The 64058-nt window shown below is 42.7% G+C and overlaps 2 protein-coding genes across 3 annotated transcripts; one reads left to right on the top strand and one right to left on the bottom strand.

The window, feature by feature from the left end:
- Positions 1 to 15232: 15232 nt before the first annotated feature.
- Positions 15233 to 34883, bottom strand: SARAF (store-operated calcium entry associated regulatory factor). 2 transcript variants are annotated; one of them, XM_032288308.1, is made up of 6 exons: positions 34528 to 34883; positions 27414 to 27592; positions 22842 to 23259; positions 19399 to 19540; positions 18603 to 18757; positions 15233 to 16050 (listed from the first exon to the last, which is right to left on the bottom strand). In XM_032288308.1, the coding sequence occupies exons 1-6, from the start codon at positions 34628 to 34630 to the stop codon at positions 16025 to 16027; spliced, it is 1023 nt and encodes a 340-aa protein (XP_032144199.1). In that variant the 5' UTR covers positions 34631 to 34883; the 3' UTR covers positions 15233 to 16024. The 2 variants fall into 2 exon arrangements, with proteins under 2 accessions (XP_032144199.1, XP_032144200.1); XM_032288309.1 differs by having other exon boundaries at positions 19399 to 19486.
- A 9933-nt stretch (positions 34884 to 44816) lies between these two features.
- Positions 44817 to 56443, top strand: LEPROTL1 (leptin receptor overlapping transcript like 1). Its single transcript, XM_032288306.1, has 4 exons — positions 44817 to 44950; positions 50384 to 50459; positions 53098 to 53284; positions 54146 to 56443. Exons 1-4 carry the CDS (start codon positions 44935 to 44937, stop codon positions 54260 to 54262), a joined length of 396 nt encoding a protein of 131 aa, XP_032144197.1. The 5' UTR covers positions 44817 to 44934; the 3' UTR covers positions 54263 to 56443.
- Positions 56444 to 64058: the final 7615 nt, after the last annotated feature.

Genomic DNA, 64058 nt, shown 5'->3' with positions numbered 1-64058 from the left:
CACCCACAGACATGTTCACCCCCACCCACACCCACAGCCATGCTCACTCCCCACCCACACCCTCAGCCATGTTCACCCCTCACCCACACCCACAGACATATTCACCCCTCACCCACACCCAGACATGTTCACTCCCCACCCACACCCTCAGCCGTGTTCACCCCCCACCCACACCCACAGTCATGTTCATATGATTGGGATTTCTTGTGGTGCTGACAGAAAAACAAAGGTCTTTTGCATCCTTTGACATCCCTAGCAGAAGTGAAACTTTCCACACAGGCTTTTCACTTGTGTTCTGTGAGATAAGCTGAAGTCGTAAAATGGGCCAGTTTGTAAAAGTGGGTGGAATGCATTTCAGAAACACAGACTCTGCCAACGTGGAAGATGTCACATGCTGGTGGTTCTTCTATGAGCTTCTCTAAGACACTTCCACAGAACACCCTCAGCCATTTCACTCTAGAAAGATCCTTCTGCTCATTAAATGTCATTTTCCTGTCCGTTCATGTTTTTATTCCCAGTACATCAGGATAAACACAAGTTGACCAACTCATTAAATTAGGAAACCAAACAAAGGAAGAGCACTTTTCTTGTATGATTTAACCCTTTTGAGGGATGGAGTCTGCCAAACCTATGTTTATTTTAGCTAGAAAACATAAATTTTGGCAAAGTCTAAATTGAAGATCAAAGTCTTTGGGTGAGACAGTGATATTTTCCAGTTTGTGGTCTAATTAAGTCAGCATTATCCTATACCTAGGAAAGGCACCCTGAAGCATCAATAAACAATGATTTAAGCATGGCATCTGGTTTCCTGCTGTTTCCTTCTGTGACTGGAGACCCAGTGAGGTGAGCATTGATAACAGCCAAGTTACCAGACCTGGCATGGGCTGGAAGACTCCCAGGCAAGATCACACATTCCAGTGAGTGTGAGGACCAGATATAACGGGTTTGCATTATCTGCGGCATTAGAATTGTCAAAGTAAAATGCCCATGAGCTCAGGTCCAAATGCTCCCTACATCTCTGGAGCATGAAATCTCACTGCACACCCAACTGAGTTTCACACCCACTGATGTCTGTTTCCTAGAACCCAGCCCTTCCACCAGCACCCCACTCTTGTACAACTGAGCCTGATTGCCCCCCAGATTTCCCTAGGTAGGATTCTGATTCTAGGTAGAGTGCCTTCAACTAATAGTCAAGATGTCCCAGGCTTCCAGGCTTCTGAGCTGTGAGAAGACCAGCCTGGCAGAGGATGCCCCACAGGAGGACCATATGCGGGGTGGACCCAGGAGGCACCACACCCTGTTAGTCCTGATGTAGCTGGAAATGCAAATGAGAAACCTGCCGCCCCTGAAACCCTTCGTGGGATTAGTGAAGCCACGGGGCAGAAGTCATGGGGGAGCCCCGTGGGAGAAAGGCTTTTCCCAGGACACACTGGCATTGCAAGCATTTCTGGATAGCTGATGGGATTTGTCTTTATAAAAAAGTCGCCAACTTGCCAATTAAAACAGAAAAAGACTCAAATGTCACAGGCACGAAGGATGTGGCTAAAAGAACAATTAATGAGCTGGACGAAGACACACAGGTGCCGATAATTCACGATGCTCTCCTACAACAGCTCTCAGACGTTCTCCCTGCTGTTTTAATATCGAGTTCCCAAAACTCAAAGCCTGCATAGCACAGGCAAAAAGGAAAACAGGCCCCGTTGCGCCCGCCAAATTCCCACAGGGTGCAGGTCGTGCTGTGGGGGCCTTGAAGATGGTACCTTGGCACCAAGGTTTCCAATATTAAACACAAACTTCCCAAGTTCCCTCCGTGGTTTCAGGCACACACAGCCCACCTGGGAAACAGGCTTGTCTCATAGACCAGGCTTGACCTTTAGCCCACCTCAGACTCCTTTAACTCGAGTGCCCACGTACGCATCCATGCAGGGCCTGGCTGTAAGCAGTGTGAACTGTCGGTACTTTACTAGCGTTTGCTTGGGGTGGAACACTGTGTGGGTCCAGGCCCTGCTCGAGCTGCGGGCTTATCACGACCTGAGGCTGTGGACTTACCAGGTTCCGAGTAGGAAAGGCTGGCACTGCCAGCTCCGACTCCCCTAGGCTGCACCTCTCCACAGGCTTCACCTCCCATGAGGCCTACCTCCCATGAACCCTGACTTCCATCAGCCCCATCTCCCCTAGCACCTGTCTCCTTATAGCTCCCACCTCCCCTAGACCCCACCTCCATGAATCCCACCTTCATGAACCCCACCTCCTATCAGCCCCACCTTCCACCCCAGCCCCGGGCTCTGTGCAGCAAGCCACTCACAACTACAGTTAAAAAAAGTTTAGACAGGCCCGGTACCGTGGCTCACGCCTATAATCCCAGCACTTTGAGAGGCTGAGGCGGCGGATCACCTGAGGTCAGGAGTTCAAGACAAGCCTGGCCAATAATTAGCCTGATGTGGTGGCGCCACCTATAATCCTAACTACTCGGGAGGCTGAGGCGGGGGCTGCAGTGAGCCGAGATCCCGCCATTGCACTCCAGCCTGGGTAACAGAGACAAATTAAATTCGACAGAGCTCAATTTAGCAAAGAACAACTCACCATTGGGACCCCCAGATCCAGTGTCGGAGCTGCCAGGGCTGCCCCAGGGCCGGGAGCCTGGATGGTGGAAACCAAACGGCCTCAGGTGTGGAGAGGACTGTCGGCAGGAGGGCACCGCCACGGGCTGAGGCTCATATTGCGACCCAGTTGCTGTGATTGGCTGAGGGTCAGCTGCTGTGATTGGCTGAGGGTCAGCTGCTGTGATTGGCTGACAGTCCGCTGCTGTGACTGGCTGACACTCGGATGCTGTGATTGGCTGAGACTGGGCTAGCTGTCCTGAGAGCATGTGCAGTTCTCCCTCTGCGGTCTGGCTCGCCCTGGGTAGGGGTGCTCTGGGCCCACCTGAAGGTTGACCTTTCCCTCTCCCTCCGTGAGTGGGGACATCCGGCTCTTGCCCTAGAACACTGGAGCTCCTGGCTCTTGGAACTTTGGACTCAGGCTGAATGACTCCCCGGGCTTCCCCGGCTCTCCAGCTTGCAGAGGGGCCTCCCTGGCCTCCATGGTGATGTGGACCCACTCTCATCACCACTGCCTCAGGTCCGCACCTCCTGCAGTTGTCTTCTTCTGAGGAGCCCTGGCTGATACCCGGGGCCGACTGGGCCCTCTGCGTCCCTCTCTTCCCTGGACCTGGTCTCCAGCACTTTCAACGCCACCCCCCACTCTCCCCACCCCAACCCCCGCCACAGCCCCTCCCTGGGGACTGCAGAGGCCTGGGGTTAGGCCTCAGCCAAGGCTGCTCCCAATCCAGAGGCGCTTCAGCCTGGCCTTCGAGACAGGATCTCTTCACCTGCAGCCATCCAGAGTCCTCATGCTCATATACAGCCGGGACTCCCCTCCAGGGGCAGAGGCGGCTCCATCGCTCCCAGCAGACCTTAGACATTTCGGCTTCTCTAATGCTCACCTCCCACCTGCTGGATTTATCTTCACGATTTACTAACCCTGCCAGTTTCTCCCCCCCTCCCCTGCCCCCTGGGCCACCACCGTGGTCCCACCTAGTCCAGTCCATGCCTCCCTGGCGGGTGGCGGTGGTGGCCTCTGAAGATCTTCCTAGTCCCACCTGGCCTTGCCCTGGAGTCCCTGTCTGCTGTCAGTTCAACCCTGAAGGATCCAGGGCCACTCCACAGTTCAGAGCCCCGGGTGACTCCTGGTTCGGCCAGAGGAAGAGCCAGCCTCTTCCTGTGGCCCCTGCCCTGCGTGTCCCTCCAGACGCCTCACCCTGACCGTCCGGAGTAAGCTCAGGTCTCTGCCCCTCAAGGAAACCTTCCTGCCCCACCACGCCCACTTAGTAATGAAGCTTCATCGTGTGCTCCAGGGCCAGGGTACCCTGGCTTCTGTAACCTGTTCTGCTTCCATGCCTGTAGCACGCATCACGTTTCTCAGGTCAGTTATTGGCCTTTACTTTGCATGTCATTGTTGATTGCTCAGCTCCCAAGGCAGAGGTGAGCTCTGATATTCTTTAGGGACATATTCCAGGCCCCGGAAGAGGTCCTGGAGGGCGCTCCTTTGATGAATTTGGATGGAACTGAGGAAGCTGGTGGAGGGGATGGCAGACATTGCTCAGCTGCTCACAGGAAAAACTGTGGGTCAAGCCTATTGGATTCCAACATGTCAGCAGTCAATCAATCACCTTTCTTTAAAGTGTGAATTCCTTGACTCCAGTTTCCCAAAAGAGCAAGTAAAAAGTAAGGAAAATACAAATTAAAAATAAGAGGTGTAACTTTTCCTGTATTAACAGGAGAGTGCCCTGGCACCTTTTCTCAGAGCATTTACTGTAGAAAACTTGTAATTGAAAGTGCTTTGCCCCTTTGAAATGTGTATAACTCTTTTTAAAAGCTAAATAAGCTTCCTGACAGTTTTACAGCCCAAAAATGTCTTTCTCAAGGACTTGGGAGCCATCCATTTGAAACATGGTCATCCAAGAAGGCAGCTCCAAGTTCCTTAGGAGGCAAGGGCGTAGCTAGGTCAACCGGCAGGGCCTCGAAGTTGCAAACCCACCTCCTGTTGTAAAGATAGGAGAAGGGAGGGGAGCATAGGGAGGGCGCAGGCAGGGGGAGTAGGAGGAGCAGCCAAAGGAGGTGGCGGAGGGGCGGGTGAGATGTTTTATGATTTTCAAACACGTTTTTCCTCTGAATGATGAAGTTAAATAGTGGACTTTGTTGCCATCTCATATTTGCTCATGCACCTACTTATAACTTTTCTTGCCATTGGCTGAGAGGGGGGCTGTCTAGAATCACCACTCACAGTGCAATTTTGAAACAGTGCATTAGATTGAAGAATAGTCCATCTTTGTTTGGTATTTTCTTTATAATATATAAATGCCAGTGAAGTTGTCAAGTCACACACATGGAAATTACACACTGGGGGAACTGGTTTGGGCATTTGACCTCAGCAGTAAGGAATCAAGGACTGTGGAGAAACAGCAGCAATGTTCTTCCTCAGTACACATAATGCATTTTATCCCTCAGCTCAGAATCATCTATCTTAATTATTTGATGTAAATTCTGGTCTAATAATCTACATTTTGCTAATTCCATATCTTGTCTTTTTGGAGAATGTTTGTATTCAGCCTGCCCTTGAGTTTACCCCCACAGGCCTGAAAATCTGTGGAATGTGTATTTGGTTGAAGTTTTATTATCACTCAAAGACCCCTACCCCACACTCAGTTGCTGATACTTTCTCTCCAAAGTGATGTTAACAGACTCTGGTGGGCTCTACCAGGACAAGAAGCCGGCCCACTTTCAAATCAGGTCAGACGTGGCACCCTCGAAGTCACCACCCACGTAGCCCTGGCACTCACTGCTCTGAGCCTGGCATTGCCTTCACTGGTTGGTGTCTCCTGTTGAACTCGCCAGGCCTGCTGGAGGGCAGGTGCAGCATGGGTGCGTCTGAGACCTACCCTTCTGTAGACAGTCCATCTGTCCCCAGGCCAGTCGGACCAGAGAGCCCGGACAGTGGCTGGTCATCCCTCTCCACGTCCCCCTGACAGATGGCTTTCTCCACATCCCCAGTGCCTGTTGGGAGCAAATTAGCTAGTTAAATAATTGATGAATTCGTGAGTGGGTATCTGACAAACATGATGCCTGTCACACTCCTGTTACAGCCCATTTGAGAGGAGCGGACAGGCCTGTCAGTATCGATGAAATCACTGGGCAGGGGGAGACTGCGGGAGTAGGGCCTGAGGTCGTGTATGGTTTGCTAGGTAAAAGGAAACAGAATTTCCACCTAATTCTTTGTTTTCTGCCCTCCAGTGCCCCACGCTGTCTGGGTATCCCAGTGAACCCAAAAGTCAGACACTTTGTGTTTTGGGGTTGATAGAAGAAAGAAAAGATAGATCAGTTATTTACTCTTAGTACGTTACAAACTTTAACTTTTACCAGATGGTGAAGTCCCCACTGAGGAATTTTTAAGGATTGTTTGTGCTTGACAATGGGATCCGAGTTCTGGGCCATCTGGAGCCTGGATGGCTGGCCGGAGCGTTTCTGATGGGGTCCTAAGTGTCCCATTCCCTTCAAAGCATCAGAAATGGATGAGCAATGTCCCCAACTGTCCCCAGAACAGTACAAGCTGTTTCCATCTGATTTCACAGGCAGGAAGGAAGCCCCCGCTGAGGCGACCACCTTCCCATGGCCACCACGTGGCATCTGCGCACACACCTGACCACTCAGACCTGAGGGGTCCACGCCTTCACCTTAAAAGGCGACTGGGAGCTGTGTTTATCTCCTTTATTCATAAGGACATGTTTCTTCACTCTTTTTTATCATTGCTCACAGAATCTGGCTATTTCATTCATTTTTAAGCACTCATTTCTTCTTAAAATTTAGAAAATATTATTGTTCTTTGTAATATTTCCTGAAGTACAATATCAGGGCACTGGTTAAAGTTAGAGGTTGTTAAGTAGAAGGCCTTGTTTCATGCTAATAGAAATATCATGGGCTCGTTTGACCAGGACAGTCTGCTGGTAGGGTAGGTTATTTCCCTGACCTGGGCTTTCTCCGACATGGCTCTCTTTTCTCAAATCCCCACAGCAGTGATGAATGGGCACAGAAGCACCTTAGTTAATGGAGGGCTACAGCTGAAGGCAGCCAATGCTCAGGCTGGCTCCACGAGTTAGCCACGAGGCCGAGCCGCAGGTATGGTCTTTTCACCTTTGCCATTGTTGACTGCAGACCCTGCCGCAGAGACAGGAAAGAGAGATGCTGGGGAGTTTGTTGGAGTCACAGATCCTTCCCCCAAGAGGTGCATCTGGCAAACTGGAAGTCATACCCTGCCAGCCAGGAGCAGAGGCTCATGCCTATAGTCCCAGCACTTTGGAAGGCTGAGGCAGGAGGATCACTTGAGCCCAGGAGTTTGAGACCAGCCGTGGCAACATAGTGAGGCTCCATCTCACTAAACATAAAGAGATTCGCATGGTGGCACACACCTGTGGTACCAGCTACTCAGGAGGCTGGGGTGGGAGGGTTGCTTGAGCCCAAGAGGTTGAGGCTGCACTCCAGCCGGGGGGACAGAGTGAGACCCTGTCTCAAAAATGTATATATATTATATGCTCTTTCTCTAACACACCCCTTGGGCCCAGATGTCTGCTAAGGAAGTGAATTTTACATAAGGGGAGACACAAGCCCAGCCACAACTATGATATATGAAGGGGGTCGTGGGCTAGGGCTCTGGGAAGAAGATGCTCACTCTGGCAGGAAGGGCAGGTGCAAGGGGAGAACCTGGTCTGGGAAGAAGCAGAGCTGCCTGGACACCACAGAGAGCACAGGGGAGCGCTGTGTGAGGATGAGAGTGCAGATTGCAAGATGCAGCTCCAGGGAGGAACAGCACAGATCACCAGCAAAGCACCTGGGAAGCAGGTCCTTCCCACAGCATCAGAAGCACCTGGACCTCGGGCTCCTGCCTCTAGGGCTGTGGAAGATTTCCTCTGTGCTGCTTCAAGCTGTCCAGGTTCCTGGTAACTTACTGTGGCATCCCCAGGAGACAGTTGTGGGCTTGGCGCTGAGAGGGGTGTTGTTGTGACAGACACGCAGCAGCATGGACGCGGCTTCAGAACTGGGCAGTGGGTGCAGGTGGGGTGAATTTTTAGAGGCATGGTAGGGAAAATCTAGAGCATCTTGGGGAGACTATTGATAAAATGTGGATGTTGAGGCTGTGGAGCCTCAGGTGGAAATGAGGAACGTGCTATTGGAAACCAGAGCAGCGGCCACCCTTCTCATAAAATGCAGAGAATTTGGTTGAACCATGTTCTACTATGTAAAGGAAAATGGAAATCATAAAAAACCAATGTGGATGTTCAGCTGAGGAAATTTCCAAGCAAAGTGTGAAAGGCATATCTTGACTTCTCCTTGCTGCTTGTACTAAATGCAAGAGGTAAACCATGAAATGGAGGAAGGAACTGACAACCAAAAGGAGCCACCACAATGACTTGGGAAATTTGCAGCCTGTCCAGAACGTGTGCACAGGAACGGGTCAAGCCTGTGGCCAGACAGCTGTTTGCTAAAGAAATTAGGAGTGAGATTCACAGATCCTGCAGCCACCTCAGGGAAGTTAGGAATAGACAGAAAGGACCTGTAGAGAACCCTCATGTTTAGTGGTGACAGCCCCAATAGCATACATAGGAGACCTATGAGGGTTTTGAGAATTTATATCAGCAGAAACAGTGCCAATGTGGACTGAAGAGGAGAGCAATCAGATGGAATGAAGGAGGAATGGGCCTTGGGGAAGGGCTGTAGATGCAGTGGCCAGAGCAGGTGGATTGCCCTGGGGGCCCAGAGGACAGAGCGTTGCACCACAGACAATTATTCTCAACCTCTAGAATCTTAAGGGAAGAACATTCCCTGCTGGGTTGCAAACTTTCCAAAACCTGACGACCTCTCCATTTTTTCTCTTGAATGTATTCCTTTTGAAATGGAAATATCTATCCTATTCCTGTCACATCCTTGTATTTTGGAAGGAGACTTGTTTTTTAGCTTCATGGGTCCAAGGGTAGAGAGGCATTTTTCCCAGGATGGGTCACACATGGAGTCTCACCCATACTGGGTTTACATCATATTTAGGTGAGACTTTTGGATTTATAATCAATGCCGGAATGAGTAAGATTCTGGGGGATGTTGGGATGGGGTGAGTATATTTTGCATATGGGACAGACATAAATTTTGAGGAGACAGTGGATTGTACTGGGTTGAATAATGATACCTCCCCCAAAATTTATGTCCCTTCTGGAGTGTCAGCATATGAATTTATTTGGGAATAGTGTCTTTGTAAATGCAATCAAATACATTAAGATGAGGTCATTCTGGAGTAGAGCTGGACCTAATTTCTGATATGACTGATGTCCGTATAAGAAGAGGAGAGGAGGCACAGACATACAGGGGGACGGCTGCCTGAAGGTGGAGACAAGGACTGGGGCAATGGGACCACAGACAAGGAGCACGAGGATTGCCAGAAACCCCTGGAAGCTGGAAGAGGCAAGGAAAGATGCTTCCTTGAATCCACCCCCATGACCTGGACACCTCCCACCAGGCCTCAAGTTCAACACTGGAGATCACATTTCAGCTTGAGTTTTGAGGGTACAGACATCCAAACCTTATCAATTTCTCCTGGCCCCCAAATCTCATGTCCTCACATTGAAAAGTATAATCACTCCCTGCCAACAGTCCCTCAAAGTCCTAACTCATCCCAGCATCAAGTGCAAAGTCCTAGATCTCATTCAAGACTCATCTCCTTCCACCTATGAGCCTGTAAAATCAAAACAAGTTATTTACTTCCAAGGTACAATGGTGGTTCAGGCATTGGGCAAACATTTCCATTCCCAAAGGGAGAAACTGGCTAAAAGAAAGGGGCTACAGGGATCATGCAATTTTGAAACCCAGCAGGGAAGGTATTAAATCTCCAAGGCCCAAAACAATCTCTTATGACTCCATGTCATGTATCCAGGACACAGTGCTGCATGGGTGGGCCCCCAAATCTCTGGGCAGCTCCATCTCTGTGAGTTTGCAGAGTGCATCCCCCACAGCTGCTCTCATGGGTTGGAGCTGACTGCCTGCAGCTTTTCCAGGTGCTGGGTGCAAGCTGCTGGTGTATCTACCATTCTGGAGTCTGGAGGACAGCAGCCCCCTTATCTTAGTTCCACTAGGTGGTTCTCTGGTGGTGACTGTGTGGGGTCTCTAACCCATGATTTCCCCTCAGCACTGCCCTAATAAGAGTCTCTCTGTGAGGGCTTTACCCCTGCAGCAGGCTCCACTTGGGCAGCCAGGCTTTCCCATCCATCTTCTGAAATCCAGGTAGAGGCTGCCAAGCCTCTGTCTCACTTGCATTCTGTGTGCTTGAAGGATTAGTACCAGGTGAAAGCTGCCACAGCTTATGATTTTCACCTTCCAGAGTGGTAGCTTGAAGTGTGTCTCAGGCCCTTTGAGCTGAGGCTGGAGCAAGGGGTTGCAGGGAACAGCCTCCCAAGGTGATACAGGGCATTGGTGTCCTGGACCTGGTCCATGAAGCCATTTTTTCCTCTTAGGCCTCTGGGCCTGTGATGAAAGAAGCTATCCCTAGGATCTCTGAGATGATTTCAAGGCCTTTTTCCTATTGTCTTGGATATTAGCACTGGCTCCCTTTTAGTCAGTCTAATCTCTCTAGCAAGTGGCTCCTCCATAAGCCACTTGAATTCCTCTTCTGAAAACACCTTTTCCTTTTCTGCCATATTACTAGGCTGCAAATTCTCCAAATCTTTATGTTCTCTTTCCTTTTAAATATAAATTCCAACTTTAACTCATTCATTTGTTACCACATCTGATCATAGGTGATTAAAAGCAGCCAGGTCACATCTTGAACACTTGGCTGCTTAGAGATTTCTTCCACTAGATGCCCCAAGTCATCACTCTTAAGTTCAACCTTCCATGGATCCCTCAGGAATGGGCACAGTGCAGTCAAGCTCTTTGTGAGGGCATGACAAGAGTGAGCTTTGCTCCAGTTCCTGGTTAACTCCCTCATCTCCATCTGCTTGAGACCTCAGCAGCCTGGGCTTCACTGTCCATCTCTATCAGCATTGTGATCACAGCCATTTAACCAGTCTCCAGGAAGTTCCTCATCTTCCTATAGCCCTCTCAGTCCCATCAAGAGCAAACTGCTAGTCGACCTTCTGTGTCTACATATCTGCCATCTCTGGCACCTCATCTAAATGGGATCGTACAGTATGTGTTTGTGTGACCATCTCCTTTCTCTTGCTATCATGATCTCCAGGGAAACCCAGGCCATAATATTAAAATTATGCTCTTCTCGGTAAAACTTGCCTAGTGATTTTGATTATCTTCGTATATTGCTGGACATGCCTTCCTTGTGCCATCTGGAGTTCTGCTGGCCACGCACATCTGGACAAGCTGGGGCTTTGTTTTCTTCACTGCCCTGACAGTGCTTTCAATACCTTCTAAAAACAGATGAGGATCCATTCATCCAACACCAAACAAACGCCCACTAGGCACCAACCACATTCTTCAAAACAGGGCTATTTTAAACTTGAGAACCATGGGAAGGTGAACACATTGCTTACAAAGTTGACCCCTAGGCAACAAACGCAGACTTTACACCCATGGTCTACAGGTGATGGGATTGTTCAGTGAGAGTTTTCTGATGCAAATATGTGTTGCTAATGCCCGACTGGACCTGGACAACCTGATCAATACCTCTGAACACTGAGTGATTATTAATCTACAATCTAATGACTACCAGCAAGCTCAACCAGATCAACTTTCTATCAAAAATGTCACTGAATCCACTTAGAAATCCTTATCAATTTGTTCTCAGCTAGCTCAATAAGTATTTACAAATGCATAGCCTATAGATCCTCACTTTAGCTGAGTGAGACCATATCATGCATCAGAGCTTTGTTTCTAAACTTAAACTCTTAAAACATGGCCAGGCTCCTGCAAAATTATTTTTTCTCTGCCTTTTGTGTCTCATGAATAAGGAAATTTCGTATTTGATTCTTCAGTTCAACTATCAGAAAAATGACATTTCATATTAGTTTTCTCCTGATAAAAGGACCTTGCTTTCATTGTATTTTCTTTTAGAATTATCTTTGACACCAGTCTTCTTTGCACTTTGCTTTACAGTCGAGATGGGCAAGGAGTGAGAAGCAAATTTCCCTTGCAGTTTCTGGGGCAGCTGCATGGCAGCCAAGCCCTGGCCAGCCTCTCCCTGGAATTCGGGACCTGGCAGCCTCACCAAGCTCAGCTGTGCACAAACCCGTCGGCAGGACATTCGGCGTGACTCTCCGAGAATCACGGAATCAGGAGTTCCTAAAACAATCTCACACCTGTAACCCTGCAATAGGATCTAACATTCTCAGGGTTCCCTTTTCAGGGTGGCTGAAATATCATATTAGTTGTATGGTACCATGATTTTTTTGGTGTGTGACCTATTTGCTCCCAAGTCAAGTGCTATAATTCCAAGAGGGTTATCATTCCTTTGCTGTGTGACTTACTTCCTCCCAAATCAGGGACTGTCTTTCCCTATCATGGTTGAGATCTGACTAGTTATTGGCCTGAAGGCAGAGATGTGGCTGGACTTAGTCTTTTGCAAGGCATCTGCTTCAGGTGAGGCCATTACATGGTCTCTAGACAAGGAAGGCTAATCCTCTTCAGCAAGAAGAAAGGAGATGCTATGCCGGAAAGACTTAGGAAGATGTTGATTTTCAAGATGTAGATGTTCCTGGGAACAATGTTTTATTACAATTAGCCAGCCAACATCTGTTGCATGCAATTAAAGAATCAGGAGATTCACCATACGTTTGCAGATTTTAGTAGCAAACAACAAAAAATGACTCTATCAAATTGGGCAACGAGAAGTTGTTAATGTATGTGTCAAATAGCTCAGAGTCAATGGGCAAGCTAGAGATGCAGGCTTGGCAAGAGGCAGGTTTTCACCATAAGCAACCAAGCAGCACAACCCAGCCAAATATGCCACATTAAGTGTCCAGTTAAAACATCTCCCTGTGAACTATCACCAAACACTCACCAATGCCTCTGCTAAGTCTTTGACGACTCCATCACTGCTGAGAATAATTTCTAATTGTCCTGAGCTCTTAGCATCACTCCCCACAAAGACCTGAAGGAGGCATCTGACTGACAGAACTTAGCCACATAACAATGCACTAATCAGCAAAGAAAAGGAATACCCCATTCCCCTAAAGAGCACAGATTAGCAAGAAAGACCTGTGCTTAAAAGATAATTATAACACAAAATACTAAGATGTGTTATAGAAGAACATTAGAAGGCCAGGTTTGGTGGCTCATGCCTGTAATCCCAGCACTTTGGGAGGCCAAGGCAGGCGGAACACTTGAGGTCAGGAGTTCAGGACCAGCCTAGCTAACATGGTGAAACCTTGTCTCTACTAAAAAAAAAATACAAAACTTAAACTGGGCACTGATCTGTAATCCCAACACTTTGGGAGGCCAAGGCTGGTGAATCACCTGAAGTCAGGAGTTCGAGACCAGCCCAGCCAACATGGTGAAACCGCATCTCTATTAAAAATACAAAAAAAAAAAAAAAAAAAAAAAAAAAAAGCCAGGCATGGTGACAGGCAACTGTACTCCCAGCTGCTTGGGAGGCTAAAGTAGAATTGCTTAAAACCTGGAGGCAGAGGTTGCAGTGAGCCAAGACTATGCCACTGCTCTCAAGCCTGGGAAACAGAGCAAGACCCTGTCTCAAAAAAAAAGACAAAAAAACATCAGAGAAACTTAAACCAGGCCAGGCGTGGTGGCTCACACCTGTAATCCCAGCACTTTGGGAGGCCGAGGTGGGTGGATCACTTGAGATCAGGAGTTCGAGACCAGCCTGGCCAACATGGTGAAACCCCATCTTTATAAAAAAAAAAAAAAAAACTTAAACCAGTCTTCAGGAGGAACAAGGTCAGAATGGAAGAGATCAAGGAGCTTCAGACAGAAACCTGCTTAAAACTACAGAAACACCACTAACTGGTTAAAATACCAGAAACCTCATAACATCCAAAGATTTATACACAAAGGTGAACCCTCACGTGTATAAAACTGCAAAACTTGTCTTCAGTTCCCTTTCACTCCTCTTTGTCCTTTCTTTGCCCTCCTAACAAGGCACACCAATCTCCCACTGAGGTGCCCCTTACTTGGTCCCTAGAGACTCAGATGTACTATCTTATTATTCTGAGCCTTACATTTGGGGAGGTGATACATGTGAACCTTTTCCATAAACAACAAAGTGGTGGGAGTAGTGGCCCATGCCTGTAATCCCAGCACTTTGGGAGGCCAAGGTGCGAGGACTGCTTGAGGCCAGGAGTTTTGAAACTAGACTGAGGAACACAGTAAAACGCCATCTCCACCAGGAAAAAATAAAAATAAAAAAAAATAATAAAAATAATAAATGACAAGGAAGTGCAAATACACAACAGACAAAAGAACACTCAGATGGGGGTTGAAACCTATATTCTGCCTCTTTTCCTCCCTTACCTCCAGGGAGCTGCTGAAATAACCTCAAAGAACACCCCTAGGGCTCCCCAGAATAGCTTGAGAGCCACCAATTAGTCAATTCTTTTTTTAAAAAGCTGTCAACTCTCTTTACAACATTAACTCACTATTTTCTTAGGATCCCAATGATCTGCAGTACTATGTTCAACAATAATCTTGAGTAAGTGTTTTAAGAATATCCAATTTGATATGCAGACCACTGTCGTGGCCCAGTCTATGGCAGCATTAGGTTTTTTTACTTTGCTCTCCAAGTAAAACATATGTAAGGCAAGATTATCAACTCCTGCAGCAAATAATATACTAAAGCCCAACAGAGAAAAAGGTACCAAACTAGCTGGCACAGTGGTTCACACCTGTAATCCCAACACTTTGGGAAGCTGAGGCAGACGGATCACCGGAGGTGCCCAACATGGTGAAACCCTGTCTCTACTAAAAATACAAAAATTAACTGGGTATGGTGGCAGGCGCCTGTAATCCCAGCTACTCGGGAGGCTGAGGCAGGATAATTGCTTGAACTTGGGAGGCAGAGGTTGCAGTGAGCCAAGATTCCACCTCTCCAGCCTGGAAGACAGAGTGAGACTCTGTCTCAAAAAAAAAGAAAAAGGCAAAAAACTACATTCTCCTTTACTCCATATCCTTCGAAGGAAAAATGGGGTAAGTATTTAGTGGAACAGACGTAAAGCAAAGCTGTGTTTCCTCTGTAAGTTAAAATTTCTACTGTCTTACTGATGAAAAGAATAGTCCTATTCACAATACCCTTGCAACTACCCCCTAAATCACATTTTAAAGTCCTAATAAGGGTTTGTCTGTTTTAAATTGGTTCCTATTGGTTGGTGCAAAAGTAACTGCGGTTTTTAATGGCAAACTCATTAAACACATAAGATATAAAACTGGGCTTTCAGGTTACAAAGCTTAACTAAATCTCTGATGGGTTGGGAGGCTTGGAGATTTAATTTTTTTAAAAAACAATTTTTTGGCAGAGGCTTTCACAACATTTCTAAATTACTTTTTGAAAACTCTCTTTACAACATTAACTCAAAGAAAGACTAAGGTATGACTACCATGTAAAATTATTATTTAGGGATACAGAACTTTCTGCATGAACTGTTCCCCCTGGGAAAAAGGGTTTAAAAAACAAAAGTAACATTTATTTGTGCCAAGGCTAGTAGAAAGAATGAGACTAAACCCCTTGTTTGTTTTTATTTATTCTTTTTAAGATTGAAACAGACTATTACAATATTTGAGATTCCACAGAGAAATGCATGCTTTTGTTACTAAAAGACTTTTGTTGAAAAATTTGACCTTTACCTCTTATAAACTGAAGAAATATAGAGGTTTCAAGCATTTTTGCCAGCACACAGTCTAGATGCTTATTTTCTACCTTTTCCTACAGAAGGTAACACTCACTTACCAGAAGGCCATCACCACCACTGAATGATTCAAAGCTTCAGAGCTCAAAAGTGATCAGAACCCACAAATTAGTATAATTAGTACAAAGCTTGATTTAAATGTTTGAAGAACAGCAAACACCAAATAATATAATACCAAATAGAATATTATAGTCTCTATGAGGCAATAACTCATCAGCTACAACCACCTAAGACTGAAATTTTCTGTACTTAGTTTCTATTAGTACAATGCCTTCATTCTTAATGCTTCTTAGGGCATCACAGGTTTTAGAAATTAATGTACTTTTAGCATTCCACAGTAATGATCACTTTCAAAAACTGCAATATACATCTGCATGTTACACTGACATACAACACATAAGTATTTTGTCACATATGAACTTTCAGCCTCAAATAATAGAATACAAAAAGCTATACAGGACAAAACACCACAGAACTTTTGAATATTCCCTTTTCCCAATTGTTAACAGGTAGCACTTTTTCTAAAGAGAAAGTGATGAAAAATCCGAAATTTCAGCATCCAATGTTTGACTCCAACTTTCTACTTTATCGTCTCCTGGTACCACCATATCCTAGAATGAGAGGAGTAAAATTTACATTAGTTTTATAAAATGCATTAGAATTGCTTATAAAATTAGAAAAGTCATACATGTTTATTGTTAGCAAATTAATGAGAGAGACAGGACGGAATGAAAGAGTGAGCCGCCAGGTGGAACAGGGGTGAGCAGGAGAGTGCATCGCCTCCCACAGCAGCCTTCCCAATCAGTGAGCCTACTACACTCACACATGCTTGCTGGGAATGACAGGACTCCAAAAAAGAAGATGCATTCTATAGTGGGGACACCATGGCACAGGCAATACTCAAAGTCTAAGCCAAAAAGACAGAGGCCAATGGCGCTTCAGCCACGCCCTGCTACCTCTCACAACTCCAGTGGTAAGAGACACAATGTGGGAAGGGCTATGGACTTTAGATGGTCAGGCATTACATAAACACCGTGTGTGTGCGCGCACGCACATGCGAGCGCTACAGGATGACAAGTCTTCCTATCTGGAAAGTCTCTCAGTTTTTTTCAGGTTTAGATTATTTGGTTTTTATGATTTTCTTCCATGTAATTCCCATACATTTCTAGTTGATAGCCATGATTTTTTGGAAGTCTTCTTTCCATTGAGAATGAGTTTTCTTCTGTCATAATGTCTTACCTAGTCGAATATATATATGACAGAATTTTGCTCGTTGCCCAGGTGGAGTGCAATGGCACGATCTTGGCTCACTGCAACCTCCGCCTCCCAGGTTCAAGTGATTCTCCTGCCTCAGCCTCCCAAGTAGCTGGAATTACAAGCATGTGCCACCACACCCAGCTAATTTTTGTACTTTTGGTAGAGACAGGGTTTCACCATGTTGGTCAGGCTGGTCTCAAACTCCTGACCTCAGGTGATCCACCTGCCTCAGCTTCCCAAAGTGCTGGAATTACAGGCATGAGGCAATGCACTCAGCCTTAGCCATATTTTTACGTATTCCCCTAACTCCTTTTTTTATCCCCAAAAGTACCCAGTGTCTCATACTCTTAACACCATAGTTTTGCTTGTTTTTGAACATGTATTTTATAAAATATAACTGCTATCATCACAGTGTATATATTATTTTGTGTCTGGCTTCTTTATATTTGGTATTTTCTGCACACAACTGCTTATTTTCTTAGTTGTGCAGTAACCCACTGCATATGGCAAACATAACTCGATTTATTCATCCATTTTACTGCTGATGGATTTGTGGGCTGTTTCCAGTTGCAGGCAATTATGAATAGGGATGCTATGAACATTCTTGTGCTTATCTGCCTGCATACAGGTGTAGGTATTTCTGTGGCTATATATCTGAGAGCAAACTGCTGTGTCCTAGGTATGCATAGGTTCAATTTTAGCAGGTAGTACCAGTTTTGTTACTTGAATGTATCAATTTATATCCAAACCCGCATTATGAGAATTCTACTCACATTCTAAAACATATTCAAATATATTTTTCTATTAATTTCAAGAATTCGTCATTGTTCTATAACTTACTTATCCTGAAAGACAAATCTACTCCACAGCAATCTCTCATGGCCTCTTTAACCAGCGGCTCCCATACTCTGCCAGTTAGGCTTGATATTTAATCCAGCTATTATTTTGTTTTTTATATCCTTGCTTTTTACAAAATATCCTCTGAGCCATTCTGAGGGAATGTATTCTCTTCCCGGGTCCACAAGGGGGCGTAGTTTCAAGGGCAAGAATCTTCCCAGCACCATGCCCTCCCCCTCCATTCGGGGATTAAGGGTGTTTGTTTAAATTTTCGCACAAGTGGGAAGAATCAAAGATCAATCACTCCAGCGGAAGTTTGAAGGAACTCCTTTCATAGGTCAAAGGGCTTGGAGAGGGAGGGAATTCTTCCCTGGTTAGAAGTCCCTGTCCCCCACATCCAGGAGGATTCCATATTTGGGTCCCCTTCCACAATCTTTGTGGAAGCTTTCTCTCTCTCATCTTCTCTCTCCTTTTTCTCTTTCTTTGCCTAAATAAATCACTTTCTGCAAAAACTCGTTGGGGTCTGATATTTACTTGCAAGCGCACCATGCCCGGCGTGGTCCCCCTTTCCCATTCTTGGGTGAGTGAGAGACCAAGAGCCTAGAGCCCACCAAGGTGTGATCTAAACCTCCCCTGCACCCCATGTCCCAAAATCCGGCAAACAATTCCAGTAAACATTATAATCGTATTTTTGAAAATTATTTAATGTATACCTCAATATCTTTTTTGAATGTTACTGAATTTTAAGTTTAAGCTTCTACTCAAAATTCTAGTTTAGAACTTAAAGGATCCCTAGAGATCACAGAATTAACTATATGTGGAAGCTACCATCCAAAAAGGTTCAAGTTAAAACCTTGGTTAGTGGTAGAACTAAGCCTATATCAAATCCCTGTTTGATTTTTAAAGAATGTTTAGAAGTGGTATGTCAGTTAATTGTGCTATTAAAAATTTTGGTGAGTACACCAAATAAAAATAATGGTTGCTATATAGATAATCATCTTCTAAAGTTCCCAAACTATTTCTCTACTTTACTGCTATGTAAAAGGAACTTGTATATTTGCACTCTTACCTGATGCAGTTCTGGTTTTCGTGTCTGAGTTTGAACATGCCGAATAGCTGCCCAAGCCTCCACGAAGGGGTGAGTAAGCCCGACTATTCCATGTGCCAGAGTAGGAGGGAGGATAGGACGGGTAGTACCATGAGTCTGAGAAGGGTGTTGCCGCTCTTTAAATGCATAAAAGTAGGTTAGGCATTTTTCTTGTAGCTATAATTTTTTTTAAGTACCTTCCTGTTCCTAAACTGTCAGAAAAAAATGTCAAGTATTTTTTCCTGAATGTCTGGTATAGCAGAGTTAACATGAAATTTAAAACTGTTTTATATTTCTGCCATTATTATGGTCATTGCTATAGAGGAAAAGTGACAGGGAGTCAATGCTCTTTCTGAATTTGCACTGAAATAAAATCTAAACTTAAACTACCATTAATACTTCATATTCCAAAATCTGGCCCCAAGTTCTTTCCAGCCTTGGTTTTATCATTCTTCTACCAAACAAGACTAACTGTTCACCAAATGTTATATTCTTTCCTGTCTTCTCATTTTCTCAGGTAAACTAAATAGTCTTTTTCTCATTTCACAATATCTATGAGGGTGACATAGGAAGAAACACAATGAAAAAAAATAACATATACAATACTGATCAAATCACATACAGTGCTACCTTCCCCCTTCCCAGAGAATCTTACTTAATAGGTTAATGTCACCATTTTCCTTAGCAAAACTAAACACAGTTAAATTGTAAGCAAAACAAAGAAGCCTCTTTGAAAAGTTGAATTCAAGAGCAAGTGAGATCAACGCAAAAAGCTTACCTATTGCTGCCAAACAAATATCCTAGTAATCCACCAGTTCCCAAGCCAGTCCAGAACCCTGGTCCTGAATTTTCATATCCTTGTTGTCCTGCAAAAGCACTGCCAAAACCAGAAGTTGCACCACGGCCAGTATTCTGTGGTCCTTAAAATAAAAATGAGTTATTATGTATCTTCACTTAAACATGATATAGTCTACAAAAGCATAGATAACATAACATTTCAATTATTTCATCTGTACTGAACCATTTATTAATAATACTCAGGCATCAAGTTATTACAAGTTGTATTCAAAAAGGTATTTGTAAAATACTGTTTTATAATGAAGGAGAGCATTTCCCACAGACATGGGAGGAGAGGGATATTTTGGGACTGGGGAGGGTCCTGCTATTAAATTACATCTGCCCTGCTCAACATCAGCTACTAGAAAATGATCCCACTTTTCAGAATTACTTTCTCTCTGCATTATGAACTCTTAAGTGGAGTCTCTCTAAGAGCTTCAGATGAAAGCTGTGCCTCAGTTTCTAACCAAGGAATCCAAGGGGAGGCAGCCAGATATTTATTTGTGTCAGCTGGGAAGTCAGATCGAAAAGGGACCTAAAGAGTATCTTCTACTCAGAGAAAGTTTTCTTTGATGTATATCATATATATAGGAAAGTGTGCTAATCTTACATGTATGGCATGATAAATTTGTACATATGTACCTATCCATGTAACCACCACCCACACCAATAAACCATTTCTGGCACCCCAGAAGGCTGCCTCATGACAACTCCTAATAGATTCACATCTGTGTCAGAGATCAGCACTACTTTGACTTCACTTACCATACTTTAGTTCTGTCCATTCATAACTTTTTCTAAACAGGATCACACAGTATGTATTCTGTGTCTGGCACATCATTATGTCTATGGGAGTCAATCCTACCATTGCATGTATCAGTTATTTTCTTTTTTTTTTTTGAGGCAGTTTCGCTCTGTCACCAGGCTGGAGTGCAGTGGCACCGTCCCGCTCACTGCAATCTCTGCCTCACGGGTTCAAGCGATTCTCCTGCCTCAGCCTCTCAAGTAGCTGAGATTACAGGCACGTACCACCACACCTGGCTAATTTTTGTATTTTTTACTAAAAATCTCTACTGAGATGGGGTTTCACCATGTTGGCCAGGATGGTCTCGATCTCCTGACCTCATGATCCGCCCACCTCGGCCTCCCAAAGTGCTGGGATTACAGGCATGAGCCACCACGCCCAGCCTCAGTTTTTTTCTTAACTCATGTGTCTTCCACTGTGTGAAAAACTCACACAGTCCCATTCTAATTATGGATCTTCTACCTCAATTTTTTGGCTGTTGTAAATCAAACTGCTATGAACATTCCTGTGCATGTTTCTTGGTGCACCATGCATTCACTTCTCCTAGGTATTTATGTAGGAACAGAATTGCTGGTCACAGGGTAGGCATATGTTTGGGTTAGTAGATACTGACAGTTTTCCAAAGTGTTTTACCATTTTAACTCCTACCAGCAAACTATGAAAGTTCCAGTCACTCTACATCCTTACCCATACCTGGTCCTCTCTCTTTTTAATATTAGCCATTATTGGTCATCTGGTGGCTAAAAATAATCTCCCTGTGGTTTTAATTTGCATTTCTCTGAAGACTAATGATGCTGAGCACCTTATTTTTATTGACCATATAAATCATGGGTTGGGGACCCCGGAACTGGTCCGTGGCATGTTAAGAACTGGGCCACACAGCAGGAGGTGAGCAGCAAGCAAGCGACTGAAGCTTCATCTGTATTTAAAGCCACTCCCCATCACTTGCATTACTACCTGAGCTCCACCTCCTGTCAGATCAGCAGCAGCATTAGATTCTCATAGGAACGCAAAGCCTACTGTGAACTGCACATGCGAGGGATTTAGGTTGCACGCTCCTTATGAGAATTTAAGGCCTGATGATCTGTCACTGTCTCCCATCGCCCCTAGATGGGACCGTACAGTTGCAGGAAAACAAGCTCAGGGCTCCCACTGATTGTACATTACAGTGAGCTGTTAATTAATTATATATTACAATGTAATAATAACAGAAATAAAGTACACAATAAATGTAATATTGTTTAAATAATCCCAAAACTTTCTCTCCCTGCCCCCTTAACCCCTGCAGCCCGTGGAAAATTTGTCTTCCACAAAACCAGTCCCTGGTGCCAAAAAGGTTGGGGACTGCTGATGTAGATGTCTTCTCTTATTATAAAACGGCCATTCAATTCCTCTTTGGAGGGCTTGTCTACCTGGGAGTTCATTTTATATTGTAGATAGATATAGATATAGATATAGATATAGATATATATGCAGGAAATACGTTTTGCAAATTTTTCCCAGTCTGAGGCTTGCCTTTTCACTCTCCTAATAGTGCCTTTTGATGATTAGATGTTCTTAATTTAAATAAAGTCTAATTTACCCATGTTTTCTTTTACGGCTGGTACTTTTTTTTTTTTTGCTTGTATAAAGTGATTTATTTATAGAGAGAGAGAAACAGGAGAAGGAGAGAGACAGAAACAGCTAACTCTCACAGCGAGTGAGAGAAAAGATGGAATCCAGGAGAAGAAAGCAGCTTCCACACTGAGTGGAAGGGAATAGAGAGAGGTGGAGTTTGGGAGAGGAAGACAGGCTTCCACGAAGGGAGTGTTCATGGAAGGCGGCTTCAGAGGAGAAATCCAGGATAGAGAAAAACAGCTCCCACGAGCACAAGAGTGTTCATGGAAGGGGATCCAAACATGGAGTCCCTTATGGCTGGTACTTTTTATGTTCTGTTTAAGAAATCTTTACCTATCCTAAGGTCATAACAAATATTCTTCTATGTTTTATTCTGGAAGAAACTTAATTGTTTTACCTTTTACATTGAGATCTATAATACTTAATTAATCTTTATGTACAGTGTGAGACAGGGGTCAGGGCAAATGTTTATTACCAAAAGCATTCTTTTTTTTTTTTTTGAGACAGGGTCTTGGGTGCAATCTCGGCTCACTGCAACCTCCACTTCTTGGGTTCAAGTGATTCTCATGCCTCAGCCTCCAGAGCAGCTGGAATTACAGGTGCCTACCACGACACCCACCTAATTTTTGTATTTTTACTAGAGACTGGATTTCACTATTTTGGTCAGACTGGTCTCAAACTTCTGACCTCAAGTGATCTGCCCACCTTGGCCTCCTAAAGTGCTGGGATTACAGGCGTGAGCCACTGCGCCCAGCCAATCAGGCATTCTTAACATTGCAATCACAACATATCTTGGAAGAAAAGCAGAACAGAAGAGGGAAAAGAAGTTGAAAGTAAAAAACAAAACAAGAAGACAAATCTCCTTTGGTTTCCCAATGCAGCCATTTTCTACTTCAGAACCCAGCACAGGACACGTTAACCTCAAACCCACCCTTCTTATAGCCACTGCAAGGGAAACATACCTGTGAACTCAGACTTAAAGCCTGGGGGAGGAGGTCCTGACGGGTTGGTGAATCTCTGGTAACGGGGGGAAAATGTTGGATAATCAGAATATGGTGGAGGAGAATACTGCCCATCACTCAGGAACAGCTTATAGACTACAAAGGCGATCCCGAGGAGCACCACAATGGTAATCAATCCACTCATGTTACAGGAATCTGCCGAGTACCACTTATGATAATAATCAGAGAAAGAGGCAAAGCCATGCTGCTTTCCAGACTCCTTCAGTTTCTTCAGGCCAAGTTCTGTATAATCTAAATTATACTCCAAGCCACAGGAACCTCTTAGTACATACTGGTCTTCAGAGGACTCATAGCCTTCACAGCTCACCACAGTTTTTCCAAATTTGTATGCAATATCTAAGTCAGTCTTACATTCCCACTATGAAGAAAAATAGAAACAGACTATTAGAAACAAACATTTTTTTCATTTAATATATGTTACTTGGGCTATACATATCTGTCATAAAACTGCAAAATGAAGCAATGGAATGATCCACAAAATTCAGGACAGTAAGTATTCGTGTTTGGGGGAACGGAAAATGAGGGGCTTCAAAGATAATGGTGGTATCTGTGTTCTACTTCTTATGCTGGATAGTACGTACACGAGTGTTCATTTTATTACTATTCTTTATTCTTTGCATATGTTATATATCCATCTGAACATATTAAATATTCTATAATTTATAAAATTTAAGCAAACTGTCAAAATGTCAATTTTTTGCCACTGTTGTTGAAGATGCTTTCTTTAAAAATACAGATTTCTTGGCCGGGCGCGGTGGCTCAAGCCTGTAATCCCAGCACTTTGGGAGGCCGAGGCGGGTGGATCATGAGGTCAAGAGATCGAGACCATCCTGGTCAACACGGTGAACCCCCGTCTCTACTAAAATACAAAAAAAAGTTAGCTGGGCATGGTTGCGCGTGCCTGTAATCCCAGCTACTCAGGAGGCTGAGGCAGGAGAATTGCCTGAACCCAGGAGGCGGAGGTTGCGGTGAGCCGAGATCGCGCCATTGCACTCCAGCCTGCGTAACATGAGTGAAACTCCGTCTCAAAAAAAAAAAAAAAAAAAAATACAGATTTCTTAAAAGATGTTAAGGCTCAAAACAGTATCATATATGAATGTCTGGTAACTACACAAAGCAACAGAGATATTATATAACCTTCTGAGAAAAAAACCTTTCTACACAAATTTTATATAAAACCATGGACTAACTTTCCAGGGTCCAATTATATTTAATTCTCTAGTATTTTTAGAGATAGTTAGAAAAATGCAAAAAGAATCCAGGCTAGCCCCAAAAAGGTCCACCTTAAAAAAATATATGCCCAAGTTTGGTCTACATTCTATATTTTGCACTGAAAAAGCAATATGCTTCTTTAACTCTTAAGATACAAGCTAAACGCTGGGTGTGGTGGCTCACACTTATAATCCCAGCAATTTGGGAGGCCACAGCCAGTGGATCATCTGAGGTCAGGAGTTCAAGACTAGCCTGGACAAATGGTGAAACCGTCTCTACTAAAAACACAAAAATTAGCTGGGTGTGGCGGCATATGCCTGTAATCCTCGCTACTTCAAAGAGAGAGGCTGAGGCAGCAGAATCACTTGAACCCAGGAGGTGGAGGCTGCAGTGAGCTGAGATTGTGCCACTGCACTCCAGCCTGGGCGACAGAGCGAGATTCAGTAAAGATACAAGCTAAAGTAGATTTAATTGGTTCTGTTGCCCTTTTGCAAATTTTTGTACAAATTATTTTCCTCTTTCAAAGTTCAGATACACTATTTTACTTTATTTATAACAGCTGTATTGAAATGTAATTCATAAAGTTCACCCACTTCAATGGTTTCAGTATATTCACAGTTGTGCTACCATCATCACAATCAATTTTAGAATATCTTCATCACCCTGAAGAAATCTTGCACCCATCAGCAGTCACTCTCCATTCTCCCCCCGGACTCCTCCCAGCCAACTTTTTTTTAAGAGTTGGTTAATCTTTACTACTCTGGAGGATTCAAGGATTTTTTTTTTTTTTTTTTTGGTAAGACAGAGTCTCACTCTGTTACCCAGGCTAGAGTGCAGTGGCACAACCTCGGCTCACTGTAACCTCTGCGCCCTAGGTTCAAGCGATTCTCCTGCCTCAACCTCCTGAGTAGCTGAAATTACAGGGACATGCCACCACGCCCAGCTAATTTTTTGTATTTTTAGTAGAGACAGGGTTTCACCATATAGAGGCTGGTCTTAAACTCCTGACCTCATGATCTGCCCATCTTGGCTTCCCAAAGTGCTGGGATTACAGGCGTGAGCCACAGCGCCGATCCCCTGACAACTTTCTGTCTATATGGATTTCCCTAACTGGATAGTTCACAGGACTGTAGTAATACAATATATGGTCTTTTATGACTGGCTTCTTTCACTTAGCATAATATTTTCCAGATTCATCCATGTTGCAGCATGTATTGGTATTTTACTCTTTTTCATGGCTAAATAATATTTCTTTGCATGGATATACCACATTTTATTTATCATTCATTAGTAATGGACATTTGAATTGTTTCTACCTTTTGGCTATTATGAATAATGCTGCTATAAACATCTGTATAAAAGTTTTTGTGTGGACATGTGTTTTCAATTCTCTTGGGTGTATCCCTTAGAGTGGAATGACTGAGGCATACGTGGTAAGTCTATGTTTAAACTTTTGAGGAATTCCCAGTTTTCCAAAGCAGCTGGACCATTTCACATTCCCAGCAGCAGTGTATAAGGGTTCCACTTTCTGTACATCCTCACCAGCCTCGTTATCTTTTTTATTATAGTCATCCTACTGAGTGTGAAGTGGTAGCTTATTGTGGTTTTGATTTGTATTTCTCTAATGGCTAATAATGAGGAACATTTTTCATGTGCTTATTCGTTATTCATCTTCTTTGTTCAGATGCTCTGCCATTTTAAGTTGGTTGTTTTCTTATTGAGTTGTAAGAGTTCTTTTATATTCTAGCTATAAGTCTCTCATCAGTTATGATTTGCTAAGCTTCCTCCCATTCTGTAAGTTGTCTTTTCACTTTCTTGATGATGTCCTTTGATGGCCAAAAGTTATTCATGTGGGTAAGATACAGTTTTTCTTTTGTTGCTGTTGAGGAAGATTTATAAGTTTGTTGACAGGTAAATAAAACAAGCTAAACCTATTTTGATATTTCAGTGTTAACTACCATTTCCTTAACCATGCATACTACTAGGTAGCTTCCAAGTACTTGATTTAAATCTCAACTCTTGGAATAGAAGTCTCTCTCCTACTAACCAGCCTCTCTCCTGCTACTAAACATAAGCCAATGTATGATATCCTCAACCCTTCTTTGCTCATGCTATTCCCTTTCTCTCTAAAAATTTTATTATTCCTTCATTCAGGTAGGCTTGCAAAAATAAAAAAAATAAAGAGTTTATTATTCCTTCCTAACACAGCACAAATACCTCCTCCTTTAAGTCTCAATGGCTCCAACCAGATGCGACTTTATAATGTTGTCTTGAGATCTACATGTAATCTGAGTGCTTGTCTTACCTCTTCTACTAGTAAGACAGTTTCTTCTTTCTACCTTACTCATTTTTGTATATTGCAATTAATATATGTTTAATGAATGACATCACCATTACTGCGTTTTTTTCCATCAAGACTGTAAAAGTAGCAAGTAAAGTGGGAGTGAGACTTCTTCAGTAACCCAGAGGATTCTATGATTCGACTTAGCTGTGCTGGGGGAAAATATTGTCAAGTATCATCTAGTACACATCAACTTCCTCTCTGAATTGCAAAGATCATGCATAAAGGTTGCATCAAACAAGAATATCATTCTGATGGAGAGGGGAAATTGTCAACACAAGTTTCTTGCCTTGTGAGCAATCATCTTAAATCCCTTTTGAAAGCAGTCAGAATACAAAGTAGAAATATGTAACTAGTGATTTAAACTGAATTCATTTAATAAAATCTATTCTGCATCTAAAGCATATTCAGTTTTAGAACTTCAAGGAGATGCTCTGCTCCATGTACAAAACACCAGCATCCCAAAGGCAATAAATAAAACCTGCTGAAATGCTTCCATTCAGAAGTAACCACCCTCACTTCTATGACAATTTTAAAATCAACTGTTAGAAGCACAATAGAGATATATGAACCCCTACTATTTATGATCTATAATTCCTAATTATCTTAACTTTGTCTTAAGGGTAGGTTGGTATTCTTTGAGGAATGACAGGGAATTAACAACCATAAGAGATCTCCTATGCCTCACCCTCAAGTATCTAAAAAGTTGTGGAAATTTACAAATGTCTTAGAAGGAGGTCACAGTACAAAAACTACAATGAGTATTTTCAGGCTTTAAAATAGGTTAATTTCTCTTGGAGGCCCTTTCTTCCACAGGAAGAGTGACTGATTTAATTACATATTTTAGGCTGCTCTCCAGTTTCCGTATGTGCTCCCTCGAAATACTGAGTAAATGTCCCAATAAACAATTTACTGAATAAAAACCCCATTTAGACTTCCATCACTGTAGTGGATATTACCTGTACATCATACCCATCCCAGCCTTTGTTCTGACACTGTATGACTTTTGGGGTGTAAGAATCACAACCAGCTGTGCCTCCAACACATTTCAACTGTGGGATGGGATCCAGCCTGCGGGAGGTGGTATAGCGGTCATAGTGAAGGGTAAGAGCTTTTACATCCCGCAGCAACATTCTGTCTGAAACAGCAAGAAAACAAAGGAACACAAAGTAAATACCGTGTCAGAGAAAGGTTCATCCTAACAAAACTCTCGTCATAGGAAATGTCTTTCTCCCCTTCTGAGGATGGCTAAGAAAGAGAGGATGAATCCCTCTCTCGAAGCTATCCCAACAACATTCAGGCATTCTGCAGAAAATTCAGAAGGTCACACTTTTAAGATCTCTCTGCATTCCAGGCCAGATGCTTCTATAGCACAAGTGGTACATCATTTTTGCTAAATCAAAAGAACAAAAAGTTCATTAACTTGAAACACTGTACTATATAGTAATAATAGTGATTAATTAAAATAGCAAAAAATATAAGCATGTTCCTGAAGTACATTTAATGATTTAAATGTCCATCAACAGGTGAAGAGATTAATAAATTCTAACCTATTGCAGTGGAATATTCCGCAGCAGTTAAAATTAGTGAACTAGAATTCATGTATCAAACTAGATGGTAAAAATATTTTAAACAAAATACAAGTTGCAGAATGTTTCACATAACTTCACATAAACCTTTTAAAAAACGGCAGAACAGTACTACATACAGTTAACATCTATATACATATATAATAACAACATGAAAACATGTATGGGAAGGATTAAACACCAAATTCAAATCAGTATCTCTAAGCTCTATTCCTAATGTTTTATTACTGGGAGTGGGGAATTTGTAGCAAATATGGTAAACTGTGAAGATTTAATAAAACTGGGTGATGACTACATGTATGTTCATTGTATACTTCTGTATGTTTAAATACTTTAAATATTTCACAATTTCAAAAAGTAAAACTATTTCACAAACTAAAAAATTTTAAACATACTGACAAAGAGATTTTAAAAGGAGGAGTCAAAATAATAAAATTATGTCTGGTATTCATGTGCAAAAACGAATTTCTAAACTGGGCACGATGGCTCATACCTGTAATCCCAGCACTTTGGAAGGCTGAGGTGGGTGGATCACCAGAGGTCAAGAGTTCGAGACCAGCCTGGCGAACATGGTGAAACCCCATCTCTACTAAAAATACAAAATTAGCCAGGCATGGTAGCACATGCCTGTAATCCCAGCTACTTAGGAGGCTGAGGCAGGAGAATTGCTTGAACCTGGAAGGCAGAGATTGCAGTGAGCCAAGATCGTGCCATTGCACTCCACCCTGAGCACAAGAGTTAAACTCTGTCAAAAAAAAAAAAAAAAAAAAAAAAAAATGAATTTATATGCATTATTGGAAAATAAGGACAAAGTCTTCCTATTTATCATGTTGTAGATTATGGATGGAAGATGCTGTGGGTTAGCTCAGTCAACATCTACTTCACCCTCAAACAGGTGTGCCTTCCTGTGAAGCAAAAGGAATTCCAAAACCTCTTGTAACTATAGTTGCCAAAAGCAATTTCAGTTCTGCCGATCAGAGGGACTCAAGTAAAAGATGGAAAGCAGATCCTAGACTTACCTTCAGCTAACAAGCACAGGCATGGAGACCGTGGGTTCTCAAACTGATAGTGTCCTCTAATCAGCTTCATGGCTATCAAGAGGCTTGACATGAGCAATCTAGGTTTCACTGTGGCAGATGTAATACGCACCGCTTTCTGCCATTTTGTGGGCACCCAATTCCCTATATTCAACCTGTCAAATTAGCAGAATTTGCAGCCTCCTGAAATTCTACTAAAATTATAATAAATACATTATTTTGATGATGTGAATGACTGTGGTCAGGTAAAACCAAAGAGGAGACAACAACAGAATTTTGTAAAGAGAAAGCAAATGGACTTCACTTAGGTCTAGATGACCAGACCTAAGTGAAAGTCAAATGCCAGAGCAGCAAAGGGGTTGATATCAAAGAAACCGGAAATGGCAACTCTGGAATGGGAGATGCCTGTAATACACACTACAGGGTGAAAGCCACTTGAGAAGAAGCCACATCCCCAGATTCATGCTGCTCTAACTCCCTTTTCCCCACCAAGGAAACTGTCTGGAGATGTATTCTCCGGAGAGGATAAAACTGAAGGGATTTGCACTGGGGACCACCTGGCACAGTAGAGGACATGGATACAAAAACAACCCAACAGTGAGCCCAAATAACTGCGTGCACTGACTGCTGAAAGTCAGATCTCCTTCCCCACATGGTGCACAAAATGCTAACAGCCATCCCCTTGTCCTCTGAGTGGGAGACTGGATGACTATTCCCTTGGTAATTTAACCAAGAAGAAATACCTAAATACACTGACATCAGAAACTTCCTCCAAAAAGAAAGGAACCTAGGTCACCCTGACGTGAAGTTCAAAATCAAAAGTGCAATAGCACACTGATAGCTTCCAATGAGATTTTTGGTTCCCCACAGTGAACCATGAGCAGGGAGCCAAGGATTACTAAAAAATATGAGAAAAGTCCCTGCTATGGTTTGAGTATGTCCCCCCAAAGTTCATGCGTTGGAAACTCAATTCTCAATGCAACAGTATTGAAAGATAGAACCTTTTAAGAGGGCTCTGCCCTCATGAATAGATTATTGCTGTTATTGCAGGACTAGGTTAGTTATAGGAGTGGATTCTTGATAAAAAAGGATGAATTAGGTCCCTTTCCCTTCTCTCTCCCCTTTCTGCCTTCACCATGGAATGACACAGCAAGCAGGCCCTGACCAGATGCCAGCACCTTAATATTAGACTTCTCAGCCTCCAGAACTGTGAGAAATGAATTTAGTTTTTTAATAAATTTCCCAGTCTGTGGTATTGTGTTACAGTAACATAAAACAGATAAAACAGCCCCTAATGTGAAACATAGCAACCAGGACAGAACAGAACAAAAACAAGCAGGAGGAAAAAAGAGACTATGCAGGGAGAAGAAAACTTTTTTAAAACACTATAATATCCTCAGAGAAATAAGAGAAAAATACTGCATTAATACAACAATCATTTTTAAAAGGAATACTCAGAGAAAAAAACAAGAGCTTTTAGAAATTAAAAACAGGACAGTTAATATTAAAAACAACAGAACTGTCAGCTATAGTGCTTCACACCTGTAATCCCAGCACTTTGGGAGGCCAAGGCAGGCAGACTGCTTGAGCCTGAGAGTTTAAGACCAGCCTAAGCAATACGGCAAAACCCTGTCTTTACAAAAAAATTTAAAAATTACCCACGTGTGGTGGCACACATCTGCAGTTCCAGCTGCTCAGGAGGCCAAGGTGGGAGGATCACCTGAGTCTGGGGAGATCAAGGCTGCAGTGAGCCATGTACTCCAGCCTGGGTGACAGAGTGAGACCCTGTCTCAAAACACATACATACATACATACATAAAACAGAACTGTTAGAAGAAAATATTCTAGAAAGTAGAGCAAAAACAGGCCAGGCACAGGGGATCACACCTGCAATCCCAGCACTTTGGGAGGCCGAGGTGGGCGGATCACCTGAGGCCAGGAGTTCAAGACCAGCCTGGACAACATAGTGAAACCTCATCACTACTAAAAATATAAAAATTAGCCCAGCATGGTGGCACATGCCTATAATCCCATCTACTCAGGAGACTGAGGCAGGAGAATCACTTGAATATGGGAGGTGGAGGTTGCAGTGAGCCGAGATAGTGCCACCGCACTCCAGCCTGGGCAACAAGAGTGAAACCCCATCTCAAAAAAAAAAAAAAAATTATAATCAAAATAGTAGGGAATTGGAACAGAGACAAATTGTGAAACAAAAGAAAGCTCAGAAATAAATCGAGATACATGTCGGAATTCAGTAAGAGAAAGCAGTCTTTTTAATTTAATAGATAAAAGATGTCTTCTTTAATAAATAGCACTAGCATAATTGACTACGCAGCCACAAGAAAATCCACCTAAAGCTATATAAAAACTTAATTCCACATAGGCGAAGGATAAACTATGCTATATTAAACACAAACTACTGCCTCCTCATACATAAAAAATAAGACCATGAAAATGTTCAATGGTCTAAAAATCAGACTGTATTAATCAACTAAATAACAGAAATAAACTGAATTTATTGTAACAGAGTTGCAATAATGCAAAGAACACTGAACTAAGTTGGTGTCATTAACTGGCTATCACTTTGGCCAAGGCATTTAATTTACCTGTGTACAAGTTTCCTCATCTACAAAATTAAAACATTATCAACCTTGAAATTTGTTGTGAAGCTTAATTTATTAATATTATCTGGCCGAGTACTTGAAGCATAACAGGTGATCAGGTACAATAAATATTACTGAAAGTTTTAAGATGGAATAGCATGACCAAAGCCCTATAGCATCTTTCTTCCCTAGAGATTCTTAAGGTCTGAAAACAAAATGCTAAAACTACATCCCACTAGTTACATCAGTCAAGGGACACAGGAGCTCCCTGAACTCCAGACTTATAAATGAAAATCCATGGCAGGTCTCAAACGAGATAAACAAAACCAAACTCCCCCAAACCTGATCATCTCACAGTCTTCCACATCTCAGGAAATAGTAACTCCATGCTTCTAGTTGCTCAAGCCAAAAACCTTGGATTTCTCATCTTTCCTCTCACTCCTACATCTAATTCATCAGAATATCATGTTAGTTCCACCTTCAAAACAGGTGACAAGAGAATCCAGCTACTCTAACCAACTCCACTGCTCCTCCCCTGGTCCAAGCAGTCACCACTCTCAGAACTTACTGCACAATATTAAAACAGATATCAATATATATTCATTCACTGGTTTCCCTGCTTCCCTCCTACCCTCTTCGGTTTGTTTTCCACAGAGCAGCCCAAATGAGTCTTTAAAGATATTAGCAATTTCAGGTCATTTACTCCTCCTCCCCCCAACTTTAGGTTTCTTCCTAGTCAAACGTCACCCTAACAGTGGCTTCTTTCCTGATAACTGTATATTTTTTAAGTCTCCACTTTTGCCTGCGCACCATGTCCTCCTTATCCTGTTTTATCATTCACGGTGCATACCACTTTTCACGATATAACATGTTATTTACATGTTCATCTGTTTATTGTCTATTTCTCCCCAATAGAGGTAAAGTCCTTGGGGGCAAGACACTGTTTTGTTCCCAACACTCTGAAGAGTGACTTAATATAAGATTACATTCAATAAGGAATTTTGAAAATTCTTTGGTTATCTCTTTACAATGGTCCTAATTTTTTTTTCCAGACAAATTACTGCTCAATGTTAGCTAAAGTAAGGGCAACCAAGTCAAACAAAAGATAAATTAGGTTGTTGATTAATGCTTTAGTAAAGGACTTAATAAAGGGTATCTCGATAAAGTACCTTCATAAAACAGTTCCTCAAAGTAAACTTAAAGTGAAGTAGAATTTACATAAAACAATTGAGTTTACTCTGCAAAACATTTTGGTGCTTTGTGTTCCAGAACAATAGTTTTACAGCATAAACCAGGAAATGGTTCATCTTTAATTTAAATTTGGTTCTTCTTTTTATAGTTCCTCTGAATCAACTGTAAACTTGCTTTTTAAATTTATTTAGAACTGATTCAAAGCTCAACAAATTAATGTTTCATTCTAGGTTTTCAACTGTAATTCTGATCAAGTCTCCCACTTATATACAACTTCTAGAAATACAAAAGAAAAACGTAAGACATGTAAATACAACCTGGTTTTTTATTTTTTGGTAATAAAACATCCACATTAAATGGCTACTCAACGTGATGTGCTTGCGTATAGCACCTTCTCTCTCATTTCAGCATGTAAGGATAAAATAGGCTATTACAGAAATAAACCTGTTGCTTAAATTCGCAGTGTAGGCATTTCCAATCACCAAATCACAAAAGCAGTATGCTTTCCATGCCATCTTTACACCGAAATCCAAAAATGTTTTAATTTTTTTAACACAATTCCAATTTAACAGCATGCATCATTTATTAAAAGGAAAAAGTCAAAATCTGTATCTAAGTATATAGATATACACATATTAATTGCACGGAATATCATTGATCCCACGAAAATTCTTTAGACAATTTTAATACCATACTAGCATATAAAAACCTCTTCCGTAGAACCCACTTACCATGCACCATCGCCAAAAAAAAAAAGAGAGAGAGAGAGAAAGAATTATTTAATTCTTGTGTATGGTAAAAGCCAATGGGAAGAGCTGGTGCCGCGTGACGTACTTCACTGCAATCGTCAGAATAAGAGGCAGAGGTTCTCATAAAAACACGGGTGGCTCACGCCTGTAATCCCAGCACTTTGGGAGGCTCAGGTGGGCGGATCACGAGGTCAGGAGTTCGAGACCAGCCTGGCCAACATAGTGAAACCCCGTCTCTACTAAAGATACAAAAAATTAGCTGGGCTTGTTGGCAGGCACCTGTAATCCCAGCTACTCGTGAGGCTGAGGCAGGAAAATCGCTTGAACCCGAGAGGAGGAGGTTGCAGTGAGCCAAGATCACGCCACCGCACTCTAGCCCGGGCGACAGTGCGAGACTTCGTCTTGGAAAAAAAAATGCAATCTGCACTTCTGCTAACAGACCTGTGAGGTCTGCAGCCCTGTCCGCTAAAGGTGACTCAGAGACTGCGAGTGGCAGGCAACGGCCGGCCATAGCAACAGGCGGCCATGACAACAGCCGTTCACTGTGACATCACACAACCATGACAACAAAGCAGATGCGCAGATGAGTATCCAGCTCTCCAGTCAGACTCAGAGATGAGAAAGAAGACGGTGGGCAAATCCCAGGAGTCCAGGGTAGGGAGAAAGGAAACGTTAAGGATCCCCAGCCGTCCCGCCCCGCCCACTCCAGCCATCCCTACTCTCCTACCAAGACGCCCGAGAAGAGCACCGGAACCACTGAGGACAAGAACAGCAAAGTCAGACATGGGAAATCCAGGAACCCAGGCTCCGGGCAGACGGCGCAAGGAAACGCAGGGGCGCCCGCACCCGCTGACGGCAGCGGAAAAGGGCGAGCGAGGCGCCTGAGGGCCCCGACAGCACTCACCAGGGTCGTTCCAGCCCAGAGCAGGGCCTGCGGTCAGCAGAAACAAATGCAAGCCGAGGAGCAAGCAGTGCCCAGCCGTTCCCGGCCCGCAGGCTGCCGCCATGGCGCTCAGAGAAGATGGCGCTGGGCTGCCAGGCGCCTGCGGGCCGAAGCCGGGTGCGGTAGCGCGCGACGCTACGCCGCGACACAGCCAGAGCTGGCAGCAAAGGGACGATGGGACTGCAGAGCCGCAGCCGCAACCGGTCGGTGCGCCAATCCTACGTCACTGCCGCTGCGGCCCGTGGGGCGCCGTGAGTGGCCGCCGTCGGCCCCGCCCCTGGAGCGCAGCCCGTCTTGGGGCGGGGCGAGGAAGTGTGGGCGGGGCCTAGGGCCAGATGCGGCGCAGCCGGGGGCGGGTTTGAGGCGGGGCGCGGCGGTGTGGGCTGGGCCGAGGGCGGTGCGTAGTGGTGTTGTGTCTGGTCTGAGATTCCGGAAGCTTCTGTGCGTAGGCGCTTTGGTTTGAGAGGCTGAAAACGTTGCGTAGCGAAATTTAAGAAATGTAGTCAAACTATGTTTTACTAAAGGCTCAATAACTGTGCTTTATTCATCTCTATGTGTTCAGCACTTAGCATAGCGCCGGGCACATGGTCAGTGTTCTATTACTGGTTGCTAAATACAGGCAAGATTCAGGCCAAAGGTAACATGGCAATAGATTGGTTTCAGGGCTCAGAACCTTTACGAGGCTCCTTGCGCATGGAGGCCGGAAGACTGTAAAATGTCAGGAGGAGAAAATATTGTCTGAATAAAGCCAGAGAAAACAGTTATCTGAGCTTTGAGGTCTAGCAGGCTTGGGTTTATTTCATTCATTCATTCATTCATTCAATGAATATATGTTGAATACATAATACGCACCAGGCACTGTTTCAGGCATGGAGGATACAGACAAGATCCCTATACTCCAATATTGAAGTAGAATAGGATAAACAACATACAATTTAAACAACAAAAAGAATAGATAATGGTAAGTATATTGATGAAAAAACAGACTAGATGCATGGGACACAACTTCAGGGAGGGCCTTGCTGAGGAAATGATTTCTGAATAATGAGAAAGAACCAACCATACAAAGATCATACAATGCTATCCAGGAAACAGTGGATGCAAAAGCCCTAGCTTTGTGTTTTGAGGAAGAGTCATTCAGTCACAGCCTATAGATTGAGAGTTAAGACCCACAAGACTACCCCCACTTCAGACATCAATCACAAGTCCCAAGTTGTGACCTGTGCTTCTGACCAACTTTCTATAAATTAGGGTTTCCTGGCCAAGCTCTGTGGCTCATGGCTGTAATCCCAGCATTTCTGCAGGCCAAGGCAGGTGAATCGTCTAAGGTCAGAAGTTCAAGACCAGCCTGGCCAGCATGGCAAAACCCCATCTCTACTAAAAATAGGGAAATTAGCTGGGCATGGTGGTGCGCACCTGTAATCCCAGCTACTTGGGAGGCAAGATTCAGGTGAAAGGTGGCAGAGAAATATATTGTCTGGTTTCAGGGCTCAGAACCTTTACATGGTTCCTTACTCATGGAGGCTGGAAGACTGTGTAAAATGTTAGGAGGAAAAACTATTGTCTGAATGAAAAGCCTGCCAGAGAAAACAGTTCTCTGAGCAGTTCTCAATTCTCCTGAGGCAGGAGAATCACTTGAACCTGGGAGGTGGAAGTTGCAGTGAGCCAAGATTGCACCACTGCACCCAGCCTGGGGCATAGAGAGAGACTCCCTCTCAATGAATAAATTAGGGTTTCCATGACCCCCCCCATCTTGAGTTCCATCATGTGATAGAATGGCTTACAGAACTCAGAAAAACACTTTATGTTTACCAGGTTATTACGTTGAACACATACTAGTACCTAACATTACCTACCAGGCACCGTTATCCCCACCAGTACTGGGGATACAGCAGTGAATAAAACAAAATTTGGGGGATAAGAGAGGCAACGCCATAACTGAAACAAAGTAAGTTAGGTGAAGAGTGGAATAAGAGGTGGCAAAGCAGTGGGGCTTCAGAGTAGGACCAAGCAATGGTGGGAATAAGAACTGAAATAGAGATAATAAAGAATCCTATTCTCAACATGTTAAGTTTGAGGTGACTATTAGGCATCCAGGTAGACATGTCAATAAACAGATATACTATAAAAGTCTGAAGTTCAAAACTAAGGTAAATTTGGTAGTTATAAAGATAGCATTTAATGTCATGATGCTATGGTGTGAATGTGTCCCCCAAAGCCCATGTGTTGGAAACTTAATCCCCAATGCAATAGAGTCGAGAGAGGAGACTTTTAAGAGGTTATTAGGTTATGAGGGCAGAGCTGTTAATGCTGTTATCACAGAATTGGGTTAGTTACTGGGGAGTGGGTTCCTGACAAAAGGGTGAGTTCAGCTCCCTTTCTCTTTTGCCTACCACCATGGAATGGTACAGCACAAAGGACCCCACAAGATGCAGGCCCCTGGACCTAGGATTTCCCAGCCTCCAGTACTGTTGGAAATAAATCTCTATTCTTTATAAATTTCCCAGTCTCAGGTATTCTGTTATAACAACACAAAATGAACTAAGACATGTGGGAAGAGATACAGTAACATAAGGAGAGAATTGAGATACCACAAAAGAGGCGGGCCAGGGTATGAGAACACCAACATTTGAACCTGGAGCAGAAAAAGATTCTAGAAAGAATCTGAGAAGTAACCTGGTGAAGAAGGAGGAAGAACCAGAAAAATAAGGATATGGAAGCTGACAGAAAGAAAGAATGGTCAACAGTGTCCACTGTTGCTGAAAGCTTGAAGCACAATTTGGTCTTTGAATGTTGCAATGTGGAAATCACTAATTACCTTAACAAGAGGATTTTAATTTGAGAATCTCACCATGCACCATGTACAGTTCTGGACAGTCATGAACAAAACATGAAAGTTTGTACTAATTTACATTCTAGTGGAAGAGGTAGCCAACAAATGTCATTTCAAATAAATAATAAGTGCCTTGGGCCAGGCATGGTGGCTCACACTTGTAATCTCAGCAATCTGGGAAGCAGAGGCACAGGATCACTTGAGACAAGAAGTATGAGGTCAATATGGGCAACATAGTAAGACCCCATCTCTACAACAATTTTTTTTTAATTAGTCAGATGTGGTGGCATGTGCCTGTAGTCCCAGCCACTCAGTCTCAGCTACCCAGGAGGCTGAGATGGGAGGATCGCTTGAGCCCTGGAGGTTGAGGCTGCAGCGAGCCATGATTGCATCACTGCACACCTGGGTAACAGAGCAAGACTCTATCTCAAATAATAATAATGAGTATCTTGAAGAAGAAAACAGAGTAATACCACAGGTAGTGCTATAATAAGTAGGATGGCCCAGAAAGAGTTGAGTGCTAAATGATGAGGCTGTAAAAGGAAAAAAACCGTTTTGTCCTTTCTACTGTCACACAGCCCAGAGCAGTTCTTCAGCCAGAAGGGAGGCTGGGGGAGTATTCCCCCACACACCAAGCAACTGTATAGGACATCAACTCAGTGTCTTATAACTCAATTTAAATTAAGGGCCCAGTCTCCCACAAGACTGCCCCCACTTCAGACTTCAGTCCAGGAAAACACTTGATATTTACCAGTTTATTGTAAAGGATTTAAAAAGGTGAACAGCCAGATGAAGAGATGGATAAGGCAAAGATAGGGATCAAGGCCATGGGGCTTCCATGCCCTCGAGGGGGACCCCACCCTCCCAGCACCTCCCTGTATTCAGCAACCTCAAAGCTCATCAAATCTTGTTGTCTAAGAGTTTCTATAGAGCTTCATCTCCAGCTGCCCCACTCCCACCTCTCCTGTCAGTTGGTGGGTGGGCTGAAAGTTCCAACCCTCTAATACTCTAATCACGTGGTCTTTCTGGTGACCATCTGGTATCTGTAAACAATATAGTGTAACAGCTATTTACATAGCATTTACATTGTATTTGGTATTATAAATAATTTAGAGATGATATTAAGTATACAGGAGGGACTGGGTGTGGTGGCTAACACCTGTAATCCCAGCACTTTTGGAGGTCCGAGGTGGACGTACCAGGTGGACGTACCGCTTGAGCCCAGGAGTTTGAGACCAGCTTGGGCAACATAAGAAGACCTTGTCTCTACAAAAAAAAAAAAAAAAATTGTAATGCCTGACTGTGTTCCCAGCTACTTAGGAGACTGAGGCAGGAGGATAGCCTAAGCCCGGAAGGCGAAGATTGCAGTGAGCCGAAATTGCGACGCTGCACTCCAATCTGGATGAGAGTGAGACCTGACTCAAAAATATTTTTTTTCTCTGAGCTTTCTCTGACTCAACCTGTAAGAGTTAGTAATTCCCAGTTTACAAAATTGTGAAGAGGATTAAATGAGATTAATGCAAAAGCACCAGGCACATAGCACCTGCTCAGTAAATAAGAGTTTTCTTCCTCTCCTCCACATTCTCATCTTCACCATTTAATTTTGGAGAGTGGGAAACCATCTGTGTAAGAAGTATTGAAACTGAAAGTTAACAGTAATTAGCTATTATGTAACAATAGAGAACATTTAAAGGATATGACATTAACTAGCATTTAGGGTTCACTTGGAAAACTGGTGAAGAAAACTGACATTCTTTGCTTTAGCTTGCATAGGAATCGTTTGAGGTGCTTGTTAAATTTTTAGCTTCCGGGCTTTACACACAAGAGTTCTAAATTCAGAAGGTTGAGAGTAGCAGTCAAGAATTTGGAAAGCATCCCAAAGTATACTGCTGTGGGTGGTCCTTGAAATACAACACTTAAAACCTCTGTTTTTAAGGTCTCAAGTGACTAGTCCATAGATCAGTAAAGCAAAAATAGTCCTTAGAGTGATGAGTGTTTCTGTGCTGGAAACACTGTGAATCTCATGGTAAAGATAAAGAGCACAATCTCTTGGGATTCTGTGACCATAGAAGAAAAGAATATAGATTCCTGTAACCCAATGAGTAATCCCAGTTGCTCATGAATGTCATCAAAGACATCTGTAATGCCAACACATTTATATTCAAAAGAGAAAATCAGGCTGGGCGTAGTGGCTCACAGCTGTAATCTCAGCCCTTTGGGAGGCTGAAGTTGGAGGATCTCTTGAGCCCAAGAATTGAAGACCAGCCTAGACAACGTGGCAAAACCCCACCTCTACAAAATTTAAAAAATTAGCGGGGCATGGTGGTGCATATCTTCGGTTCCATCCAGCTACTAAAGAGGCTGAGGCAGGAGGATAGCTTGAGCCCTGGAGGTGGAGGCTGCCATGACAGGAGGTTGCCATGACTGATCGCACCACTGCACTGCAGCCTGGGCAACAGGACAAAACCATGTCTCACAAAGAAAAAAAAAAAGAAATGGAAATGTATCTTTGTAACTATGTTATGTAGGATAAGATAACAAAAGTGAAACTCTGTCTCAAAAAAAAATTATGTCGGATAAGATAGCTATAAAGATACAAATAATAATATAAATAAATGGAAAAAAAAAAAAAGCTACATACCTACCTTACAATTTGCCCACAAGGAAATTCCTTGTGGACAAAAGAGGAGAGAACTCAAAGTCATCCTTTACTCACTGTGAGACAAATGCTTATCAGATTGCTTCCTTTGCCCCGTTTTTTCACTAAACCAGACTAAAGCATAAGTGATTATACCTGTAAAGTGTGTATTTAGCAAAAGGCTAATCAGAATCTCAGAAGAGGCTGGACACACTGGCTCATGACAGTAATCCCAGCACTTTGGGAGGCTGAGGAGGGTAGATCAATTGAGCTCAGGAGTTGGTGACCAGCTGACCAAGATGATGAAGCCCATCTCTACTAGAAATACAAAAATTAGCCGGGTGTGGTGGCATGAGCCTGTAATCCCAGCTATTCGGGAGGCTGAGGCAGGAGAATCACTTGAACCTGGGAGATGGAGGATGCCACTGTACTCTGGCCTAGGTGACAGAGCAAGATTCCCTCTTAAAAAAAAAAAAAAAAATGCTGGGCATGGATGCCTGTAATCCCAGCACTTTGGGAGGCGAGGCAGGCAGCTCACCTGAAGTCAGGAGTTCAAGATTAGACTGATCAACATGGAGTCTCTACTAAAAAATATAAAATTAGCTGGGTGTGGTGGCACATGCCTGTAATCCGAGCTACTCGGGAGGCTGAGGCAGGAGAATCACCTGAACCCGGAGGCAGAGGTTGCAGCAAGCTGAGATCGTGCCATTGCATTCCAGCCTGGACGACAAGAGTAAAACTCTATCTCAAAAAAAAAAAAAAAAAATTATCCAGGTATGGTGGTGGGTGCCTGTAAAATCTCAGCTATTCGGAAAGCTAAGGCAGGATAATTGCTTAAGTCCAAGAGGTAGAGGTTGCCGTGAGTCGAGATCGTGCCACTGCACTCCAGCCTGCAGCCTGGGTGACAGAGTGAGTCTCCGTGTAAAAAGAAAAAAGAAAAACTAAAAATAATGTAACCATTGGTCTTTTATCTACCTGTGACCTGGACGCCCCCTCCTCACTCTGAGTTGTCCTACCTTTGCAGACCCAACCAATGTACACCTTACATATAGTTATTGATGTCTCATGTTTTCCTAAAATATATAACACCAAGCTGTGCCCCGACCACTTTGGACACGTCATCAGGACTTCCTAAAGCGTGTCAAGGGTGCCCCTTTAAACCTGCAAAGTAAACTTTCTAAATTGAGTGAGACCTTTCTCAGATATTGTGGGTCCACAGAACAAAACAAGAAAAGGTGCTGTGGTGACATGTGGGATGGAATTATTCACTTCTCCAGGAATTCTACCTATCCATTCAAGATAGTTGGGGAGAAGGACACATATGACCGCTTCAGAAGTTTAGGGAAAGGAGCTGGTGGTTCACAGATTCCATGTAAACAGCGTGCGTTTCCATGGCATATGTTCAAGTGTGCCTTGTGGTTTTGTTACCACATCCTTAAATGGAAACTTTTTTTATTATACAGGACAGAGATGGTAGATCTTTCTGCACTAACTTGAACAGAAAAAAATTATACTATCCTACAAAACACCCATAGACTCATTTGGAGCATTAAGACTCAAGAAATAACCTGTTTATTGTTGTTGTTGTTTAAATTGTAATTCAACCCTAGAAATAGTAGAGAGAAGCGGAGTGAGTAATGCCTCAAGCTTCCCAGTCACTCTCATTTTAAAGCATGTTGGAAATATCTCTTCTAAACATTCACTCAACACTTTATCTTAGTCTGGTGACTGAAAAAGAATTAAAAATTCAAATCGTATGTAGCTCACCCCCATCTACTTCCTTTTAAAAACTTCAAAAGATTTTTATTGCTCAGAGGAAAACCAAAACTCCTTGTGTATGGCCCTACTATATAAGCACGCTGCCCCACGCCAAACTTGACCAACCCCATTGGCCTTCTCTCTTCTCTCCAAGGGACCAAGCTCCTTGCTCCATTTGCTGCCAAAGCTCCTGACTCCCCACCACACACACACAAACATGTACACACACAAACACATGCACACACACACACACATGCATACACAAACACATGCATGCGTACATACACACATGAACACACACACACACACACACACACACACACACACCCCATGCCACCTATAATGGCTTTTCCCTTCTCTAGTAACACATTTATTCATCCCTCTGTTGTCTCTCCTTGGGAAAAATTTTCCCTGGCAGATGGTAATCAAAAGTTTTCACAGAGGCCGGGCGCGGTGGCTCAAGCCTGTAATCCCAGCACTTTGGGAGGCCGAGGCGGGTGGATCACGAGATCAAGAGATCGAGACCATCCTGGTCAACATGGTGAAACCCCGTCTCTACCAAAAATACAAAAAATTAGCTGGGCATGGTGGCGCGTGCCTGTAATCCCAGCTACTCAGGAGGCTGAGGCAGGAGAATTGCCTGAACCCAGGAGGCGGAGGTTGCGGTGAGCCGAGATCGCGCCATTGCACTCCAGCCTGGGTAACAAGAGCGAAACTCCGTCTCAAAAAAAAAAAAAAAAAAAAAAAAAAAAAAAAAAAAAAAAAAAAAAAAGTTTTCACAGGATCACAGGACTTTCTACGCATCTTTAATAGTGTAGGAAAGGATAAAAACTTCTTCTACCCTCTTAGGTTGAGAAGCTGAGGACTGTGATTAAACTAAGAAAGTACAGATTACCAGGGAAAAAAAAAGGTTTATTTTGCATGCACAAGGAGGCTTCACAAGAAAGAAGTGAAACTCAAGAAGTAATTAGGCTGGGGAGCATGTATTATTTTAAAAAAGGGTGATGTACTGTGGAAAAGTAGACAAAGTAAAGGGGTTTGGATGTCTAGGGGCAGTAGGTTGTCAGAAAGTAAATATATGCGGGGAAACTAATGAAAGGTAAGTGTTACGTTAGTAACGTTTAGGCAGACTCTAATCAATGCTGTTTACTGGGGCATAAGCGTTGCCTCCTCTCCCTAGTCTGGGAAATGGAAATATTTATAAGTAAAAAAATTTGTTTACACATTTTTGGGGACCAGGCACAGTGGCTCATGGCTATAATTTCAGCACTCTGGGAGGCCCAGATGGGTAGATTACTTGAGGTCAGGAGTTCGAGACCAGCCTGGCCAACATGGTGAAACACTGTCTCTACTAAAAATACAAAAATTAGCTAGGCATTGTGGCTTATACCTGTAATCCCAGCTACTTGGGAGGCTGAGGCAGGAAAATCGCTTGAACCAGGAGGTGGAGGTTGCAGTGAGCTGAGATCACACTAGCCTGGGTGACAGGGCGAGACTCTGTTCACACACACACACACACACACACACACTTTTTTTTTAGAAGTGGAAATTTATGTTACCTTTACAAAGGGAACTTAAGCACAGCTTTAGGGTAGAAAAGGGGAGAGCAGAGAGCTCCTCCTATGCCTGCTGCTGCTCATTTGCTTTCAGCTCAAAACAACCCTTAGGCCTATTTATTTATGTATTTTTATGTATTTATTTAGAGTTAGAGTCTTGCTTTGTTGCCCAGGCAGTGGCACAATCAGAGCTCACTGCAGCCTCGACCTCCTAGGCTCAAGCTATCTTCCTGCTTCAGGCTTCCAAGTAGCTAGTATTACAGGCGCACACCACCAAGCCTGGCTAATTTTTTTTCGTTTTTGTAGAGACAGGGTCTCACTGTGTTGCCAGGGCTGGTCTTGAACTCCTGGGCCCAAGGGATCCTCCTGCCTTAGCCTCCCCATGTCCTGGGATCACATGCATGAGCCACCACACCCAGCTTCAAAGTGGCATATTTTAGAGCAGCATATTCTGATCCCCTTTACTAGCAATCATCATTCTTGCAATTTTACATTTTTTGTGTGTCTGTCTCCCTCACCAGTCTGCAAACAGTACCTGGTTTTGCGTATCTCAGTGTCTAACCCTGTTCCCAACACATAGTAAACAGATAGTAAATGTTACACACATAACTAACTGTAGCATGTGCAAATAAATGTATTGTACCTGGGCTTTCACTTTTTTTTTTTTCCCTAGCCTCGTTACTATCAAAATGACAGTCATCCAAAGGATTGGATTTCTATTAAATCCACTCTTTACTGAGCCCTGCTGCTCCCATCTCTGGAGGTGGGTCCTCATCAGAACCCTAGTCCTGTGTAGGAACCCGAACCCTTATTACCGGCTGGTAGCGGAGGAATGGAGGGAGAGAGGAAAAGACGCGGTAAAATAATGTGTGCCCAGCGCAGTGGCTCACACCTGCAGTCCCACCGCTTTGGGAGGCCGAGAAGGGCAGATGCTTGAGCTCAGGAGATCAGCTTGGGCAACATGGTGACAGTCTCACCCCCTGCCCGTCTCTACAAAACAAAACAATTAGCCAGGGATGGTGGCTCATGTCTGTGCTCCCAGCTACTCGGGAGGCTGATGTGAGAGAATCACTCGAGCCTCTGAGATCAAGGCTACAGTAGCCGTGATCACACTCCAGCCTGGGCGACAGAGACCCTGTCTCAAAAAACAAACAAAACAAAGAATGTGAAATTAAGCCAAAAGCCATCACACGTGTTTCCAAAGGACAGCCGCCACCCGCACTCCCTTCCCAAAGCACGCGGGAGGTTGCGGGATCAGGGACGCGGGCTTCAGCAGGGAGCGCGCCGACCGGCCCTGACGGGAATTCAAGACCTGGCGCCGGCTCATTCCCCCAGTCGGGGCGGGGGCAGCAAGCCTCGGCCGGCGGCGATCTGCAAACCTGCGGAGAAGGGAGGCAGGGGTCGCTTCCACAGCCCAGCGCCGCTCGTCCCCCGCGCCCCCGCGCGAGCGCGAGCCGCCGGCGGAAGTGTTGCGTCGCGCACTTCCGGGTGTTGTCTGGCCGCCGTATCGCGTCTTGGGTCTCCCGGCCGCCGCCGCCGCCGCCGCCGCCTCGGGTCGTGGAGCCAGGAGCTACGTCAGCGCCATGGCAGGCATCAAAGGTGGGCCTGGGGCGCCGGGCGCGGGAGGACTGGGGCCCGCCAGGGAAGATGGGCGGGGGTGGTCCCATGCGGCCCCCGCATTTCCCCTCCAGGCCCGGGCGGGCGCGCGCGTGGGGTCCCTGTGCCGGGAAAGCGACCCCCGCCCCGGCCCTGCCCTCGACCCGGGGGTGGGCGCGGCGCCCTCCGGCAAGGGACTGCTGCGACCGTGGCTTCGCCCGGCAGCCCCCACTTTCTGCCGGTTTCGGCACCCTCTCTCCCACCCATCGCCCCCCGGACAAAATATGTAGTGGTTCGCGGTCAGTGAGGAGTCCCGTCGCGACTTGGGCGACCACACACGTTTTGCAGGAGTTTGCATCCGAGAGAGAGGCGGGTAGAGCGTGGGATAGAGGATGCCGAGGCTGCTGGAGAAGCCAGCTATCGAAAACAAGTCATTTCCCACCGAAAGGCACAAGTGCGATCTGCGGGCGCTGCACGGGTCTTCCCGAAACCTTGAGCCCCGCGTCCACCCCGGCCGTCAGCCCCCGAAGCTTTACAGACTCCGGAAACGGGTGCATTTTCATCTGCGGTGTCTGGACCCTAAAGTGGATACTGTAGGCGACCCCAAAGTGCTCCTGGCTCTCTTCCTCTTCGCAGTTGCATGCTGAGGCTTTTTCAAATTTAAAGTTTTTCTTTTTCTTTTCTTATTATTTTTTAGAAGATAGAATAGTGTTACAACTTAATGAAAAACTACTGGGTTTTTTTATGTATTTTCTTTTTTTAAAAAAGGAATGTTATATTCCAACTGTTTGGTAGTATTGTTGTCATTGTGATTAGAAGCAAAGTTTTCAAACTACTGCTTAACTAATTACATTGATTTCTTGACCTACCGCTTTGTAGAAGGGCAGTCAGGCAGGAAACAGGAACTATTTTGGGAGCAGTGGTTTTCTGTGTATTTTTTCTTCTCTAAGGAAAACTTAATAGAGTTTTTTTCTCAGGGTCACAGTCTTACTGTTTCTTGTTTATTTTCAGAGTCTGAAAACATTTCATTTCCCACATAAAACCTTGTCATTTGAGCAACTGGGTTACTTTGTAATCTCCTTTTGAACTATAATAGACTCTTTTAAAAATCCATATGTGAAAGGCAGTTATTGTGAAATGCTGTGGTTTTTAGGCTGTTGCCCGTTTCCGTGTTCTTCCCCATTTCTTTAGTGTCATTAATGCGGGAGTCTTTTAAGAAAATAGCTTTGTAGTTTACTTTTCCAGATCTAGGGAAATACTGCATTAAACAGATGAAGGAGCCTCAGGTGAGTTGCACTTTTGATTTCAGCAGGCTTTTCTGGTTGTTATGAGTCAGTATGTTTCTTTCTCTTGGCCAAATATCATCTTTATATTAGAAAGGCGTGTTGCTATAATTAGAGACCATTAGGCATTTCTTGAGCCATTTAGATACCAATGTATCTAAAAGTCATACATCACTTCCCCAGGTTAGGGAAGTGGTCCCTCCTTCTGCTCTAATTTCTTTGTAATCACAGAATCAGCATCTTGTCTCTAGAGAGTTTTTCTAGATAATTGGACTGTTCCATCCCTAGACTAGAGGCTTTGGGAGTAGAAACCAGACTTATCTAAGCTTTGTCTTCCAAATGTTGCATCACCCAATTACTGTATGAATTCTTGCCTTGTTGATGTGTCATTTAAGAAACAGTTTATATACAAGTGATGAAATTTGTATATAAATCTGCCTAGTTGCCAATTTCACAAGACTGAATAAACTACAAGTTTTGAGAACATTTTTAAGCAATTTATTTAACTCTAATTGGCTACCTTATTCGGTATGACTGGGAGATAAGATGTCACGTCAAACTGTGTTTTGAACATTTTTTAAAAATTTAGTATTTAATGGAATGAAAGTATAACTCATTCAGTGGAATGAAAGATATCTCAAAGTATCTTGATTCCCCCAACCAATTCCAAGGACCGACCTTTTTCATTATACAACAGCGTTGAAAAGGAATTAGACTCTAAGGTATAAATCAATATATTAATAATGTTATTCCAATATTTATATTCATATAAATATGATAAACAATCTTAGTTTATGTTTTTAAAATTGTTTTTTGATACCTGAGCCTTATCTCATTTTAGTCCCTGGATTTTTTTTTTTTTTTTTAAGAAATAATTTTGCATTAACTTTATAAGAGTATAGTCAAAGAATTTAGATTTTCTTTTTTGGTGAGAACATGAATGACTGTTCTCTGTCACAGAACAGCCACCTTCAGAGGCCATCATGATCCTAAGGTGGCTTTCCTCCTGCTGAGATGACCACAAAGATTGTTCTGCCTGGTTAAATTTTTTGTTTGTATCCTCCCTCCTGTCAAAGGGCAATTCTTCCTTGTATCAACCCTTTCTCCTAGTTCCATTTGTTTCAGTGGGAGAAGCAAGATAATCAAACTTAGAAATTTTGTGTCACAAGATATACAAGCAATGGTGATTACTTTTGGGAAGGGGAGAGTTCCTTTTTCACTTAATTTTTGTTCTGGGTATATGAATTACCTATTGAAAAATATATATAAATGAGCATAGTTAATTTTTTAAAATAAAAATATGTTGGCCGGGCGCAGTGGCTCACATGTGTAATCCAGCACTTTGGGAGGCTGAGTCAAGCGAATCACCAGGTTAGGTGTTTGAGACCCGCCTGGCCAATATGGTGAAACCCTGACTCTACTAAAAATACAAAACTTAACCCGGCATGGTGGCGTGCATCTGTAGTCCCAGTTACTTGGGAGGCTGAGGCAGGATAATCACTTGAACCCAGGAACAGAGGTTGCAGTGAGCCAAGAAGTGCCACTGCATTCCAGCCTGGGCAACAGAGTGAAACTCTCTCTCCAAAAAAAAAAACAAAACAAATATTATAAAATAAAAATGTGTTTTACTCTGAATTCCCATCTAACAATTGTGTCACAAAAATGAATTAATATAAATAAATAAGAGTCTGTTTATAGAGAATGTTGGCTTTATTGTATGGGCTTTGTAACATCTATTTTGTCTCTTTATTGGCCTTTGTTTTCTCTAGGATTCTAAGTTGCGTATAAGTGGCTTCTGAATGAATGAGGTGTTACCAGGTGATATTTATAGTAATGGACTTCGCTGTCTTCACAGTACTTTTAATGTTCAGAAAATTATCTGCATTTAATATCTAGTCCATCATTTTAGAGAAGAAAGAACTGAGACTCATGAATTACTGGAACAATTAGTTAGTAGCTATTAGGGCCTAGGACCCTCCTGACTCAGTTCCATGCTATTTCCACTCCGCTACATTCATTCTCCAAATATCTATTGACTGTTAAGAGCCAGGGCATGATCATCACAACAGAAAAACTAGTTCCCTCCTCTCATGAGATGGACAGTTGAGAAGGAAAGACAAAATACAAACCAGTAGGAAATCATAGCTGATAATCAAGCAAAGGAGTGTCACTCAGTGAACAGAGGCCCTCTTAACATGCACAGGTCTCTGCCTAGAATGCTCAACCCAGATATCCACACGATTTCCTCCCTCGCCTCATACAGATCTCTGCTCGGGGGGTACAGAGATGCCTTTCCTGGCTGCTGTGTCTAGACTAGCACTCCCATCCCTTGCTCTACCTAGTTGTTAAAAATCATTTTCTTCTCCCACTAGAATTCCATGAGAGCAAGAGCTTTGTCGTCATTGCTCTGTCTCCAGTATCAAGAACAGTTTCTAACACACATTACATGCTCCATAGATATTTGTTAGAGGAAGGAATAAATAAATATAACGGGAAATTGGTGTAGTCGGGAGGTTTGGAAAAACTTCACTGGTTGAACTGAGATCTAAAGGAAAAGCAGGAGTTTAAGTTGGAGGAAAATGGAAAGGAGTGGGAAAGGGCCATGCCTCATTCACTGTCGTATCCCCAGTGCTTGTCACATATTTAGTGCTCAGTGCATGTGTCTTAAATGAATGAAAACATGTCCAAGGCAGAAGGAACAAAGTGTGCACAGGCCATGTGGGTGAGCAAGCCTGCTGATTTCCAGGAAACGAAAGAGGGCCAGTGTAACTGAAGTGCAGGGTTCAGGGGCACTGTTGTAGCTTGGTATGACACGTCACAGGAGAGGTGGGCAGGGCCCGGTCATGAGAACCAATTTGGAACTGAAGAAAACAAATGGTAAATTCAGTATTTTCCTCACAGTTTGTATTGCGTTTCCCTGTAAACTTGAAGTGCCTCATTTGCTGTAAAGTAAAAATGCAATTCTTTTCCTGTAGCTGGAAATAGAATGGTAATCAAGACTAAGTGAATGTGTTCAGAGTTGACATGACCTGCATCAGCAATCTAACTGAAAACCAAATCTGCCAAGCCACTATGTCATTGGGTGTCCTTGATTACAGCCATTTTAGTTCTGCAAAGTATATCAGTAGTACTTGGCAAAGTTTAACTTGTTTCCTGTTCATTTTGGTTTCTCTAGGTTTGCCTTTGTCCTGGTAACTTTTAGACCTTCTACAAATCTTTTGAATTTTAACTTTTGAATTTTAAGAAAATGATCTAAGAACATCAAAGTTCTTTATTTTCTTAGCCACTGTAACTGTAGAAATACAGGTTACATAGAACTGAAAATAAATTTATCATGTATTTCTTTGCTTTAGTCTAGGTCATTGATTATGCCTATTCATGAAAGTTGTTTCTATCACTAACATGTTGAGAGCACCTTAAAATGTACTGCTGTGTGTGTGTGTGTGTGTGTGTGTGTGTGTGTAGCTTTAGAAACTATATTTCACCTGTAGAATGCATCTATTACTTAATGCCTTAAAATAGTGATACCTCAGAAGGATTATAACCCATTATCCTACAGATTTTCTAATGTATAGATTAGGGAAGGAAATGCAGCTATACTTTTGCAAACTATTCAAACAAAATTAATTGATTAAAATCATTAATTACAGATATCCTTGAGCATTTTTCTGTTCAGTTTTATGCACATTGAGAGTGTATGTACAAGAAACAGGAGGTGATCAGAAGAGGTTTTCCTATAGGATGAAGCTTCCAAAATCCAGTAAACTTGAAAATGTGGGCTTTGTCCACATACTGCTTTTCAAAACTGCAGTGATCTGTGAAGTAAATATAATACTAATACTAGTGCCCAGAAGAGCATTGATCCTGTGGACTGTGGCTCTTTAGAAATGGAACCAACAATTGGGGAATGTGGTGGGGTACTAGCAGTAGGTTAGAGCTTTAAAAATCAACATCACTTGATTTTGCCTTGAAGATGCCACAGAAGACTTATTCTAAGACTAGATAACTTACACTTTTGATGTCAACTCACTACTAATATGTTTGAGGGATTTTTGCTTCTGAGGTTACAGATAATATTCAGACTGCTAATATTAATTAAAGTAATATTTATTTAATTAAATTATTCCTATTGGACTTTTTATTTGCTTTGCAGCTTTGATTAGTTTGTCCTTTGGAGGAGCAATCGGGCTGATGTTTTTGATGCTTGGATGTGCCCTTCCAATATACAAGTAAGTAAAATGTTTGTCTTTCTGAATGTTTACAAGTAAAATTTTTCTACTTTTAAAGCTTAAAGAATGGTTTTTTACTACTGTAAAAGTAATGCAGAAAAATGTTCATTTACCAAACACATACCTTTGTAAAAATTACCACTTAAAATTTGTTTGTAAAGATTTTAGGGCACCAATATGCTAATAAGATTTTTGGCTGTTACCTGCTCTGTCACTTGCTGCTGAGTCTGCAGTGGCAAGATAGCTACACAGCAGCTCAGTCCTCCTGCTCAGGTTTTAACACCTATTGATAATACTAATTGCATGAAAATTTTAAATGTCTTTTTGCAAAAAAAAGTACCATAAGCAAAGTCAAAACACAATTGACTAAAAAAAGGAGGTACAAACGGTTACTTTCCGGCTGGGTGCAGTGGCTCATGCCTGTAATCCCAGCACTTGGGGAGGCTGAGGCAGGAGGATTGCCTGAGGTCAGGAGTTTGAGACCAGCTTGGCTAACATGGTGAAACCCTGTCTCTACTAAAAATACAAAAATTAGTCGGGTGTGGTGGCAGCACCTGTAGTCCAGCTACTCGGGAGGCTGAGGCAGGAGAATGACTTGAACCCAGGAGGCAGAGGTTGCAGTGAGCCAGGATGTGCCACTGAACTTCAGCCTGGGTGACAGAACAAGACTCCATCTCAAAAAAAAATTACTTAAGACAGACAGAACTTCTCAAAGTTAACATTTAGATAAATTAGAAAAAGATGTACAACGCAATAGAAAAATAAAAAAATACCAAAAGAGAACTACAGATGGCTAATAAGCATGTAAAAATATCCTCAGCCTCACTCAGAACTAAACAAAATCCATTGGCAAAGACAAGAGACGGGGCAAACAGGCACTTTTAAGTGCTATGAGGGGAGTACACGTAGAGAGTTTTCTTGGAGATGAGTTTGCTTTAGCTCTCAAAATGTATATTCTTTGAGGTAGCTCTTTCACTTCTTAGACTTTCTCATACAAACCCACTTGCAGATATTTACAAAGAAACATTTAGGGAGAGTATGGATGTTCAGGCAGCCTTGTTTATTTTTTGTTTTTGTTTTGTTCTTTTGGGCCTTACTTATAAGAGCCAAAAAAAAAAAAAAAAAATTCTGGAAACATCCTAAATGTCCTTCAAAAGAAAAATGGTTAAATTATAGTAAATCTATCAATGGAAATACTAGGCAGTCTTAAAAAGAATGAGGAAGAGCTGTAAGTGCTGGCATGTAAATATGTTCAAGATACATTATCATAAAACTATAGGGACCCATTCATATTTTAAAGTTTATGTGGAAATGTGGAAGAATCCATGAGAAGCTCAGTAGGAGAGTGGGCAAGGGGAGATTTGGGGAGCTTTTAGTCTTTACTTTTTGTGCTTTTGTACTGCTTGAATTATTTTTCTTAAGCATATGTTCCATTTTTAATTTCTTTCTTAAAGTATTTAGGAAATGGCCAGGCACGGTGGCTCACGCCTGTAATCCTAGCACTTTGGGAGGCTGAAGCGGGTGTATCACTTCAGGTCAGGAGTTCGAGAACAGCCTGGCCAGCATGGTGAAACCCTGTCTCCACTAAAAATACAAAAATTAGCTGGGCATGGTGGCATATGTCTCTAATCCCAGCTAGTCGTGGGGACTAAGGTGGGAGAATCACTTGAACCCAAGAGGCGGAAGTTGCAGTGACCCAAGATCGAGCCACTGGACTCCAGCCTGGGCAGTAGAACCAGACACTCTGTCTCAAAAAAAAGTAATAATAAAAGACAAACAAATTTAGAAAACATATAAATAGTTACTTATCATTAGCCTCTGTATAATCAGATCTCCACCATGATATGTATTTTATTCTATGGTAGTTTTAAGGGCAGCTATTTCTTTTTAACTTTTTTTTTTTTTTGAGACAGTTTCGCTTTGTCGCCAGGCGCCAGGCTGGAGTGGCCAGGCTGGAGTGCAGTGGCGCAATCTCGGCTCGCTGCAACCTCCGCCTCCCAGGGTCAAGCAATTCTCCTGCCTCAGCCTCCCGAGTAGCTGGGACTGTAGGCGCACACCACCATGCCCAACTAATTTTTGTGTTTTCAGTAGAGACGGAGTTTCACCGTGTTGGCCAGGATGGTCTCGATCTCTTGACCTCATGATCCGCCCACCTCGGCCTCCCAAAGTGGTGGAATTACAGGCGTGAGCCACCACACCTGGCCTTTAACTTTTTTATTTTGAAACATTTTAGATTCTTAAGAAGTTGCAAAAAATCATACACAAAGGTCCCCTGTACCCTCCCCGCAGCTTGCCACATTCATAAGATCTTACAGTAGTTATTAAAACCAGGAGATGACTGGTACAATCCAGTAAACTAGATGGTAGAGTAAAAGCCATCTATTTTTATTGTGATAAATTCTATATTCTGACTGAAAGTGTTCCAAATTACTTTTAGCTACTTTTCTGTATTTTGATTTCTGTAATTTGGGAGTTCTTGTGATGTAAGGAAAGTTTAGGGTTGTTTCAGCTTTATGTTAAAGTTGAGTATCAGCCATTAGAAGTCAAGGGATTAAATCTTGATTTTTTTAAAAAGCATATTTTGTATGTAGGAAAATGACATGGCAAAAATTACATTAACTTATTTTTCTTTTTCTAGCAAATACTGGCCCCTCTTTGTTCTATTTTTTTATATCCTCTCACCTATTCCATACTGCATAGCAAGAAGATTAGTGGATGATACAGATGCTATGAGTAACGCTTGTAAGGAACTTGCCATCTTTCTTACAACAGGCATTGTTGTGTCAGCATTTGGACTCCCTATTGTATTTGCCAGAGCACATCTGGTAAGTGAATATATTCTTCTATTCATGATTTTGTATTGAACATGGGTTAAATTTTTCTCAAGCAAAATTTTTGTTAATGACATGAAAAGAGATGAAAGACCTAAGGACCTAGAAGATAGAGATTAAAATCACACTTTATTGTTTGTTCTTGTTAACTAATAAAAAAACAATATTGGAGATGGTAGCTTCGATCCGCAACAGCCATTAGCTTGCTAATACTTAACTGTCAGAGTTGAGCATATCAGCCCCCCCAGTTCTGAACAACCCAGGCCTATCCTGTAAAACTTCAAATGTGGAAGACCTGAGAAGATGTACATGCTCTGCAGGTGGAAAAGCACTGAAGAGGGGAGGGGGCTGGCTACAGGTACTCAGTTCTTCTCCCAAACTCACTGGTTCAGACTTGCACCTTCACCCCTGGGGAGGTAGAGAAGGCAGAGAAGACAGCCACATGGAGAAGGCAATTGTTCTCCCACCCCTTCAAAAGAATGTACACGGATTTGTTTCCATCTGTGATACTCTAAAATTTAATCTACTCTGGATAGATTTTTAGATTAAGGAAGAGTAAGCACATTCCTTTATAAACAGAAAATTGTAGAATTTAATGCTCCTTCATCATCGCCCAGAAGTCAGGCTTGTTTTTGAATAGTCATTTCATGACTTTCTTTTTAAAGGAACCAAAGGTAAATAAAAACAGTAGTATAGAAGTACCATTAAGTATGTGTTCAGCACTGTGACAATTATTGTTACAAGCCATATTTATTTTAGAGCATGATCAGTGTACAACTAGAGCCTTGTTTTTTTTTTCTCTTTCTTTTTGTTATTCATGCCTGTTAACTGAGTGTTTGTTTCTTATTTCCATAGATTGAGTGGGGAGCTTGTGCACTTGTTCTCACAGGAAACACAGTCATCTTTGCAACTATACTAGGCTTTTTCTTGGTCTTTGGAAGCAATGACGATTTCAGCTGGCAGCAGTGGTGAAAAGGAATTACTGAACTATTGTCAAATGGACTTCCTGTCATTTGTTGGCCATTCATGAACACAGGAGATGAGGCAGTTAATGCTGAATGATATAGCAAGCCTCTTGGGGGTATTTTAGGTGCTCCCTTCTCACTTTTATTGTAAGCATACTGTTTTCACAGAGACTTGCTGAAGGATTAAAAGGATTTTCTCTTTTGGAAAAGCTTGACTGATTTCACACTTATCTATAGTATGCTTTTTGTAGTGTCCTGCTGACTTTAAATATTTATGTAGTTTTCCCGTTCAGTTTATTGTTTTGGAATCAATATGCAATGTTAAACACTTTTTTAATGTAATCATTTGCATTGATTAGGAGTTCAGAATTCCACCGGCTGTATTACTGGGCAAGTACATCTTTTCTCTTAAAATGATTTAGCCTCCATTATTACAAAAAATTATAAAAATAAGTTTTCAGTCAGTCAGGATGACGTCACTCCCAATGTTATACAAACATGCAGACAGTTGGCATACATTATAAACTATATACTCAGTGCAAATACAGCTGCATTTATACCTCAGAGGGGCCAAGTGTTAATGCCTACGCCCTCCGCAAGTGTTGCTGGTTTTATTAGTAGACAGCTGTTTGTGAATTGAAAATTATTTTATGGAATTGCTACAGAGTGCTTTTCTTTTCAATTGTTAGAAGAATTTATGTTAAACTTTAAGGTAAGGGTGTAAAAACAGATTTTCGAGATAGGGTTTTTATTTATGTTTATTATCATTAGAGTGAGTTGCAATGTGGGAAGAAATGACGTTGAAATTCCAGTTTTTGAATCCTGTTTCTATTTACAAGTGAAATTTGTGATTTCCTATCACCCTTTCATGTTTTACCCTGGAAAAATGGACATACATGGAACCACTACTGAAGAGGGACAGTTGTATGTTTGCATCATATGTACCAGAAAACCTTCCTCTGCTTCCTCCTTTTAACTTATTTTGTATGTTGTATATATTACATAAAATAACTTTTCAAATATAGTTTAATAATACAAGTGTTTACTTACCCGGAAAATAATTGCTATGCCATACGTTCAGACTGCCCCCCTCCCCTGCAAGGCCTTGCCATAATTAACAAGTAATTTGTCTTACAGATAATTCATGCATTAACAGTTTAAGATTTAGACCATGGTAATGGTAGTTCTTATTCTCTAAGGTTATATCATATGTAATTTAAAAGTATTTAAGACAAGTCTCCTGTATACCTCTGAACTGTTTTGATTTTGATTTCATCATGATAGATCTGCTGTTTCCTTATAAAAGGCATTTATTGTGTGAGTTAATGCAAAGTAGCCAAGTCCAGCTATATAGCAGCTTCAGAAACATACCTGACCAAGAAATTCCCAGTAACCAGGCATGATTAGTTGGTAGTGGTCATTTTCATCTAAAAATTATCAGGACTTTTTTCGGGAGCAGGTTATAAAAACATTCAAGTTGGTCTGACAGTATTTGTTAAGGATATTTGTATGTTTATTTAGTATACTTACAGAGAAATTATTTCAACTACAGCCAAAACTCAGTAATCATGACAGCTATCTTTTGTTGTTTATGAAGTTTATTTCTCAAGAAAATGGGAACAAATTTGGGGTTTGTTCAGCTTTTTTACTAAAGATGCCTAAAGCCACAGATTTTATTGTCTAACTCAAGCCATGACTTTTAGCTATGAGATGACAGGAAGCAGGGCATGTGGCTGGAGCCTTTACACTTGAGGTGGAAAGTGGCTTGTGGTATGATAATGTTCAGACTTAAAGAGGAAAGTGCAGGTGCACATGAGTCAGACAGCTGGTGAAACAGTTGGGAACTCTTTGTGCCTGTGATCTGGACTTTTTTTGCAGGAAGTGCATTCTCTGGTCCTTCTCCATTTTCTGTTCTAGATGTCAGTGCAGTGCACTGCTGCTGTTTTATCCACTTGGCCATAGACTCTTTTTCTAACAGCTGCATTTTCTTTCTATATATTAATTGCATTGGCAGCATTGTGTCTTTGACCTTGTACACTAGCTTGACATAGTGCTGTCTCTGATTTCTAGGCTAGTTACTTGAGGTATGAATTTTCCATAGAATATGCACTGATACAGCATTACCCATACTTCTATGGAAAGAAAACTTTTGATGATGAAACAATAAAGATTTTAAATATCTATTTTAGTTTGTGGGTGTTTTTGAAATGAAAATATACTGCACACTTTAGTTCTGAAGAGCATTAACCATTTTAATAATGTGATGTAAAGCAAGTACGCCATTGGTGTAATGTGATACTTGCAGAAGTTTCAGTTCCAAAATAAAATGGAAACCATAGTAACAGATACTACAATGCAGCCCTGTGATTTTGAGCTATAGTAAAAGGATTGGTAATCTGGGAAGTAGAATTGTTACATAATCTTTTACAAAAACAGTTATAGAAGGTTTTGTTGACATTTAAGACTACTACTGTTCTAAAGGCAAGGTCTTACTTGTTCTTAAATTTTCAGAACTTATGTATTTACTACCATTCATTATTATAGCGCTTTACTTTTTGCAGACTTTTTTTTTTTTTGGAGTGTTGCTCTGTCACCCAGGCTGGAGTGCAGTGGCATGAATTCAGCTCACTGCTGCAACCTCTACCTCCATGGTTCAAGTAATTCTCCCACCTCAGCCTCCCAAGTACAGGGATTACAGGCACGCACCATCATGCCTGGCTAGTTTTTGTGTTTTTAATAGAGATGAGGTTTCACCATCTTGGCCAGGATGGTCTCCATCTCTTGACCTCATGTGACCCACCTGCCTCGGCCTCCCAAAGTGCTGGGATTACAGGTGTGAGGCAGACATTTTAAACAATTAAAAAATGTTTCTGTGTGGTACACTGTGAAAAGAGAAAAGTACTGTTCTCTTTTTTCAAACATTAATCATGTCCCAAATTATCCTAATTATAATCTCATATAATTTAGGTCATGGACACTAAATGCTCTGATATGATTTTGGGGGCATTGTCAAAATAAACCAGGTTGGTTTCTTTTGTTTTTCTTTTTTTTAGACTTGCTCTGTTGCCCAGGCTGGAGTCAGTGGTGTGATCTCAGCTCACTGCAACTTCTGTCTCCTAGGTTCAAGCGATTCTCATTCCTCAGCCTCCTGAGTAACTGGAATTACAGGCATGCGCCACCACGCGTGGCTAATTTTTTTGCTTCTTGTAGAGATGGGGTTTTGCCATGTTGGCCACAGTGGTCTCAAACTCCTGGCCTCAAGTGATCCCACGCCCCGCCTCAGCCTCCTGAGTAGCTGGGATTACAGGCATGAGTCACTGCACTTGGCCAAAATAATCCAGATTTCTAAACTCTAGGATATTTATATTGAATGTGACTAGATTCTTAAGTTTCAGATAACTTCTAATCAGTGCACCAAAGTTAACAAGCAGCACGTTATTGTGAAGTGGTATGTGTGCTTTAGATCCCAGGATGCTTTATGATGTATACGATTGGTGGGAAGTTGAAATTCATATTTCTTCCCTATAAGCCTGTATTGCCCTTTGTTCCAGTGAAGATTAGGAACTTTGATTTTATTACAGGTCCACTCATTTTATAGCATTCCCAAAGAAGAACACATCCTGGAGGTAAATCTTTTGGATCACTGAAGCTTTACTTATTAAGAACTAATGTTTGTTTTACTTTCATTTGATGAAAGTATTAGATAGATTATACACTTGTGCTTAGCATATATTAAAACACTTTAATTTTTCCCTGGTAATTTAGGACTGTCATCATAAACTATTCCCCCCCACCATCATAAATGGCTGCATACCTGTATTTTTCTGTAATTGTGTTTTTGATATCTTTTCATACAACTATTTGTTTCTAGCACCCCTTAACTTACTTTGTTTCCAAGTTGCTGATTTATAGTATATTAGGAAGAGTGGAAAGTGGACAAGGAAAAAAATCAGGCAACCAAGCTCATTAAGTCAATTATGTAACATTTCTGTACATAGTACAACATCAGTGGACTTAATTAGGGTGTGCTTCCTACCTCTTATACAAATGAAATGCTTTGTGACAGGTATTCTTTTTTTTTTTTTGAGACCGAGTCTGGTTCTGTCGCCCAGGCTGCAGTGCAATGGCACAATCTTGGCTCACTGCAACCTCCGCCTTCCAGGTTCAAGCCATTCTCCTGCCTCAGCCTCCTGTGTAGCTGGGATTACAGGCATACGCCACCACCCCAGCTCATTTTTTCTTTTTTTTTTTTCCTACTTAAGATGGGGTTTCACCATGTTGGTCAGGCTGGTCTTGAACTCCCGACCTCAGGTGATCCACCTGCCTTAGCCTCCAAAGTGCTTGGATTACAGGCGTGAGCCACCACGCCTGGCCATTTTTGTATTTTAGTAGAGATGGGGTTTCACTGTTGGTCAGGCTGGTCTCAAACTCCTGACCTCATGATCAGCCCTCCTCCACCTCCCAAAGCGCTGGGATTACAGGTGTGAGCCACTGTGCCCAGCTGTGACAGGTATTCTTCCTCTTGAAAGGCTATTTTTTTTCTCTTTTTTTTTTTTTGAGATGGAGTCTTACTCTGTCACCAGGCTGGAGTACAGTGGTGGGATCTTGGCTCACTGCAACCTCCAGCTCCCTGGTTCAAGCGATTCTCCTGCCTCAGCCTCCCGAGTAGCTGGGATTACAGGCACGCACCACCGCACCCAGCTAATTTTTGTATTTTTAGTAGAGACAGGGTTTCACCGTGTTGGCCAGGATGGTATCCATCTCCTGACCTCGTGATCCGCCCGCCTCAGCCTCCCAAAGTGCTGGGATTACAGGTGTGAATCACCGTGTGGCCAAAAGGCTTTTTTAAGAAAAAAAAATCTAATTTTTAACTGTATACTAGATAATCTGAGGTTGCAAAAGGAGCACCAGATAAGGGAGGTATTACCGTGCTGTGCAGCTGAATAAGCCTCATAATTAAGTTTGCTACACTTAGGCGTTACTCTGAGCTCAAGATACTCATGGACCTTTATCTGACTTCTGGGGTCTTACATCTCACTTCATCCTTTGTGTTTAGTTACTAAAAGTTTAGGGATGAAGACAGATTTACAGTTTCTTTTTACAAGAAACTTTAGACTATGTTTTGTGTCCAGACTCTTGAAGATTATTTGAATTCATCTGTGGGTTTATGCCCATACACACGGTTAGTAATTCAGATAGTAACTGTTAAGCTTATAAATTCCAGCAGAGGGTGATGGGAACAGAGAGAATCCAAACCTGTTTCCATGAGTGAGAGATTTTGACCATAAAACATTTATTTTTCAACTGTAATTGTGGGGAGTTTTGTATTTAGAGGAGTACTTCGTGTGTGTGTGTGTGTGTGTGTGTGTGTGTGTGTGTGTGTGTGTGTGTGTGTGTGTGTGTAGGTATAGTGAAAGCAGAATCAGGAATTTTTTTTACTTCAAAAGCCAGTAGAGGCCAGGCATGGTGGCTCATACGTGTAATCCCAGCATTTTGAGAGGCTGAGGTGGGCAGATCACTTGAGGTCAGGAGTTCAAGATCATCCTGGCCAATATAGTGAAACTCTGTCTCTATGAAAATACAAAAATTATCAGGTATGGTGGCGGCATCTGTAGTCCTAACTGGTCAGGAGGCTGAGGCAGGAGACTCACTTGAACTCAGGAGGCAGAGGGTGCAGTGAGCCAAGATTATGCCACTGCACTCCAGCTTGGGTGACAGAGTGAGACTCCGTCTCAAAAAAAAGAAAAAAACAAGTAGAACTTCTAATACTATGAAAGAGAAGCGTTGTGGCAGTTTACAACCATAGAAACCGGCAAATAGAATAAAATACTAAAGAATAAACTCAAGTATTTCCATATCTGTTTGTAAGAGCATTAGTATTTATTATCTTGATACACTTTTTTTTTTAAGAGCAGAGAAATAGGCCAGACATGGTGGCTCACGCCTGTAATCCAAGCACTTTGGGAGGGAGGGTGAGGCTGGCGTGAGGTCAGGAGTTTGAGACCAGCCTAGCTAGTATGGTGAAACCCCGTCACTACTAAAAAAATACAAAAAAAAAAAAAAAAATTAGCCAGGTGTGCTGGTGGGCACCTGTAGTCCCAGCTACTCTGGAAGCAAAGGCAGAAGAATCACGAACCAGGGAGGTAGAGGTTGCAGTGAGCCAAGATTGTGCCACTGTACTCCAGCCTGTGCAACAGAGCAAGACTGTGTCTCAGAAACAAAGCAAGCAAAAAAAGAACAGGAAAATACATTGGGAAAATCAAAACAAGAAAGAGAAGCCTTGGTGGATCTGAAACTAAGAAATTTCTGAGAAAATGAAAACAAACGAGATCATATTGAAGAGGGAAACTGCAGCCTAACAGGCTGCTAGCAGGCATGGGAGAATACTACCATAAAAGGAGAGAGCCCTGCCAAGAAGCCCGCCTCGCTGCAAGAGGTGGCATCCAGGAGCAGGAGGGGGCTTATTGCGGCAACTTACAAGGGGAGGACTTGGGGTGCTGTAGGGGAGCAGCCAAGCCAACAGATGCCTACGCATCTCCATGTACACAGGCATCTCCAACACACCCTCCATTCTGGGCTGGAGAGAACATGTTTCCCGTAGTAGCGAGGATAAGAATACCAAGTCTGGAAGAGCAGCCACCAGGCACTGCTCAGCAGCACACCGTTTTCATCCCTAATGCTGGGAAAACAGTGTGCCTCTCCCTTTAGTGAGGCCACGCAAGCAGGCACGGCTAGCCATTCAGCCAGGGGGTCTCAATGCAAAGAGGATCACCCGTCAGTGCCGGAAGAAAACAAATTCGGAGAACTCACCACTGAGGAAACAATGGAACACACTGAAGCACCACTTTTACGGTTTTAAGTATTGGAGCCACTGACCAGCCTAAGAAGACCCTAGCAACTGTTGTACAAAGTCAAGCTGATGAAGGTTAAAGTTAGAGAGCATTTTACATTTTTTGCACCCAAATCCAATTAGGCTGCCCAGGACGGAACCCTAAGGAAAACACATCGTTTTGGTTTTCCTCAGAGGCTCTCTGTTTTATCACAAGATGGATTTGATTCAAAGACACATAGTATAATCTCCTTCCTGTAACACTTGTCCTGAGACAATGAACCCAGAACCTGCCATCTGCTTGGATAGGAAGGAAGGGAAAAGTTATGCTCAGAATGACACATCTTATATGAAATTTTTTGTTTTGTTTTGTTTTGTTTTTTTGAGATGGAGTCTGTCTTGCTCTGTCACCCAGGCAGGAATGCAGTGGTGTGATCTTGGCTCACTGCAACCTATGCCTCCCTGGCTCAATCGATTCTCCTGCCTCAGCCTCCCAAGTAGCTGGGATTCCAGAAGCCCACCACCATGCCCAGCTCATTTTTGTATTTTTAGTAGAGATGGGTTGTCACCATGTTGGCCAGGCTAGTCTCAAACCCCTGACCTCTAGTGATCTGCCCACCTCAGCTTTCCAAAGTGCTCGGATTACAGACATGAGCTACTGCACTCAGCTTACATGACATTTTGGATACCCACCTAGAACCCTACAGGGACCATTGTGGACATTTATTCAAGTTGGAAAACGCTCTGATGGAGTCCAGTTGGGCTCAATTATGCTGCAGCAGCGAATGACTCCCAACTCTCAGGGCCAACAAGAAAGGTTTATTTCTCACTCGCTACCTGTTCATCATGGATTGGCTGTGACTCTACTGGAAGATTGTCTCAGGAACCTGGGCTGTCAGTAGCATTGTCCGTCTTTTGGCAGGCTTGGGAACAAGCATGGAGGCCTCCATACCATAGTAGCTGTTAAGCTGTTAGATCTTCTGCCTAGAAGTCATACACAACTCCTCTACTCCCCGTTCATTGCTGGAGCAAGTCACAAAGCCACGCCTTATCTCAAGCCATCAGGGAACATAAATGCCAACAAGATAGTCGACCACCCTTCTTTTTTTCTTTTTTGAGATGGAGTTTTGCTCTTGTCATCCGGGCTGAAGTGCAATGGCGTGATCTCGGCTCACTGCAACCTCTGCCTCCCAAGTTCAAGCGATTCTCCTGCCTCAAAGTCCCAAAATGCTGGGATTACAAGCGTGAGCCACCCTGCCCAGCGAATCAAAAAAACCTTAAGGCCCAGTGTGGTGGCTCAAGTCTGTAATCTCAGTGCTTTGGGAGGTCAAGGGAGGATCACTTGAGGCCAGTAGTTTCAGATCAGCCTGGACAAAATAGTGAAGACCCTGTTTCTACAAAAAATTTTTAAAATCCTAAAGTTATCAGAAGATTGATTGAATCAACTATGACTGTATTAGGTAGTTACTAAAAATTACATTGTGGAAAAATGCTTATAAACATAAAATTTTTATAATATTAAGTTTAAAAAGTGGGCTACAAAATAGAAATTAATATGAGCCTACTGTTTGGAAATATATACATATATTTATATATATATTTAAATATATATTTATTGTTTGTTTAGTTGGCTGGTTTTTTGATTTTTTTTTTTTTTTTTTTTTTGAGACCGAGTCTCCTTCTGTCCTCCAGGCTGCAGAGCAGTGAGGGAATCTTGGCCCACTGCAAACTCTGCCTCCTGGGTTCAAGCGATTCTCCTGCCTCAGACTCTGGAGTAACTGGGATTACAGGCGTGTGCCACCATACCTGGCTAGTTTTTGTATTTTTAGTAGAGATTGAGTTTGCCAGGCTGGTCTCCAATTCCTGACCTCAAGTGATCTGCCTGCTTTGGCCTCTCAAAGTGCTGGGATTATAGGTGTGAGCCACCGCGTCCCTCCAGGAAAACATAAATATATTAATATATGTACACATAGATACATATGTATATGTGGAAAAAGCTGTAAGGTTCTTGTACTAATTTTCCAGGGCTGCAATAACAAAGTACCACAGACTTGGTAGTTGAAACAGCAGACATCTATTTTCTCACTGTTTGAGGCTAAAAGTCCAACATTAAGGTGTCAGCAGATTCAGCTTTTTCTGAGACCTCCCTCTTTGGCTTGCAGATGGCCCATTTTCCCTGTGTCTTCACACAAAAGTGTTGGGATTACAGGTGTGAGCTGCCACTGCACTCTATCTAGTTTTTTTAATGTAAATTTTATAATTCGCTTGTCAATTTCTATTTTTGTGTCTGTGTCCTAATTGATTTTAGAGGGATGCCAGTCATATTGGACTAGGGCCCATTCTAATGACCTCATTTAACCTTAATTACATCTTTAAAGCCCTATTTCCAAATACAGTCACATTCTGAGGTACTGAGGGTTAGGATATGAATTTTAGAGGAGCACTACTCAGCTCATAACAGCTATATATGAAAATATTAATTATATGTTTTTAAAGTATGGAGAATTTTTATAGGTCAGGCCTGGTGGCTCATGTCTATAATCCCAGCACTATAGCAGGCCGAGGTAGGCAGATCACTTCAGGTCAGGAGCTCAGGACCAGCCTGGCCAACATGGCAAAATGCCATCTCTACTAAAAATACAAAAACTAGCAGGGCATGGTAGCACATGTCTGTAATTCCAGCTACTAGGGAGGCTAAGGCAGGAGAATGGCTTGAACCTGGGAGGCAGAGGTTGCAGTGAGCCAAGATCGTGCCACTGCACTCCAGACTGGGCAAAATAATAAATAAATGTTTTTAATGTTGCACACTAAACTACCTCAAATAAAATAATAAAATTATAATTGATTGTCATTATTAATAATAATTTTTGCCCCAAGCAAGTTTCCGAAAAGGGTCCAAATAGCTCATCCCTTTGAAGCAGATTCTGAGTTGGAAAATCTGTTAACAGCTGCTTCCTCTGTGACAAGCATAAAA

This window comes from Sapajus apella, unplaced genomic scaffold, assembly GCF_009761245.1.
Source record: "Sapajus apella isolate SASKATOON/1434 unplaced genomic scaffold, GSC_monkey_1.0 scaffold21, whole genome shotgun sequence".
Classification (NCBI taxonomy): Eukaryota; Metazoa; Chordata; class Mammalia; order Primates; family Cebidae; genus Sapajus; species Sapajus apella.
The sequence above is the reverse complement of the archived record's forward strand: the minus strand, read 5'-3'. Positions and strand labels throughout refer to the sequence as shown.

Coding starts and splice junctions, on each gene's coding strand:
- SARAF (XM_032288308.1), bottom strand. CDS start 34,630: ATGGCGGCAGCCTGCGGGCCGGGAACGGCTGGGCACTGCTTGCTCCTC. Junction 27,593..34,527: donor TCTGGGCTGGAACGACCCTG/GTGAGTGCTGTC, acceptor TTGCTGTTTCAG/ACAGAATGTTGCTGCGGGAT. Junction 16,051..18,602: donor GAAAACCAGAACTGCATCAG/GTAAGAGTGCAA, acceptor CTCTCATTCTAG/GATATGGTGGTACCAGGAGA.
- LEPROTL1 (XM_032288306.1), top strand. Junction 50,460..53,097: donor TGTGCCCTTCCAATATACAA/GTAAGTAAAATG, acceptor TTCTTTTTCTAG/CAAATACTGGCCCCTCTTTG. Junction 53,285..54,145: donor TATTTGCCAGAGCACATCTG/GTAAGTGAATAT, acceptor TTATTTCCATAG/ATTGAGTGGGGAGCTTGTGC.